Raw genomic sequence first — 72,089 nt, forward strand, 5'->3', positions numbered from 1 at the left:
TCCCTGCGCTGGATGCTCAGAGGACAAGATTTATCTTCAGGTACCTGAGGTAGGATTCAAACCACAGCCCAAGGGAACAATTCCATCACTGCTCCACAAACAGAGGTTTTCCTGACAGCAGATTTAAAGAACTGAATGTTCCATGCAGCCCTTCCCTGCCCTATGGCCTCGTGTTTCAGTGTTTCAGTGTTTCAGTACAGAGCCTGCACATGTTCTCGAGCCATGAGTGCTTTCCCTGCACAAACCTGAACTCACATCCTTCAAAGATTCCCATTTTTCCCTGCTGTTTCTTGTGCCACACGAAACGTGTCCTGATTGTTTTTATTGTAGTAAATTCAGCAGCAGCCTCAGCCTATTTAAAATCATTTTAGCCAAACATATATTACTGCTTCTACAAGCAGAGCCTGGGATTTTCAGAAGTGCTCCCCTCTCTTTTCAGTGCCAGGGGGAACGGAAGGTAAAATATAGTGCTTTAAAAGTAAGCCTCTTCCATCTGCTTAGCTACCCTTAGACCTACTTCAGTCTGCCAGGAATAGTCGAAAATTGTTTCTATTTTTCATCTGTAGTTAAAACACTAACAGGCATAATGAGAACAGGAGCTTTTATAAAATTGCTGACTGCCAGGATGATGAATTTATTCTCTTCTGTTAAAACGAGGCTGTGTTTTAGGTTTGATGTCGTCCTATGCTGTTTGGCCATTACTCTGTTTTTAAAGTAGCTAAATGAACTTTTTCTTGATACTCAAGAGCACTATTCCTGCTGTTATATTTCAGGTGCTCACAGAATTTTCATTATAATACTTTATATTCAAGAGCTTGTGACTTCACTGCAAAAAATCCTCCAGGCAAAAAAGATGGATCACAGAGTCTCAGCTAGGGAGTAAGTCAAGAATGGCTTATTTAAGTTGATTAAAAAACCATAGGATGAATTTTGATGAATTTTTTTCAAGGTATTATTTGTACACACTAAAAAAAAAGGTCTTTCAGAATTATTCTTTGTGACTAGATCAGCTCTCAGTCTTTAAGCAAGCATGAAGGATTTGATTTGTGCACACCAGTACAATCCAGACCTAATAAATTAGTTTATGTTAAAACAGGAGTTTTCTAAACTCATGATCTTTTAATGCTGAGGGGTTTTGGGATTTGGGGTACTCTTAGGGTGTTTTTTTTTGGTTTGTTTGTTTGTTTATTTATTTATTTATTTATTTGGGGTACATTTAAATGTGTCTTTATATACTTCACCATTTTGTTTCATAACCTGTTAAGTCTATTTATATTGTACCAAAACACATCACATCAAGTCCATGACCTCAGGCAATGTGATAGAAAGATTTGATGGACAAGTAAAATGCCTTTTAATCACCAATGGAGTAATTGACAAGGAAACTGTTAACCAATGAAAGTTGCGCACAAGATCTGTAAAAACTGTATAAAATGAGTCGTGAAAATAAAGGATTGGCTTTTCCATGAAGATAATAGAGTCTTGGCTGACTTATTTCAACAGGAGGGGGATGATATTTTACTCTAGAAGAAAAGAAGATCTCCGTGGTTGCAGGTTACCCCAGTGACAAAAAGGTAAAAATGCCTTTTCCTGCTCATGTTTGCTTCATGATCTCTCTTTGACAACATCATTTTTTTCCAAGGTTTTCTTCCCTATCTCTGCATTAGTTTCTACTGTGGGGAGCTCTCTGGCTAAATACTAAACAAACATTGTTTTTAACTGGAGCTCTGAGGATGCCGTGGGCTGCAGCCGTGGCAGCGCTGAGAAGATGCTGTGTGATCTTGCTGCTCTGCAGCAGCCCACTGGCAGAGGACAGAATATCATTTGCTTCAGTTTCCCATCCCCAGGGCCTTAAAGGGTCGGTGAAGATGAATGGAGCTGTCTTGCTAAGCTGCTTGCTCCTTTTTCTTTCACTTAAGTGGTGAAACCACCACTTTCAAGGGGTGAAACCATGTTCTCTAACAGAAAACAATTATTCTTTCCTTGAACTGTGGATATTCTTCACATTTACTCTCATGTAGCACATGTTTGTTCCTACTGAGGTGCATGTGGGCAGCGTGGAGCATTGCTGGGTTAAATGCATGAACACTGATGGCATATTCACATTAATTTGTAGGGCTTTTTGAAGTGCTGTGTTTGCTCACCTGGGTGCCCTCATTATAAAACCACACAGACAGTTGCACACGCAGAGTGTTCACTGTTTATCACAGCAAATCTATTTATAGGTATTGAAGCCTGAAGTGGAGATTTTCAGGATTAATTTAGGCAATGAAAATAAGTGCGTGCATTTACATTGCAGTTCCGAAAGCTGACGATAGATTAAATTAAGAGCATCTTTGTTACGGATCAAATTCTCCTTTTCTGTGCGGAGCTGCATTGAACAATCAGGTGATAAGGCAGCTCAAAACCATTTTATTTAATGTGCTTTTTGGAGTTCCAGAGTAGATGAAAATGTCCATGTAAACACTGTAGTTAAGTACTTCATAAAATTGTTCTGCTGATACAAATCAAAGGACATGAGGCTGTCCCCTATCACTCTAGCACCAGGCCTGCTGGAGGTATTTAATTCTGTCACTATGCTTCTGCACAATTTAGGGAAATCAGGTAATAAGCAGAATATGTTAAAATAGAATTCTTTCTACCAGTCCACAGAGTGATATTTTGTTTAAAAGCCATATCTGTAAGAATCAAACAGTTCAATGGTTGCAATTCATGTAATAATTTAATTCCCCTCATATTAATTGAAGCTCACCTTATATAGAATCTTAAATTCTTGCATAGAAAAACAATGTGACAAAAGAGGAGATCCTTACCTCCTTCTTACTTCAAATTTCAAAGTACTAAAGCCTCAACAGTACTGGATGAAAATCTGGCTCTTGGATATCCTCAGGTTTTAGTTAAGACTGAGGACTTGTCGCTATGGGCACATCAACTTCACAGTAATGATTTATTTATGTAATAATTTTATGTAAACACCTGAGTATCATTTTATGCCTGCAATTAAAGTTTTAGGAATATCCTTTTACTTCATACAGAATAAACATTAATTTTAGCAAGGACATTTTTGCTTCATTAAAGAAAAAAAAAATGCAGACCTTCTAATCCCTGGTTTGCATATTTAAGTGTTAAGAAAATTTAGATTGAGAATATGTAGAAGCCTAGATGAAACTGGATAATACAGTCAAGGAGAATGGAAATTGCCCAAGATTCAATTAAATTCAGGTAGTTTTCACTGGAAAATTTCTCTTCCTATTGGCAAGGGGCAGTCAGTTAACTGCTAAATCAGTAACATTGTACAATTCTTGTTAGGAGAGAGTGATGAGCAAAGTGATATAATAAATAAAGATATCTTTTGTTGGCCAAGACAAGTTTTGCAGGGACTGGTGTAGGACTTAGGGACTCAAATCATTATCAGAGTAAATTAAATAAGAAATAATGGGGATATGCTTCATGCAGTGGCAGCAGCAAATTCAATTAAATTTAAAGTCTGAAATCAAAGTTGCAGTTTTCAGTGGCTAGATCTGATGGAAATGTAAGCTTCCTGAGTGGCAGTCTTCCTTTCCTATTGTGATATAAGAATGCCAGTTTTAATTTAATCTTTTTTTCAGTATTGTTATTTTAAATCTTGCAAGATAACTAATTGGTACAGTGCTTGGGGTTATTTTCCCTATGCTGGTAAAAGAAATACATAATTTTTATCCGTGTTGACAATGCCTGAAGGAAATGAATTTCGGAAGGTGATGACATTGCTACAGACTAAAAGGCAGATGGGAGGAAGAGGAAGGAGAGCATTTGGATTGTAACTGAGAACATAAGTGTAGAGAACAGATCTAGAAGGTTCTAATCTAAAGGGATCATTTTCATTATTGTTTTCTTACGGGCTTTATTTTTTATGCTTTGCTGTCTAAAGGATTTGGGAGTCCTCAGCTTCAAAGTCCTTACATTTGCCTCATGTTTTAAAATTTTGAAAGTTACCCATGGACATTTTTGACACGTGTTTGCTTACGCATAAAATTAGATTGTGAAATTTCTGTGAAATGGGATAAATCAGTCTGAAAGAACTGAATCATTAACATTTTTTCAATTTCCTGGGTTTGAATATTTTTATTTGAACGCTGCATTCAAGTGTTCAGTTTTGAATATTGCATTCAAACATAACATAATGAAATGCATTGTCCTCAAATATCATTTTACAAAATTAATATAGAACTACAAAGGTTTTATATTTGACAGTAAGCTTACTGCGAACTTTCAGATTTAATTTCTGCATGTCTGCTAAAAGAGTCTTAAAGGAATATCTGACAGACAACTACAAGATCAGGTACCAGCAACTATTGATTAGGTTTGGGAGCAAAGTAATTCACCTGACTTTGTGTGGGAGAAGCTTCCAATTAAGTTCCTTAAAAGAGACCAATCCTTGTTAAATTTGAAAAGTGCAGGTGCAGCAGTTTATTTACATTGCTCTTTTTATTTTTTTTCCCCCCTATACCTGTGTAGAGGGGTTTTGTTGTTGTTGTTCCTACTGGATGTTGTTCTCTTAGAATGAGCCAGTATTTCAAATATTAAACCTGCCTCCTGAAAATAGGATATGCAGAAGAGATAAGCCTCCTCAGGCCTATTTTATTGCCAGTTAAAGATAATAATTTGTGTGTATCCTCACAGTCCTCAGTCTTCAGAGTGCTCCCTCCTGGTGAGTAAAATATAAATGACTTAGAAGATATTATTTGATGTGTTTTGACACTGCCTGTTTAAGGAATCTTATGATGATTGATAAGTTAGGTAATACAAGACAACGTTTCTAAAGTAAATTTCTAGCCTTGCATTTTAAAGTTGTCTCACATTGCTGATGTTTTCTAAACTCTCTTTAGCACAGTGCACAGGAGCTATTTCTTCTCTTAGGTTTAATGTGTGTTCAAGAGGAAATATGCTAAAAGGATAGAAAAAGTAACTTCTCATGGATACATGCCTTGTGGAATGTTAAATGCATGACAAAAAATTCCAAAAAGTTGATTTTACTAGAATTTATGTGTTTTTTGTGGTTTTTTTCTCACTTTAAAGTGTCTGCTCTGTGATGAATTAGCTGTGAAAAGGGCTGAGTCCTGTGCATGGCTTATCTGCATTAAAAAGTGACCTTAATTATGAAATTGAGCAATATTTAAACTTCTCCTTAGTGTCTTGCTTTTGATTCAGACTCTCCAGTTGTGATCCAAATCCACTTTAGGCAAAAAAAGGACAAAACACCTAAAAGCACAGATTTTGAGATAGGGCAAGCCCACCACGCTTTGACAATACTCAGCCCTCATGTGTTCATTACCCTAAAGGTGTTTCTTAAGTGATGGAATTTTATTTGTCAGGTGCTGAAATGTCATTTTTGTAAGTAAGTGACCAATTCTTGCTTTTGTTGCTTCCTCTGTCGCCAGGTTGTGATTATACCTCTTTTTTCCATTCTTTGCACGCACCTTGGTCTTTGCTTCCAGCAATGTAAACACTTCCAAAACCAAGTAAAAGAAAAAGAAATATACAAAAAAAAATTTGAGCATTATTGCCATCTTTTGTGGAACTACTTAGTCTTACAACTTACAAAGTCTGTCTTGTACGTTATTTTAATTAGGAGAAAATAGAAAAGGAAGTCTCTTAGGTTTTAATTTATTTATTTGCCATGCAACTGATAAACATTTTAAATTGAGACGGGGTCTGTAGGCTTATTTTGGGGAAACAAATGAGGATCTTCGAGGGGAAGGATTTTGTATCTCAGTGCAGAGTTGGCGAATGCAATGAAGCAGACTGAATTACTGAAGAATATAATGGACAAAAATATTCTGATGGGAAACAATTCCTCAAAATCTAAGACGCAGATAGCACACCAAAACAGTTATTTTTCCTAATATTTTTTTTCAATCATATTAATTGTAATTGCTGCCCGTATAAAGAATGATCTCCATTACAAGGTGCTCCTAATGCTTCTTGATTTTTAATCTCACAGAATCATTGCTAGGTAGTCCAAGAATACATTCTCTTCTCCTTGAGAGTCTGTGTTAGAGTTTTCAAACCATTAATATTATTTAGCTGCTGGAGGCCTCTCTGGCCTCCCATTGAGGCAGGTTCTCTGTCAGGGGAGTCTTTTCTGATTTAGTCTTTTATTGGTGCTGGTGACTTGAAAGTGCCTTTGTGTCTGAAATTGGTATATTATGTGTTTAGAGAATTTTCATGATATCAAAGAAAAAGCAAGTACCGAAGAAAATAGCTCCTATTATTCTCTGCAAAGTCCTTTTCTATTGATTGGATGTTGGCATATTTTTGCAGTCTGTGATCTGGTTTTGTGGTTGTCTATTCTTCCATGATAAGTCAGCTTTTCATCTATGAAGTCACTTACCATTCTTATAATTAATCAGAAAAATCAGTGGGTTTCTTTTTTTTTTTTTTTATTTCTTTTGGTAAGACACTAGAACAAGTACTGAAGAAAGTATTTTTCTCTTCTACAGAGAAGTGGAAGAATAATTACTCACTGACTTGTAACTGGATGTGAGCTAAGGCATCTGAGGTGGAACTGGTTAGGAAAAACATCATGAAATAATTTGTAAGGAATGTATTCCTTTAGCTGTGTGATAAAGGGAGATGAGAGAGTAGAAAAACCCTTAACTACAGTGGTTTATTAGATAATCAAACATTGGGAAGGCCACAAATGTACTGGGAAGGGAAAGAAGCACAAGAGAAAAGTCACTGCAAAACTTCAGTGTTCTTAACAACCTTAGTTGCTTTTGCTTTCACTAAGATACAATTTCATCTTTACGTTGATGAAATTTCAATATCCAAGTCAAATCTTATTCCTGTCAAATGCAGATTATATAATTGACTCAGAAAAGAGCCAGAAGGCAAGTATTATGTCAATGCAAAATCTTAATGGTAGGAAATTGATAATTTGGAATTGAATGCAAATGTTTTTTGTTTCCGCTCAGTTTATTGTCTTGCAAATGATGGCTACAAATGCCCCCGGGCTAAAATTGTAAATTAATTGTTCTCAGGAACATTTAATGTTCTAATTCCTCTAACTTTGTAAGTAAAAGTATGCTTATGACTCGTGGGGAACTAAAAGCTTCATTTCCATTTTAAAATGAAATTAACTGAATCTATTTGAATTGTAAACTACTTACTGAGCTTATTTTGAAATGGCCACATTTTAGCATATTAAAATATTAATAACTCATATGAACCAAAAATAATGAAATCAACGTTTGACAAACGTTGAAGGCTTGCCAAGGGCTCATCTTGTAAGAATGATTCTGACAGTATTTCAAAATACTGCTTATCCAAATCATGAAGCCATTGGTGGCAAACTCCTTTTCCCTCAATTTTTGATTTCACATGTTGAGATTTATTGTGAATATATTAAATTGTAAGATGTTTGCCCATATAAGGAGAACAGACCAGCTGCTCAGACAGTGTTCTTTGTAGCTGGCTGAAGGTGTGTGGAACCATGGGGATTTATGGCAGCTTTGGATGTGACAGTATTTTATCTAAATGCATTAGAACGAGGTCCCCTGACCTTCCATTACAATCAGCCTGAAGGAAAAATGGATTTGATTGGTTTATATCCTTGCAGAAAATTATCTACTCAAAACACAAATAGTAGGTAAGGATTTTTGTGGCAATAAGACCATCAATTAGGTTGCAGCATGAGCTTTAGGTCTAGTTGAATTTTCCTGCCTCTTAGAAGGACATTAAAATCTCTGGAGCTTAAGTTATTTTTCCTTTCTGCCTTTTTTTTTTTCTCCAGCTGAGCTCCCTCTTCCTGGGGTGTGTGGCAGTGGCACAGATGCACAGGTTTCTAAAGGGAAGGGGGATGTGATATCTTGTTGATGAATGCAGCTATCTCAAAGATGAGGTCTGTAGGGAAAGCTTGAATAAAGTTTTGGTGGTTTTTTTTTGTTTGTTTGTTTGTTTGTTTGTTTGTTTTTTTCCCTCCCCTTGTAACACATTTTATTGGGGAGCAGTAAATTCTTGTGGCAATTAATTCCTCTAGGATGCTACTTTATGGAATTTGCTCTAAAACCGTGTTAGCACAGTTTTTCCTTTTTCTTAGAAGGAATGAGTGCAGAGAATGTCTTTAGAAATTATGAATTACCTCAGTGTCTTGAAGAGTCTCAGACTAGTTTGATGGAAGAGCATTACCTGATTTCTGTCTTCTGGTCTCCAAAGCCTGAGAAGTTTCTCAGATCATGCTTTCTGAACGGAAGTCAATAGAAGTGAATGTGGTGCTTTGATTTCTTTCCTTTCAATGGAAATTTCTGAAGGAGTTCTGGAATGCATTTAGTGTTTTGATTCCTGAAGGAGACGTGGAATTTAATAATCTATGAATCTGCAAATAACTTTGTAATAATTATGAAGAAAAGCAATTCCAATCTCTTCACAGCACAGTCTTAACAGAGGAAATGCTGCCTCAAATGTCAGCTGCAAAAAACTGACTGGGGACTATTGTTCTAGAAATAATTTTAAACAAATTACTCTTTTCAAAAGCCAAGGCTTTTTATAGTGATTCTTATGCTCAGTCCCACATTGTGTTCACAGTAAAATTTCATGTGGGGAAGAACTTGTCAAGCTTTGCTCATTCAAAGCAGTGACTCCAGCTTCTGCAGGTGGTTGCAGTGCTCGTGACTCTTTTGGGAGAGCTAATGCAGCCTCCTTCGGCCAGGGTATGCTGAAATCTGAGTTGGGTATATTATATTTATGATAAATATTATTCTTTAGGAATGCTACCAGTGTGCAGTCTCAAACACTGTCTCTGTGTTGATAAAAAGTCATTTTGTGAAGCCTCTGTGTTGAAAAGAAGTACAGAAGTTTAAGTGGAAAATTGCTGGTTTCCTAGCAAATAGTTCTAGCTCTTATTAGTTATTTATGGGAGGGAGGGCTCCTCTGTGCCCCTTTCCTCCCTCAGAAACTGGAAAATAACTTTACTGGGGATTTTTCTGTGATGATTTGTAAAAAGACAATGTTAAGTGCTGTCACAGAGCCTGCCTTCAGGCAGACTGTAAATATTCTTACTTTCTGCAGATTTTTGTGAATCCTAATCACAGTGATCTGAGCCATAGAGCTACTACAGCTCCTCCAGTTTTCTTTAAATGGAATTCCCTCTAATTTTTGTAATACATATTGGATAAAATGTAATTAAATACAGACATTACATTTTGAGGATGTTCTAAACCTCTTTCTGCTGCTCCTCTCTCTGATGCCTTAAATTTCACATAGGACCTATAGACCTCAGTAGCCATCACTTGGCCTTTCCAAATGCAAATTGGGATTGTTCTGGTGCTTTTAATCATTTGCTCATTTCTTCTCATCTCCTACCAGAATTTGAATCTCTGTTACCAAAGTCAAAGGTCATATAGAAAATAACTAAGCATACAAAGCTGCAAGTACTTCTGAGAGCCACTTGTTCTGTTCTGTTCACTCAGATCATTCAATATCAGGCAGGATCAGAAGAGATGGAAAAATTTTTTTGGAGCTCATGAGCATAAAAACATCATTGGAGCTGAGTTTGACTTTCAACTTTAGTAGATATATTCTATATCTACTGATATTTTATGCCACATGGAATAGAAACAAAATAGTGGAAGGTAATGCATTTAATTTACCTTCATAAGTCCTTCCTTTCAGGCCTTTCACTGAATATATATATTTTTGAAAGGAATGAATTGTTCAGACTTGCACATTTCATGGATGCTTTTCTTAAGCACCTCGCTGTTAGTTCTGCCTTGCATTTCATGGAGCTCCAGGAAGAGAATTTGGTCTACAAGGAAATATGTAATTGTCCATATCAGCTCAGCAGCACAATTGCATTGAATGGCTTTAGGAGCCTTTCCTTAGATGAGGGATGAAGTGTCAGATGCTGGACAATAGCTCTCCCAGAGGTTTCAAATGGCATGCAATCAAATCTTTAATAACGCTTGAAAACGAGCACACAAAGACACACAAACCTGGAGGAGAGTTGCTAAAAAAAAATGGTGCCAGTCACAGAATTATCTTTGTTGTTCAGACATTCAAGACAGCTGCGGTGTGTACATTTTAACCATTTTTCTTCATTCAGCAAGCTGCAGACACTACAGGTGTATTCTAAGGCAGTGAGTTGTTCTGTATACTTGGAGGGGACGCAAATTTTTAAGGTCATAGGTAGAAGATGGATTCAAGCAGGGAGCAGAGGCAGTGGGCCAGGAACAGGTAGCATGGGGGAGATCCCTACTAGAATCTAATACACCAAATAAGTTCTGTGGTTTTCTGCTGCTTAACACAACGGTGGAAAAGTTGATGGGACTCGAAAGCAAACTAGTAATACATAAAATCTGCCTAGTCCTACTTTGGGGTAATAATCTGGGAAGATGATTTCAGTGCACAAGTTTGCATGAATAATGCTGTTCTCTTAAGGGTCAAATTGTCTTTATTCAGTGTGGGATTACATCAAAAAATGAAAGGATAGAACTTCTGCTGCAGTTGGTCCTCTGGCACCACATTTTGATGTATTGTTCATCACAATACCACTCCTGATAAATGGTTTCCTAGAAACCAAATAGGCTTTTTCTGTAGAGTGTCATGACTAATTTGTCTCTGACTAATTTGGCAGAACACATTATAAAATATTGATGTGGGTAGCCTAGCTCCTTCCTCATAAATAGAGCAAGGCTTTACGGTGAATTATTTTGAATTAAAAAATGTTATTTTACCTACGAATTCTGAAGGTCAAAATATGTGTCAGGGAAGGTTGTACTGATGGAAAGATTAGAAAGCAAGGAAGTGAAAAAGGAGACCTATCCATTAAAGAATGAGACAGAAGAAGAGGGCCAATAGAGCTACCTTTCTGAGGAACAGCTAAAGAGACCTCTCAGTGTTTTTGTCTTGGACTGAGACAATTATTTCCAGGAGAATGAAGAAGTTTCTGGGTCCTTTTACCTTATTAGAACAAGGGTTGAGTCTTAAACACCTGCTGGGGCGTGGTGTATCTCTAGTTACAAGGTCTTTATAAAAATTTATTAGCCAATAGGCTGCTGCCACAAAGTTAGTTAGCGTCTTTTACACCAATCATTAATTGTCTTATATGTTTTTGCCATGGTGAGGATCTTCTTAACCAATCATATAATGCCACACAAACCCTCATTACTACACCTTAAATCTTCTCACTAACTCTATAACAAGCACTATTGCTAAACTTTAAAACTTCTAAAACTTCCACTGTCTATCTTAACCTGTTTCTGCTTAAACCACAAATCCACATTCTTGCTTCAGGTCTCCAAATCTGTAAATCTCTTCCAATCTGTCTTAGATCAAACCCTGTATTCATTTCTAGGTCTGAGCCTGTAGGCACAAGGTTTTGGGAGTTTTCTGTGCCTTGATTTCCCAGTTTATCACTTGTTTTTCAGTGTAAACAAAGACAGGAAGGGAAGTAGAAGAGCTGTCTCTAGTTTGGTTTTTTTTTTTTTTTTTTTAGTCAGAAGCTCCACCAGCAGAGGTAATGAAGTGTCTCAGCATGGTCCCAGATTCCTCCTTACTCTGAGCTACATTTTTCCTTTATCCATAGCCTGGTGTCTTGCTTTTCCACCACTCTCACTCAGCTCTGTTGTGTGCTCTCCGCACCCACAAGGTGTACTTGTTCACCTTTGCTCAGATGTGGCCTCAGGTGAACACCAGGAATCTCTGCTCACACTGCAGCTACCAAAGCAGCCAGGTAACGCACACAGGTTTCCCGTTTTCCTGTGAGCACTCTTGAATAATTGGAGAATTATTTCCTCTCCTAGTCACCAGGTGCTCTTACAGACATTGGTGGATAACACGGAGAGTGCTTTCAGAAACAATTCACCAAAGCATTGCTGCTCCAGATATCCTTCAGGTTTGGGGTGATATCTCAAAATGCAAAACCTGTGGGTGGAAATCAGAACGATTATATTCTGTACTGCGCATCTCCAAATGCCGTACAATTCCTCTATTTTTCTTTTCTTTTTTTTTTTTTTTCTGTTCCTTTAGTCTCTCAAGGCTCCTATAAGTACAGGTTGCACTGTAATATTGGTATTTGCTCACTAAATATTGGTATTTGCCCACCAAATGTGATGTCTGTTCTGAGTGCCATGCACCTAAATCTTCCAGTCACCATTCCAGCCCTGTTAAAGTGAATAAAAATCAGGCAACAGAGTTTGTGTCTTGTTGTGCAGCTGCAAGTGACTGAACAGGAGTCAAAGTGCAACCAGTTTGGGACCAATCTCTGAACTCCAAGTAATTCCATTTTATGACAAATAATCCACGTGGTTAATTTTCAATTAGGTAGTTTATTTGCTTTTTATGTAATGCAATCAGAGCCATGCAGTGTATTTTTTCAAATCTGAATAAATTATTTCAAATGAGACACTAAAATCCATGATTAATTACATTATAATGCTCAAATCAGATTCTGCTTTGTGGCTGGTCAAAAATACAATTTCATTACAAGATTATAAACCTTTTAAAATTAAGTAGCAACAGGCATCCATAGATGCACAGGCTAACACTAATGCAGTTAAAGATGTATGATTACTAAACAATATCTTCAGAGGATTATACCTTGACCACAAAACTCTATCTTGTTTTATGTTCCATAGAACTGAATCTTAGCCATGAGATGAACTTAGTTGGTCTTGTTCTTTTTTTTTTTTTTTTTTTTTTTTTTTTTTTTTTTTTTTTTTTTTGGTTTGTTTTTTCTGTAAAATAGGAAATACGTTTTTCCGGAATTTTTCCATTCGTTTGAAGAGTTGAATCTGCAGATATTTGGCTCATGTTTTCTTGTTGGACTATCTTAACTTTTTCTTTCTCCTGTCAGTTGTAGCGATTTGAATGAGGAGATCTGAAATGAGCAGCTAGGACATAATGAAATCCTGTGCTGGCTTCTTAACTTTGCATCTGTCCATTATTGTTTCAGATGAAGATTTTAGTATGGTTTTCTTTTAGGAATATTGAAAAAAGCTTCCTGTTGTCAATAGGAAAATCAATGACATTCATGTAGAGACATCTCCTAATTTTCCTTCTGTCTTTCCATTCATATTTTAATATTAAAGTGATCAAATAATACTAGCCCAGATCTTCGTAATTCCTTTTTTTTTTTTTTCCTTCCCCCTCCATTAAATCATATGATACCTGAACTGAATAAAAAGCTTGTATTCTTCTACATTGTAAATGTTGAAATAACATTTACAATGAATCTCTCAAGATGACCCAATAGAATCTGGATTTGTTGTTTACAGTTGGTACAATTTTAGCTCATTTTTAAATCATTGAATATGTGAGTGTGGTGGCTATTACCATACTCCTTTATAAATTTTTAAGTTGCTTATATCAAGAAATGTGATCATGCAGGAGGCGACCAAAGAACAATTGAAAATAGGCACAATGTCAGAAATAAAGGGTAGGAGTATTAAAAAAATAAAAATTAAAAATAAATCTTTCCTAGATGGAGTGGAGTTGAGGGACTGGGCTGGAAACCCAGAAGTGGGATTCGTTGAATGAAGCCATAACTTGCCCAAAAGACTCCTAGATTGAATTAAAAAGCTTTTCTTTTGTCTCAATAATTTTTTTAAGTATTCAAGTGGTCTGCCATGGTCTGCAACATTCCGTAATCTCTGGCTTTGCTCACCCAGTGTGTCACAGGTGGTGAAAAAGGTGCTGCTGGGTTATGGGGTGGTGATGCTGGGGTGCCCCAGCGAGATCCAGGGTCAGCAGGGCAGGGGTTTGTCACTTTGTCACCATCCTGTGCTCTTATCCTGAACACCCCGAGTCACCCAGGGAAGCCAAATGATCTTGCTGCTTTTCCTGCCAGTCTGGAGCTATCTGGACATTGTTTAGAGAATTTCCTGTTACTGATGTTACTATTCCTACTGCCTGGGACTGACAGAGGAAAAGCTGCAAGACTCTCTCATTCAGGTAAAATCATGCCTGGTCTTGAATGATATAGGAAAGCACTTCAAGGGTCATTGGTTATTTTTTTTCTCCCTTTCCCCTGATAAAAGTGTCTGAGCAGGGATCTCTGCACCGGCATTCTTCCTTTTGTGTGACTTGGACTGCAGAAAGAATTTTATCAAACACTAACACTTCATTTTGTCTATGAGTGACCAGATCCTGACAAAAAAAATTGCTGGCTTGGCAGAGGGGATTAAACCAAAACAAAATGAACGTTTAGGCAGTGTCTCAGGGCTGTAGTAACCTTCAGCTCCCTCAAATGAAGCAAAAGGTCATCTGGTGCATCTGTGTTCCTCCTTGCTGCCAGTGCAATAGGTTACTTACATTACCCTGACTGCTTTGGAACCTGTTTGTTTCACCTCAGCCACCAGGAATTCTTAGCTCTTTTATGGATCCTAAATTTTCCCTAGCAATAAGTACCGGGAGGTTACTCTGTTTTTAAAATTTAGTTTAGCTTAAAATTTTTCACCAGTTTGCTAAATTTTATTTACTTCTTGTGAAGTTTTATTTACTTACTGTGGGATGAAGCCAGCAAAATAAAGAATTTTTGGAGCTACCTAAAGAACTACTTTCTTAGAAGTGTAGTTCTGACCAAAGTAGGATGTTTCTTCTTGGTGTAATCATTGAATATTTCTCTCTACCCAGCTGGAAAAAAAGATCTTGAAAATGGAAAGATGTGACATATTGTAGGAGCAAGAGGGAAAAACAAATACACAGCCTTAATTGATGTCATTCTAAAGAGCCCAGCTAGAAAAGTCTGTCTATGTCCTGGATGGCTTTAAATTCAATATAACATGATTTACAGGAATTGTCTTGCCTCCAGTTTACCGAACATGTCACCCTTCCTAATGCATCCTTGATTCTTTTCAGATCCCTCCTCCTGATAGAGAAATCGTATCCTGAACCTGTTTGGTCTTGTTTTTTTCTGAATTTCTCAACATTGACAGAGCTGGTGTAACCATGTTATCTGGGGTTATGCTATTGTGGGGTTTTAAAATCATGTAATGGATAAATAAGGAGCCCACAGAAGTAAAGTTCCTGTTTCTCTGACTATAGTTAATATTTTTATGCACAGACTAAAATCCAGACTTATAAACCTTAAAAAAGCAAGATGGTTGCTGTTCAAAAACCAAACCAACAGTCAAGTTAAAAAAAAGAAATAGGCTGGTGGTTGGGGCAAAGTGTCTGAATTCAGAGGCATCTCCTGATGCCTGAATCTATTTCTTCTTGATGGTATTTCAGATTTTTTAAAACAATGAGATCATTTAAAGGCAGTTTTCACTACGCATGAGGAGGAGAATGCGACCATATGACCCAATGGCAGAGAGTCTTCTCTCAAGGTTTATGGGGTTTAGATCTTTGAGGTTTTTTCTATGGTAAAGATTTGGGGTGATTTTTTTTTTAAATCAATTTTTGAATTTAAGGACTCTGGGCTGCTTTTATAAGATACACAGCTATTAAGTGAGCATAACAAACCTTTGAAACATAAAGAAAGAAAGGAATAGTAGCAGAAAAATAAAAGACCTCGCAGAAAAACAGTGATGGTGAGCACATGTAATTTATTGGTCTGGGCAGAGCATCTCATCATTATCGTTTTGAACCTAATTTTCTGTTGGAAGCTGGCTGGGGTAGTTTTCAGTGGCCTGGTATCCCATCAGAGAGCAAGTTTCAGCCATCATTTGCACACTGGGACAGGGATCACCGAGTCTCATTCGGCACATCATCCTTTTTCCTTTCTGTTGCATACCTGCTGAGTGCGCTGAACAAACCTAAAAGCAATTTAATAGCTACTTGTGATGTCGAGCAGGCTGCAGGGAAAAGAGGTTTCTATTTTCCAGGCTAACCGCCCTGCCATGGTGCCACTTTGCAGCGCACGTACAATGCGTCCCGTCACATTCCCGAGCTCCTGGTGGCAGATCTGGCTGCGCTCCTCCCACAGTCGAGTCAGCCCTCCTTGTCTGGATCCACACTGAATTAGCTATGATAGGTCAGTCGAGCCATTTCACAAAAAGTCATTTTCCTCCAGCTGCGATAACAAATTCGTAGGCCTGTGATAACCATCTACAGCACTTGAGATAACAATGCCCCCCACCCGAACAAATTATCCAGCCTTCAAACCTTCACCTGGAACAAAAGACTCAGGCTGTGGCTTTTTTAGTCCTGCTGTGCGGAGGTGTAAGGGGATTCTGCACAGCCCAACTCCTCTGGAAGCATCACTCTGAGAGCTGGCTTACAGTAAAGAGCATTCCATTAAAAAAGGGAAGTGTACACACCTTTGTCTCTTTGTGAAGAATAACGCGCTACAAAATGCACGATCTGGAACAACTGATGTTCTGGTGCCCCGCTGAAAAGCCAGAAGGCTGAACTGGGTGCTTCTTGCTGCTCAGTCCCCTGTGCCAGTACCTATTCATTCCATGACTGCATTCAGCCCAGAAATTGAAACTGGTTTTGTAACAGACCAGTGATGGACTTGAAAATCGGAGTTCCGTTGTATTTTTCTAGGTCATACAAGGAGTGTGGCTACTGAACCTGTGACTCACCTGCATTCATTGGAAGGTCACAGCAAAGCTGAGTCTCCTGAACTGACAAGGTGGTAACCCGCTTTGTGAGACAAATTATTTTCCATTCCTTGAGTATGCATTCAACTACCATTAATCATGATAAAATCTTTATGTATTAATGGAGCTGTGCTGCATAATTTGGGAAGATTTTCAATATATCCTAATGCCATTCAACATCCACCATGAAGTATCTAAGCTAATGTTAGTGACTCCTGTATACAGAAGATGCAGTAATATTTCTGGTCTGATTACAAAACAAGCTCTCTTTTTTACAAAGATAAAACAAAAATGCTGCTTATTATTTTAGAATAAAACGGTAGGCAGTAGCATGGATAATATACCACTGAAAGATTGGAGTAACTCAGTATACCCAAATGAACTTCACATGGATAGTAATTTTCTATTTCCTTCTATCTAGGAATTTTTTTCTTTGTCACTACCCTGGACTGTTTTTTTATTATTATTTTTTGACAACTTTGAAACATTTTATAGATAACTGCAAAGGCTGCAGATTAAATGTTCTAAATTAAAAGACAATTTAACCAGCCTTCAGAGAGAGGCAAAATCTATCATCTTAGGTTTGTTGCTATTAAAAGGCCAGAATTTATCCACATATCTTGCAGCAGATTATCAGGAGTATTTCTGTTCTTTTGGATGTTAATTTCTTTTGGCTGCACAGTCAAATACTGTGTTATCGTAGGATGCCACAGTGTGGTAGCTGCTGGTAAATGCTGCGGGTTTAATAATCACCTTTTCAAATGTGTTTTAATCTGTTTGTTTGTTATCTTAAATTTTTAAAATATAACTATTCTTTTCCCAAAATAGACTTTTTTTTTTTTTTTTTTTAAATGAGAATGAGTTCTAGGCCTTTTCATTTTGTTTGTTTGTTTTCTCCCGATATTTCTGGGCTGCCCTTCCATGATCCTCATAATGTGTTATTTCCAGACACACAAGCTGAGTATAAAATTGCTATTAAGTGTGAGTGCAGAGTTCAGCTATATCCTAAAGCAGACTCTCTTCCACACCAGGAATCACCCTGCAACACATTTTGGATTGCAATTCCTTGATATATTTTTATTTTTCCCCAATCTGAATGATGTTTAGGCGATCACTAAGGAGCCTGTCAGGGTCACAGGGGATCTGACAGGGCTGAAGGGGCAGTGCCAGGTGCATCAGACACTGTGCACCTGCTTTATGGGGAACAGCATGCAGATATAAATGCCATGTCCCCATCTTCATTATTGCACCTGTGGGAATCTAGAATTCCAGCAATCACGGTGCTGGTAACTAGCAAGAACCTTGAAAGAGTCTGGGGTCTCCTTGTCTTTGTTTCCCCCACAAAGATTTGCTGCTGTGCTGTGGTTATGTTGATGCTGATACTTTTTTTTTTTTTTCTGTTTCAGAGAGATTTAAAATTTTAGGGCAAAAAAAAAATGAAGTAAGAAGGGTTTATAAATCCTTCTGGTTGATGGAGGTTTAGGATATAGAGTTATTTTATTTATTAGCCTGTCAATCTGTTTTCTGTGTTTAGAATTCCTTACTTTCTGGTTATGGTCCGTTACCCTGACTGATCGCTTTCATCCCAGGACAGGGGTAGTAGAGAGAAATGAAGCAGTGCTTTGTCAAGAGAATCATTCCTGCTGCTTCAGGAGATGGAAAGCATGTGATAGGCTGTGACTCAGGTGCTGCAGATGAGAATGGCACTATCCCCACCAAAACTGATGATGATAAGTCAGATTTATCCTTCCTTTTACTGCTCCTCTGAAGCTAGTCGTAATGCACTTGGAAAGAACCTCTTTCACTCCCTGAGGCTCTGGTGGGATAATAGAAACCAAATTCTGTTCTACTTGGTCTGAGTTTGGGGCAAAGATGAGTCCTGACTACTGCAGAGCCTCTGTACCTGGGACAGCACCTCAAAGTGTGAACCTAGAGCTTTTATTTGGCTGCTCTCTGCAAGCAGAACTATTTCCCTTCCAATGCAACAACTGGAGAGAGAGACTCCGAATTAAATCTTGACATGAAACTCTACTTAACTGCTTTGCTTGTTTGACTAAGATCTCCCAGGGTGTCTCACCTGTCCCATTGCCCCCAAGAGTTGAAGTCCAGGCCAAAATGTTTTCTACCTTGTGGGGTTTTTGGGAGTTTGGCTTTTTTGAGGTGGGTTTTTGTTGTAGGCTTTTTCCCTCTCCCTTTCTCACTGCTGCTTCCCACACAGCTTGTCAGTGTTTTGCAGGGAGCGAGACAAAAGAGAGGAAGAATAAACTGAATGTCTTCTCAGCACAATAAAAGTAAGAGAGTGACAGCCACAGACTGAGAATTAGGACTAAAAATACTCCTCTCTGTTCTGAAGGTGCATCTTGGAGATAAGTGTAATTTTGCTAATAAAACCCCCCTGATGTCTCATTTCAATAGACTCAATGCAGCACGTTCTGGCAGGAGTTCCCACTCCCATGTAGCTTTTGGTTTTGCTTAGGAAAACATCAACCATAGTTGAACATTTGTGAGCAAAATAGTTCTGCCAGTTCAGGTTTTTTTGGGTTTTTTTTTGGTTTGGTTTTTTTTGGGTTCATTTTTGTATATTGTTTTATTTATGATGAATGGGCAAACGATAAAGATAGCAGTTGGGAAGAGGATGAATTTCCAAAAGGGCTGAAATATATTTATTTTTAAAGATATCTTTAAAAAATAATTTCTTTTATTATTTAGGAACATAAATGTGAGAGAACTCCTAGGAACATTATTTCTGTAAGACACTTTCCATCAAGAAAAAGAACAAAATACTGTGACAATCTTCCAAACTAATTATATTTTGATTTTTCCCTTGGACCCTTAAAGACCCATGCCTCTTTATTTTGTTGTCTAAAATTTCAGCAGTAACTTTTACCAGTGTGATTGTGATAAAATATAACAGGATTCGCTTACTGACTTCATGCAGATACCTGGGTTTTTTAGCCTTAATAAGCTCTCAGGAGACTGCTTTTTCAAGGTAAAGCATTCTCATGTATGACTTTTCAATTAATTTTTTTTTTTTTTTTATTACACCAAGTTTACAGGACTTTGTCTCACATAGTCTTCTAAATGGTTTCAGGTTTATTGTAGCAACAGAATTCTCCCAGCGATAAATGAGGCAAGCGTTTTCCTGCCATTTATTCTAATTGTCTTATGCTCAAAAGGCACAAGGGAAGGCATTTTATAACTTGCCTTTGATTACAGGTTTTGGATATTTTCACCTGGGTAACTTAGCTGTTGAAAAATGTCATACAATTATTAAATGACTCGTAGAATTTTTTAGAAGGTCTTGATGCTAGATGGATTTGGAGTGACTGATATTGGGTAATTTGCTTTAAAAATATTCCTAAAAAAATAGGCTGTGCACTTGATAAGTCTTCTGCTGTTTTGTTTGAGTGGAACAACACTGTCCAGTATTTTTTTGGAGAATGGAATGTTTAAAACCCAAGCAAATCCCAAACTTGTTGAGGGATTTTTTTTTTTTTTAATGGGAGAGTGGCAAGCCCATAATTATGGAAAGCTTAAAGGGATCAGAGTAAAATAAAGTGCCTCTTTATTTCTCTAAAGTTTAAAATAGCAATAGAGACTTAAATATGTTTTTCTAAGGCCTTTGGGAAATAAAAACATTAGGAAGCACAGAAGTCTCTAAGAAACTTTTCTTGAAATAAAACTATGAGGAAGGAAGCATTTACTCCAAGTTCATAAGGAGTTCATTCTAATAAATACTTTTCTTCCTTGGCTGGAATTTCAGGAACATCAGCAATTTTAAAGAAATTTCACTTTCTAAGTGCTGTACAAGAGAGGCTCACCCACTCTTTACAGAGCATGAAGATATTAGGGGTAATACCAGGTGTGACAGAGAAGTTCCATTGCAACCAGTTAGACTGTTCCCTTTTTTTCAAATATCCAAAGATTTGCCAGATTACAGCCCAAATTTAGCCAATAAACACTCTGGCCAAAGACACTTTTATCTCACTCTAGGATGCTACAGCTCATGGCACGATATGATCTTGGTTTGGGCTCTGTCTGTGTCTGTCACATCAATAATGAAGTTCTCTCCTGGATCTATTCAGATTGCTCCTAAACCTTCAGCATAGGCATTTTTTATTATTTTAGTTTTTTAGCCTAAATGAAATAGGGTCTCCAACTGACATTTTTTGCCCATTATTCTACTTTAAAAAAGAGGATAGGGAGTTAGAAAGGACATAAATTTTGTTGTTAATGCTTCAGGTTCTCTCTAATGGTGTCTAATAAAACCTCATCAATGTAAGTATTGTTCAGTCTTCCCAAACTAAAATTTACAGTGAAAGGCAGAGGGAGGAACATGCATGTTTCTGTCTCTTTCTTCTTAAATAAAACCTTCTTAACTCTAAGGAGAAGATGCAAAATGAAGTGACTGTGTTATTTCATTAACCTCTGGTTGTAGCTGATCTTGTCTTAATGGCAATACGTAAATTTTCCCTCAATTTGGACGTCATTCCACTGGCATATGGAATACTGTTCATGGGATCCTTACTGGGTCAGTAGATGTTTCTTCTGTCAGTGGTATTTGCAAAAGCAGAATCTTACTGCCAATAAAAAGTGTGCTGTAGCATCTTTAATATGCAAACATATGTTCATCCTGAAACTGCCCTTGTTGCTAATAGCTGCAAGCTGACATCTGCTTCTGTTAGTGAGCCTTGCCTAGGTCTCCAGTAGCTATTTGAAGAGAAAAGCCTGAGCAGAGCTGCAGAGTTCAAACTATGAGGGGATTTCAGCTATACGTTCCAGAAATCTTTAAGAAAATATTTATCCGAAATATGAAATCTTTCTGGAAGTAACTGGAGTTGCTTGAACCCGTCTGGCAAGGTGCTAGACTGGGGAGCACTTTCCAAACTCATTGTGGAAGTGGTTCAGTTGAGCATGAGTAGTGAGCTTAATGGCTGGATTGCCCAATAATTTGCTTTCCTAGCATGTCAGCGTGGTGTACAGCTGTATCTCATTTGCTCCACTCAAATAAATATTAGTTAACTCCTAAGGGCAGCCAGAGCGAAGCCATCAATTCTCAGATATCCTCGCTGGCAGCACAACTCCAGGGCCATTGGCTCCAAAGCCTTTCCCACACTGCTCCCAGTCACACAGCGCCTCAAAAGCCTGAATTAAAGTACAGTACAGCATAATAGACCAGACAAAAGCTTTCTGTTCTCCCTTCAAGGAACACCATTTTACTCTTCAACCTGCACAGTCGAGGAAGAGGCAGGGTACAGAAAGGAGAAGTGACAAAGCAAGGATGGCATAAAGGGTGTCTGTCTGGGAGCAGACAGCAGCACTTCTCGTTTCCTTTAACATCTGCCGCCGCAGAGGTTCAGCCTAGAAATGCTGCCCTGGGGATCTCTTTCGGGCTGGCGCTGAAAATCACTTTAATAATAAAGGGATGTGTATTTCTGTTATATCTGAGCTGTGTTCGCCCAGAGCCAAGGCCTTTTCTGCTCCTCACCCCACGCTGGGGAGGAGGCTGGAGGTGCACAAGGAGGTGGGGAGGCGACACAGCCAGGACAGCTGACCCCAGGGGATGTCCCAGATCTAATGGCGTCATTTTTAACAAGAAAAAAGCCTGGGCAGTAAGGACTGAAGGGGGATATTTGGAGTGATGGTGCTTGGCATTTCCCAAGTGACCGTTGGCAGGATGGAGCCCAGCTGTCCCGGGGATGGCTGAGCACCTGTCCCCTCAGAGGAAACGGGGAAGGGATTCCTGGTTTTGCTTTGCTTGCGTGCAAGGTTCTTGCTTTAGCTGTTAAACTGACTTCATCTCAACCAGTGACTTTTGTTGCTTTCCCTTCTGGTTCTGTTCCCCATCCCAGGGAATGGGGGAGCAGCTGCATGGGGCTGAGCTGCCAACAGGGGTTAACCCATGGAATTTCCCTGGGACAGGGAAGATTTCCCCTACTCATATTTCAGAGGCTTCTTTTCAGTATCAGCATTTCAACTACTGTCTGATAATGCTGCTGTGACATCAGAGAAAAAAAGGTTCTGTCAACAGTTCAATCTAAAATCTTATTTTTTTTTTTACATTTCTAAAGGAGTGCTGATAGTAATTCACCTCTTTTCTATATTAGACTATTTAAACGGTGTCTCTTGTGGGTTCCATCTGCAAGCTGATGAATCTGAAATTTGCAGCTGCAGTGCTGGGGAGAGGCTGGCTGTTCTTTACACTGAGCTGCATCTTTTCTGTCTGCAGACCCAAAATTCCTGCAGTTTCTTGAATATTTGCTCTTAAATGGCATCTACTGACATTGAGACTATCTACAGGCATTCAAGCTGCACCTCCTGAAGAGGAGCACAGCTGAGGGGCAGGGTTTGCCATCCTGTGCTAGGACACAGCCTTTTGGAAGAAATGGATTGTTTGGGGAAGAAGAGACAAGATGATAAATGGACCAAGCATTAATTAGCAGTTAATGACTCCAGAGGGAGGACAGACAGCTTGGAAGCAATTTGTAGGCTTAGCCTGGGAAACGCTTTCCCCTCAGAAGTGCTCCAAAGGAGAGCTGTGGCCTTGGAGAGGAGGAGGTGGGCAAGCTGCTGAGCTGGGCATGGCACCCTCTGAAGCTGAACTGCAGCCCAGGAAATGTTTTCCCCACATTTGACTCTATCTATTATTTATTAAATCTATTCAACATTTTCCTGACCTCTACTGAATTCCCGGACTTTACAGGAATCTGTCAGTTACTAATTGTGCTTACTGCCCCAGTCCAAAGTGCACATTAGTGCAAGTCAAGCTGGTGGTCCATAGAAGGGTTTTACTGTAGGCTGAGGGAAGAGGGCTGCATATATTCACTCTATTTTATTTGGAGGAATAATCCTCTTTCAGCATGTTCCTGTTGCTTTGGATTTTTGCCACCCTGGTGTGTGATTAGAGGCAGAGGATGGTGTGCATGTTTCATAACAGGGAGTGATAAGAGAGTCCAAGTATTAAATAGAGTGCTTTATTTTATAGCAAATCTCTGCTGCAGAGATTATTATATAGTTGTCTTTGTCTCGCTCCTGCAGGTACTTTAAAAAATATCCATAAACTGAAAAAGCCACAGTTTTTCAGTGGCTAAATAAATTTAGAATGACAGTTCTAAATTGTCTATCAATAGTTTCTTCACAAGGCATTAGCTATGGTGCCCTGCTTCAACACAGCAAAACCACAACCTCTAGTGGCATCATTAGTTCAATACCGTGAAATATTATTTATGTTCAATATTCCAATTTATTTCTCATTTAAATCCTTTGTTCTTCTATCCTAGTTCCGCTTTAAAACACCACAGGAATGTTTTTATTTGTTCCTCCCATCCTTGCACGGATCACTCTGCTTAGATCTTTAGGCTGCTATAGCTGGTTCAGAAGTCAGATATTTTTGTAATTTTACTGGATATTGTGGCCCTTATTGGCAGCACCAAATTGTCCTGGTGCTTTAAGAAGGGATTTTGTAGTGAGACCAGGAGTACCTTAAAATGAAATTACTTGTGAAACAAGGTGAGACTTTCCCAGCTACCTTGTGCCACTGATGCTCAGAATCTCCCTTGAGAAGTACCCCATTGTAGAATTCAGGACTTGTGTAGGTTATGGAATATTTCTTTCCTGCTTTGCAGCCCTGGATTGTTTGATTAGACTCACTCTCCCATTAGGAGTCTGGGCTTGCAGGGCAAATCTTCAGTGTGAATCCCTGACTGGGAGGGGGAACACACCAGTTTGTGGCAGACCAAATAACACTGGAACCACGGTAACGCCCAGTTCCAAAGCGTCCCTAGACTTTTGTAATGCCTCCTCTATGGAAAGAAACTTCTCAAAAACTCGGTATTTTATCAGGAGCTTGGATGGGGGAAGAAAAATCCCTTCAGTTTTGTGAATATGTCCATAAATCAGGGGAAAATAAAGAAGAAAACTTCTACTTCAAGAAGGGACTGAACTGCAGGAGGTCTACCTGACTGCTTTCATTAACAGCTTCTGAAATGTCCTGTCACAGGGGGAAATTGCTGTTGTTTGTATTCTTTTGTCACTGAACATAACTAAGCAGGGGCTCAAAAAAATTAATTCTCAAAGAGGTAATTAAAATTAATGTCTATGATGGATAAAGGAGAGGGGGAAAGTGTAACAGCTTGTGGTGAAGTAAATCATAATCTTGGGGAAAAAAACCATGAGATTGTGCATGACCTGTAATTGGAGAATAGTGAGGGAGAGGGCTGTGTTCTTCTGAAGAGACAGAAGCTCACCTGTTGGCTTTAATTCTCTCTCAGGGATCTAAATTAGGTAGAAATATTCTGTTCTCAATATCCTGCTCTCAAGGTCTCCTGCCTTGGTTATTCCCTTGGGCACTGTATATGCTATAAATGCTATATATTCATCTACTCGAGTGACCCAGTGTGCTTCCCAGCTTCTCCTGGATATCTTGTGAAGGACAAATATCTCTTTTAGCCCTTCCTTGTTATTTAGGGGAGTTTCTTGCTCGTCCTAAATGAATAAGACTCCCAGTGAGTTTCTGTATTAACTGGAATAAAGTAAGACTTCAAGGGCTGTGAGCAGAAGGATGGAATTTAATTGTTTTACTGTGTCTTAACTTTATGTATATATTTAGTAGCATTTATTTTACATCTTCTGAAGGACCCAGATCTCCTTCTCATGCTTTTTCCTTGGCTCCCTTCAAGCCTGGTTTCTGGGATATTGCCAGTCACTGACTGATCCCTTCGTTTCTTCCAGTGCAGCCGACAAAACTCTTTTCATTTACTAGAATTAGCAAGGTGAGCTTATTTATAAAACCTGAATCAGACAACTTAGGGGGCAAGACTTTGAAATAAAGAAGCCTGGTTGTTTTGGGTTTTCATAATTTATCTGACCTTCATAATTAGCATGTGGACCTATAGTAATCTGAATTTAATCTCTTCAAATTCAACATTAATCTCTTTCTCAAAAAAATGCTGCTTGAAGCCTTATTTTTACTTTGCTTTAATTTAAACCTTCTTATGAAGCTGATTTTTGAAAGTCCAGAATAATTCCCTTTTAAATTAAAAATAATTCTTTATTCCCTTCAATAAAAGTGTTTGTGGTCTCTTTCCAATTGTCTGGGAAATGGAAGAGTGCTAAATTCTTGCCTTTTTATGTTAGTTTCTGATTTGGCACTGTTTTTTTTCTAAGAAAATGCCTGCAAAGCAACCTGTTGTTCCATAGAGGACATAGACATGCTGGGTTTCATATAAATGTCAAAACAAAACAATTAGGGAAAGATTAATTACATTTTTCAGGTAGCTAATCTTTGTTAAAAAAGAAAAAAATAAAGAAAAACAAAAACCCTGCAAGACTTTTTCCTCTCTCAGTATTTTTTCTTGCTTAGTTTATGTTTTCTTGCAAAGCCTTGGGTTTTAGGGTGGGGTTTTTTTCATATTAACTTCTGCCATCTCGCTTGCAGGAAGTAGAAGATAGATTGTACTTGAAGTAGGGGTAGTAGAAGGAAGAAAAGGGAGTCCTATGATTAAGACAGCAAAATTATAGAGAGATTTTTCTTTTTCCTTCCTCAGTAGGTTTCCTTTTTATGCTGGGAGGGCCTTGTTCAGAGCAGTCCTGTGCGTGGGCTCTCTGTAACTCTCATTTTCAGAGCACGTTAACACTGTGCTGTGCCTGCTGAAGCATCTCCCCTGAGGAAGGGACCTCAGCGCCTTTTGCTCACCAGATCACCCTGGCTCTCTCTGCATTTGCCTAAAAGGCAGCATAAAAAGCCCACCTTTCTCTCTCTTTTTTTTTTTTTTTTTTTTTTTTTTTTTCTGGCAAAGAAATCCTATGCAGCTCAAGCTATTGATTATTTCAAAGCCAATAAACACTTAACACTCCTTGCCTCAGCCTTGCATCCTTAAAATGCGCAAGTAACATCACCCTTTATCTTTCCAACGTGTCAAAGTAAGAAGGGGAAGGGAGATTTTCACCCTTGAGAAACTCACTCTCCTCAGCATTGAAATAAGTTCTGTGGCTACACCACGGGCAAAGAAAAGAGCTAAAAAACAAATCAAAAATTACTGTTAATTATTTCCACTGCCTGGACCTTGTCCTGCTCCTGTGGTGACCCAAGCAAATGGACTGAGGTTGCGTCAGGAGAGGTTCAGATTGCGTATTAGGAAAAGGTTCTTCACCCAGACTCTGGAACAGGCTCCCCAGGGAAGCAGGTTTAGTGGTTTAGATTTAGGTAGGGGACCAGAGACTTATGATCCTTACAGATCCCTTCCAACTCTTCAATTCATGTCAGATTTCAGTGTCTACAGGGTATGGAAATTCTCTTGTGATCCTTGGACCCATCACCCTGAGCAGCTTCACTCTGGGGAGGAGCAGCCCCTTCCCTGGGCTTCCCAAGGTGATGATGTTCAAAGGATGTGTTACAGGGCAGAAAAAGGATAAAGGGTTGGCTGTGCTTTGTTTTGTTTTCCTTCTAAGAAAGGACAATTTAATTTAAAAATGTAAGAAAATAGTATGCAAAAGGTGGAAATAAGCTTCTTGATGCAGAGCAGGGAATTAGGGTGCATCTTCATTTTTCCTACTCATTAAAAATTCCCCAACTCTCCTTTATGGCAGAAATTCAAAGACAGCCTATTTGCTTGACTCAAACTGGGTACAAAATTTTGCAAATTATAGAGATTCAAACACGTCCTGTTGATCAGTTCCGATGGAGGCAGACCCTCCACGCTAGTCTGGTATCCTGTGGCAGTCAATTGAAACTCTATTTCAAAGTAACAGGATTCTCCAGAGACACGGTCCTCCAATATCCTGCATCTAATTGCACGATCCAGGGCTTGAGGATTTCTGTCCATCTAATGAATTTCCCTGTGATCTCATTTTCCAAAGCAGCGACAGTTTATTTCTCTTCATTTCTTGCCAATAAGAGCCGGGCTAAAGGAAAGTTACTCATAGGACTTTGAAGTATTGAGTCACTCATTTATTCACAGAAATAATTAACGGCTGTAGTTTTACATTAACTGTTTTTCTGTTGCACTAGATGGCAATTTAATCTAGGTTTTAAATCATCTGCAATCATTAACAAAAAAAATAAAAAAAGAGCCAACCAACCAAAAATAAAATAGTCTTTCTTCTTTGCATTGAAAGCTAATTTCTCTTTTGTGTTAGATGACTAAGTACCTACCACCAGAAATAAAACGGTGTACGAAAGAGCTAAGCGTAATGATACAGAATAGATGGTTAAATATGGAAAGGACCAAAAAAATAAAGCAAACAAAAACTCCAACAACAGACAAACAAACCCCCTCACCGCTGGGGTTACAACTAGCTCAGGTGTTAGGAGGCTTCTGCAGAGCCAGAGGGATTTCAAAGAACCCATAAACCTTTGTAAGGTTCCTTTTAGCTTTGCCTTGATGGAGGGAAAGGCAACAGGCAGGAAATTCAATCTTTGTGTGCGCAGCAGAAGGGGATTTTCCATTTCTGTGTCTTGCAGTGGGTCAGCCCTGCTGGATGATCCTTTGCCTCTCCTCCCGTGGGGTCTGAGTGAAGGTGCTGAGACTGCTCCAGGGCAGCAGGAGGGTGCAGGATAAAACAATCACCCCAGAGCCCTCAGGCTCCCAAGGAACATTTTGAAACTCAACTTTTAATTTCATTGGTTCACCTCTTAAGCTTGATGGTGCTCGAGTTTTAAAAAGCTTGGATAGGTGTTATGTAAATTTTGTAATGATTAAAAGGTTGTTTCATTTTTTCAGTATTGTAAAATAAGCACACTAACGGGGGATTTTATCCTTAATTTGTGACATTATCTGGGTACGGCAGGCAGCTTGAGCTTTTTATTAAACAACCCTCTCATTGATGATTTTCTTTTGTTTTTGGGGGTTTGTTTTTGTTTTGTTTTGTTTTTCTGGGGTGGGTGGAAGGGTTGGAGATGTTTGGGGGGGGGGTTGGGGTGTTGGTTATTGGCTGGTTGGTGGTGCTAGAGGAATTTTGTTGGTGTTGGTCGGTTGGTTTGGGCTTGTTTTAAAGGTAATGGGGTTTGATTGATTTCAGAATGCAATTAAAAAAAAATGTTTTCCATAGCACATGCACAGGCTTGCTCATGCAGAGTTTAATGCCCAGGTCTCACTAAATTTCAGCTAGACTGCACATGAATTAGCTTTTATACTGACACTAGAAAAAGTCCCACACTGGTTTATAAAAATATTTCCTCCCCAGTAATGAGTGCAAGAGAAAACTTATTGCTTCAGAGTTTTAGATCAGCCCAGTCTCTAATAGTCATTACTGCCAGCGATGCTTTGAAACTCAGCTCCAAGTTTATCATACAACATTTGGTATCAGCTGTAGAATTCTCCAGTGTTTGATTGAATGGCAAATGTTATTATCCTCCCAAAAAGTTTTAATTAAGATGTTTGGAGGCCAAACAGCTGTGCATGGAAATGCTTACTTCGGCTGAAAAAAAAATCAAACTTTGGAACCCATAGTTTCAAATACTTAATTTATATGCCTTATCTCCTGCTTATTATAGAAATCTAAATTAATGGAGCTAGTGGAAATTGCAGACACACTTCTGCTGGTGCAAACTGGGGGGCTGGGAATGAAAATGAGCACAGGACTCATCCCTTTGTGTTTGCAGAACATCTGATTGCTCCACCTTGGCACAATCCTACCAGAGAAGATTGAGCCTGGGGGGGATAAGGCTGAAAAATCAGCAAGACTTGAAGCAGTGCATGACTCTGAGTGTTTCTTTAAATTAAAGAGAGAAAATTCCTAGAAAATCAGTCTTAAATCCTTAATATGCAAGTGTAGGGCATCTAGTGATTTCTTATGCTAAAATTTTGGAATGTGGATAATATTTTTGTAAGGGCTGTGTCTGTCCCTCACTCAGTTTTTATTTATGACTGAAGTTGATGGGGTTATGGGTACCAAGGTTCAGGAACTCATTTGTTTGTGGAGGGGCGGGGAGGGAAGTTGTTTCTATGGTTTGTTTTGGTGTTTGTTTGGCTTTTTCAAAATCTCAGCAAATTCTACTGCCTTCCTCAAAAATGCACTGTACAATGTGCATGTTGTGGGGCTCTGTTTTGTTTAGAATTCAAGCTTTTGGGGGGTTTTATGGTGAAAATTCCCTAGTATGTAATCCTTGCAGCATAAAAATATAAATGAGAGTATAAAAATTTACAAGGCAAAACAATCTTCTGCCTGCACTATGAACCAAAGGGCATTGGGGGCACCTAGAAAGCCCAGCAACTGTTGGACAAAATTACCTTAATTTTTTCTACTTTTCTGAATGAATGGGTTTGAAAATTGGGAGTAACCTTGAAGGCTGAACAGAGAAATTCAGTATTCTGAGCCCACCAAAGGAGATAGAGGTGTCCAAGGGGCAGGGACTCAGCTGCCTTTTTTTATGGGCAGATCCTTGCTGTAGATCCTGCTAGGGTGTGACAGTGAAAATAGACACTGAAATAGTCATGAGCACCCCTCTCATCCTCTCTGTGCCTGTCTCACCTCTTTCCAGAAACAAATTACCAGAATATACCTGAAGAAAACTTTATGCTACCTCTGTAAATTTAAAAAAAAAAAAAAATTAAATAAAAAAAAATAATAATAGCTGGAGCATTTTAACAGCCTCTTTCCTGGCAGGCACATCTCATCTGTCACAGGAATCTAATTCAGAGGCACAGTAGGTTTCCAGCCATTAGCAGATGTTGTAGGTTACATTCCACTCACTACCCTTGGAAAAAAATACCCAGCACGTATTCTAACAAAGGAGAACTGTGTCTCTTGGGAGGAGGCTTGCCACGTTATAGAACTCCTGCTTTAAAATGTTTTCCAGAAAGGAAGAGATGTGAGAAATCTTCATGTACTGGGAGGGCAAGGAAGCAAATGTTCACACCATGTTCACTTTCCAATATGCAGGAGCAGCTTCCCAAAGTAAAAGGAAAATGAAATCAGGACAGAACAGTGTCAATAAAATAAAATGCAATCTTTTTTTTTTGTGCCAGTCCCTTTCAACTGAATTTCAGGGTATGCTTGCTATCTTCCCTGCTGCGCTCCCCTGCATCTCATACAGCGCTGGCTCTTATCTTGGAGATAGAACAGAAATCAGATTCATGGGGGTATTCTCTGCTCATCCTTCTCTCTCCTGTCTCCCGTAGCGCTGCTGTGATCCCTGGAAGATGGAGGAGAGGATTTCCCCTTCAGTTCCCTTGAATCCAGGCAGTAACGATGGCATTTAGCCCTTTGTTCAAAATCCAGCTGAACGGTGACACCCAGGAGCCTGAAGGCACGCTGTCAGTCAGGAGAAGGGTCAGGGCAGAAGTGACCAGGTGTCCTGGCCACAGGTGCCACCAGGGAGGGGACAGCTCTGTTTGTCAGCCCTCCCCAGGTGTGAGCGAGCCCCAGGTAAAGCTGCCCTCACCTGCAGCACGGCGCTGAGGGTGCAGCTGTTGTTTAGTACCAAGAAAAGAAGGCTCAGGGGAGAGCTTGTTCCTCTCTACAGCTACCTGAAAGGTTGTGGCACGGTGGGGGTCGGTCTCTCCTCTCAGGGATCCAGTGACATGACAGGAGGAAATGCCCTCAAGTTGTACCAAGGGAGGTTCAGCTTAGATATTGGGAAAAAGTTCTCCACTGAGAGAGTGAAGAATTGGAATTGTGGACTCCACCACCGAGGGGAGAGGAGTCCACATCCCTGAAAGTGTTTAAAGAAACCTACACAAGTGGCACTTGACAATGTGGTTTAGCGGGCATGGTGGCATTTGGTTGAAGGTTGGTGACCTTGGAGCTCTTTTCCCACCCCAGTGATTCTGTTTTTCTGTAAACTACTTTCAGTTGGAGCTGCCAGGCTCCCCTGCACCATTGCACTGATTTCAGGCACTCAGGGGTGAGGTGAGAATAAAACCCTGCACTCTGGAGGATCTGCAGCTCTGGGAAGATGTGGGAATTGCTGGAGGGCACGCAGTGCTGCTGGGAGTCCCAGAGGAGCATCACTGAGGTATCAGAACCCATCACGTGCCAGCTCTACTCCCAAACACTTGCAGCAGAAATCTCAGCGTGGCAATAACTGGGAGTTATGACCCTCGGGGTGGAAAACAAAATGTTCTGTGGTTATGGGAGGAGGTGATGGATGCTGCAGATCCTCTGCCTGGATCCCTGCAGTGGTGAGGAGCAGGATCCCCGCTGCTGGACGGTGCTGCTCCCACTGCAAGGGGCAAAGGGAGCTCAGGCACCTGGCCGAGAGCTGGGGGCATCCCCACGTTTATTCTCTGTCTCTCTCTGCCCTGTCACTGCTCCTGTTGTAGTTCTGCTGATCTAGGTCTGGATTTTATCTTAAGACTTCGCAGGGATGTGGGGAATGGTCAGAAAATGATGTTTCTGTAAGGTTGTACGATCTGCTTTGGCAGTGTTAGAGCTGCCACGCAATATTCAGCTAAGGGTTATGCAATAAGGCACTTGACAGGAGAGATGGAATGGTCAGATATCCACGTTTCTAAAGGCTTATTGATCAGCCAAGATAATGCAGCTAAAGTACTTAAAATTAAAAATCAGCCTCATATTTTCCCATATTAGCAAGAGTTAAAGTAAAAATCAAAAATACGCTTATAAAAAAAGTAGGATTTTCAAACCCAGAGAAAGCCGCTTCATTAAGAATTATTCTCACTTTGATTGTCTGGCAGGCTGAATAGGAACTGCAAACTATTCTTTTCTGAAAGAGATGGGACAAAAATATTGGAATGAACTTTTCATTGTCCCCAAGATTGTATGTGTAACTGCACTGAATTACTCTTCCAACAGAAGATACAGGCTGTTCATTTACCCAAGGTGGTAATTTGAATTTAAAAAAAAAAAAAAAAAAAGAGAATTGGAAAATCAGCCAAAATACTATCATTTACAATGAATGTGACTGTGTAGTGTCCAGTGAGCAGATCATGGCAGAGCAATTTGAGCCATAGATAACAGGTTAAATATTATGTGTGGTATTCAGCTTTCTTTCCAATTCTCAAATTTGAAACTGATGCATATAGATGAAAATCATATGGGACCTAAATGTCTTTTTTCTCCTTTTTTTTCAATGAAAATCAATTTTCAATATCCAAAATCAGCTGCACATATTAGATATGGATGATTTCAGTTTTCCTACAGAATTAATGTGGGGTTTTTTAATGAATATTTATTTTCTGAGATTGTTCAGAAGACAAGGCCTATTTTTGAGTGAGTAAAAACTTCTGCTAAACACAAGAAATATATTCCCTGTTCTCCATTTTATCTACAGGAGAGCTTACTGTGGCAGTGGCCCAATTTAAGTAATAAGACATTTTGGGGTGGTCTTTATTTGGGATCATATGAAGTTTAAAATTAGAGCTTCCACAGTATCCAAGTGGGGTTTTTTTAAGATACATTTTTAAGAGGAAATCTCAAATATAGAATACCTCAAGAGCTAACTTTATACAGTGGTCTTCATTATCTAGTTAGGCTCCCGTCCCCAATAAGAGGACATGGGCAAATCTCCTCTATATTGCAGGAAAGTTTCTCTTCTAGTTATGCACTGCTTCCTATAAGGCTCCTGCATTGATAACCCTGCCCTTTGTAGCTCTGTCTGCAGTGCCCTTAGAAAGAAATAAAAGTTCCTCACAATGTGAGAGAAACTTGAACTGGTGACAGGCAGGGAAAGCTCCTGCAAAAAGAGGTCTAAAGGACACTGGCATGGTAGCAGCAGGGTCTGAGATTGGGCTTAGCCTGCCCAACCCATAATAATCATGATTGTGTGTCTGTAAAACAATGTTATGCACAATTCCACTTGAAATCAATAATGCCTGTTCCTGATAATGTCCACTTTTATTAGAAACTGTGAAGACTGAGGTGCAGCACGCTTGATTTGTTGAACAACATTTTACTAATTTATTACAATTTAAGATATAGCATATTCAGAGAACACTGCTATATTTTTAATTGCCATAAAAGGTATATTCTTGATGCAGTTAGTGTAAGGTTGGCCGTATCTTACTGTTGTGAACACTTGCCCTCAGAATGTAACTGCTGCTCCTCCTCCTTGATGTGACATTTCTCTTGATGGATTTTAAAATAGCTTGTACTTACACATTATTAGGTTTAGTAATGAAAACACGCTTTGAAAGCTGAAGCACTGGGACAAGTGCTGCCAGGTGCAAGTGCTTCCATGCCCATGTGTTCCTAAGGCTAAACAAACCCACGTCCTGTGCTCCAGACCCCTGTTCATCTGTGCTGCGCTCATTCCATTGTGTCACCGTGCGACGAGCTCAGCTCTGCGCAAAATATTCCAGCTGAAACCTCACAGGTGCCAAACAGGAGGAAATAACCCTCAATAGATCAGCTACTACTCCCATTTCTGCACCATCTGCAAACTAGGGTGTTCCCTTGCTCACCATGCAGGTTGTTAATTTTATATATATATATATGTATGTAAACTGAGAAATATTTGGCCTGGTAGTTTCAGTCCCTGAGAGTCACCAGCATCTGGCCACCAGCTGGACTTTGGCTGTTCACCATCACTTTTCTTGTTTCTCTTCTTGTGATTAGAAATGGCTTTGAGGAAGACTTGCTGCAAAATTTTCCTACAGAAGGATGTTTCCTGTAACTTCTTCCTTTTTTCTTAAAAATGGGTTATATGCCTTTCTCCAGTCACAGGGAAGTCCCTGGGCACCACATTTATGAAAGTCTTGCTCCCTTGGGACCTTCAGCTGCGCCCCATCTGCTTGCATGGATCTGTGTATGGTTCAGTCCTGCCAATGGCCTTCCTCATTGCAGAAACACAGGATTTACAGCGTGATGGGAACGCAGTGATCCAAAACACTGTTAAAGCTTCTGATGCTGCAAATAGGATTTCTTTTTTTTTTTTTCCCTCACTTGTGTTGCATCAGCTTGTGCTTCGACAGATGGCTAAGCATCCCATAAGACTAAAATAGAATATTGGGAATATGCCTTTATCGATACCAAAGTCTAGTAAACAACCTTCTGTTCCCCACATCCTCTGGAAAATGTCAGCCTCAGTGTACTTGTATCTTGTAGCACTGCTGCTGATAGAAATGTGTGAATGACTGCTCCTGCTAATGGGCAAGATAAATAAGAATTACTGTGTGGCTAACTGACAGACATGAGAAAACTAGCTCTGCTGCACCCTTGATCAATGCTTTTTCATAGGAAATATTTTCTGCTTGTTTTGAAGGGAAGTTTGGCTGGCCCAGGGAGCTTGTAATATTATTCCACACTTTTTCCTTAAATCACTACTTACAGGCCAGACTGGCAAAGCAGTAACAGCGAGGTTTTGCTCTCTAAAGACTGATTGATGGCCTGTGTGAAATAAGTTTGTTCTCTGAGTACAGTTACTAGTGGAAGAGATTCATGTCATAACAACCAGCACCACAGTGCATTGTCTCTGTGGAAATTTGATGGGAAAGTGAGGACTGCTAGAGCTTGGAAATGGATTACCTTCCTGCTCTTGAGGGTCTTCTCTCAAAAAGTGAAATGGCAAAAAGGCACCAGTGACACCTCAGTGATCACCTTTGTACTTAAAACAGGATAGCCACCAGAATGCTTTTTACTATTTCTTCTGTTCTTTAAAACTATGCTAGCAATGATAAATTCATCCCCATTTCAATATCAAAGGGAGAAGATTGTACCAGATGAAAAGGAAGTTAATGAACAAACGCCTCTATTCATTGCGTGTGTTATTTTTAGAGATGACTGGAATGGGTGGTTGAGGGGGTATTTGTTTGTTTCAGGGGATTTTTTTTTTTCCCTTTATTCCTATTGTCATCTGTAGACAGAAAATTAGATAAAGACAAGAGATGCATTATCCCTGTAACACTGCCCAACGTCCATCCTCTATTCCAGGCAGCTGCAGCAGTGCAAAAACACAAACTCCCAGGCTTCCATGGCTCCTGCAGCTGGTTTCAGAGGGAAATGTCTGTATCCAAGTCCATTGTCGTGCACTGATGGCAGGTCCCTGTTGCATTGCTGTTGGAAGAGAATGAGATTCATTGCTGTGCCTTCAGATATTACAAATGTGCTGCTGTATAAAGGCGAGATATTCCTGAATTCTCCCTCTCTGCTGCAAGCCCTGGTGCACCATATGCTGAGGGATACTGCATTACAAGTTAATAATGAGATACAACAGAATAAGGTCAAAGCAGTGATGATCAAACTGAACATATGCTGTGGCATATTCCTACTAAATGAAGACCTCCAACTATTGATGTTGTTGTTACCAAGGCAGAAATATTTTTTTTCCAGGATATATTCCTGATATACCGTAAGAAAATCTGACATTTCAGGCCCAAGAAAGTGGGTATCCAATGATCTGTAAATGCCTTCAGTTTTAGTTAATGTTTTCATCAATAAACTGGAAAAGAGGTAGAACAGGAGCCTAATGGAGTTCAATGACCTGTTGAGAGAGTGTTATAAATATATCTGGGAAACAATGCAACTTAATGGGGGAATGGGTAACATTAAAAAAAAAAAATAAATTTAAAGAAAAAAACAAAAAAATCCAGGAGAGAAAAAAAAGAGAGAAGTATGGCAAGAACTTACTGGTGGAGAGACCAGATTTCCCCTCTCTTTTATACAGGACAGAATACCACATTGCTTCTTTGGCCGTTAGCATCCTATGTGTTCAGGGGGTAGATGCAAGAAGAAAAGTGGAAATTTCACCCAACAGCATAATGCCAGCTGTATTTAGTTGTTTGAGGGCCCACCAAATTAGAATATTTTGATTCAGCAGAGCCCTGCTATTAAAAATCTGCCATGAATATTGCAAAGCAGTTTGGCTCCATCGGTGTTGTTTGATGGGATACAGCACGGACAGAACCCCTCTTCACAGAGCAGTTTCCTCAGGCAAGACTTCGCTTGCTGCATGTGTTCAGTCAGGTGTCCTTTCACCAGATGTTTCTCATTTTATTCATGCTAGTGCATGAAACACAAAGCTTTCCCTGTAACCTCCTCAGGGAGAGCACAGGCTAGCACAGAGGAATGCATAAAAGCAAGCAAAGATAAAAACCTCATACAAATTCAGTGTTGACTTACAGCTAAATTAATTACGTTTCTTATTTAAGTAAAACTTGCTCCTCCGCTTGGATTCTCTAATTAAAGTGTTAAAGGACAGGGCAGTTACAGAGATTCAACTTAAAAATAAATAGGAATTGCTTCTAAATTACTACACTTTTTAGGGACCTGGCTGTTTCTAAAATTGTTGTGGGAAACTACACAACTGAGACAAGCAGTGAAAAAATATTTCTACGGGTCTGCTAGATGCATGGAACATTCACTTAAAACGTATTTTGTTTTTGCTAGAAGTGTTATTTATACATGTCAGGTGGCACTATTTTTTTTTTTTTTTTTAGATACTGATTTCCTTTGAGTCAAAGTCAACATTCTCAGTCAGGTTCCTTTTCGTTATCCAAAGTGTCTGGCTGTAAATACATTGCTTTAAATCCGAGGTAGTTGTATGGTGGTAGGGAGATGCGAAGGATAAAATTCGCTGCAGATTTTGGAAGTCCAGCACACGTCCTGGAACCAGCTCTTCTTGCACGTGCTCAGATCTGCATTCCCCCAAAATGCCAAGGGGCATTTCACTGTCTGTAACCTCAGACACCTTTGGATAAGAAGTGCCTGCTGGGGAGAGCTGATTTCTCTGGCTGTTCTTTGCTCAAACAGAGTTTTGTGGATTATGCTTGGTTATGGCCCTTTGCAGGGCTGGGAATGATGGGCAGGGGTTTTCCTTGATTTCCTCGCTGTGTTCCTGTCCTGTATCTCACAGTCTGGGATTTAAGAGGTGCTTCCCATTCCGTCTGCATATACTGCTTTAGACATTGCCTGATTCAAGCAATTTTAGAGCAGTGCATAAAGCAGTGCAAGTAAAAGCATGGATGTGTGCATGGACAAGTGATTGTATAGGAAAATTAATATTCATTAATTGTGCCACAGCTGTTTCACTGTTTTCATCTCTTGCCAATTCCAAAATAAAACATCAAGAGGGTAAATATACATTTTTGACAGTTTCAAAGGCCCAGATGCTTAAAAAATGCACCAAGACATGAGTACTTGATGGCTTTTAGTTGTCTCTGTGTCACACTCAACATATATCCACGATCTTTCTCACATTCATCCAGGGCAGAGGAATTCATGCACATGCTGTTAAAAACAATGAAGTTTTCTAATGTTTGCTACACTTGATTTTTCCCATCAGGAAGGAGGGAAAAGCAACCTCTGCCTTATCTCTGTCTAATCTTGTTGCATCACGGATATCTGACATCTTGGACAATATATCCTAACACCGTTAGCTGGCGGTTTCATTTCTAAATTCCGCTGCACGTGTTTGAATGCAGCAGGTGGTTAAAACTGTGGCACACGCTGTGCAACAAGAACATAATTCCATGTTAAGGGTGCCCTTATCAGAGATATTCCACTGTGCCCAAGAATCCCGGGAACGTGAGGCAAGGGGCTGCTTCAGTGTGACATATTTTGCCATAACTGGGACGAATTATGACCTCTTGTGTAAATTTGGAGATTTTTATTACTCATTATCTCTGTCTGAACACAAAATTAAAGCCATTCCTTTTTTTTTTTTCATACAAGTCAGTCACATTTGAGACTTGCCTAGTGGTTTCAGGTGTTGAGCAGTTCTTGTTTGTTTCCTTCTCTCCCTCCTTCCCCCTTTCATTAGTGAAGAATGACTTCTGTTGCTGAACACCTTGTACATTACATTTCAAAATAACAGCTTTGAATGATTTTTTTTTTTTTTTTTTTTTTTTTTTTTTTTTTTTTTTTTTTTTATGGTGGAGAAATAAGACTTTGAAAGCAAAGATCAACAGTGTAGGAGTGAGTCCCTGCAATATAGCAACAGCAGCAATTTGAGACATAAGTGACCTTCAATTTAACTTCTATTGACATCAAATTCTTCTTCTAGAGAACAAGGCCAGTACATGGCCTTGTAAATATTAGTCTCAAATAAATTCACCTTTGCTGCAAGTTTTTATATAGTAACACTCAGAGTAAACAAGTGCTATTGCTTTGAGATTTACAAGATTTTAGGAAGGGGTATTTGATAAAGTGTGCAGTGAAAAAATAATAAACTTCTTGGATTTCTTTTTCTTTTTTGCTTTCTTGTTTACTTGGTTACAAATTATGAAAGAAGGATTTCATGTAAATAAGTTCATTTCGTCTTGATATATTCACTTTATTCCAGAAAAAATTACCAAACTGGTGCTTTTCTTTGTTGTATGAACAGGTTTAAAATCATTCCATGTGAATTGTTACCTGCTTATATGTTTAAATAGAATTATGTTTTCTCTTTGCATCCTCAGTGGAAGCAATAAAATTCTAGCTTTGCTTTTTAATATAAGGGTGCAAAGTTGTTGCCTTCAAATACAGGAGAGGTTTTTGAAGTGGGATGCTGTGCTATTACTGAACACTGGTGTTGATAATTTGATGAGATGAGGTTCTGACAGACTCTTGAACTTCTTAAGCCACGTGTTTCTGAAGTTGCAGAGATAGTCAGGGATGGGAGGGATGCAATCCTTCACCCGCTGTAGAAAAGCACACACAGCTGGGGCAAAACCCTCTGAACCACAGCTTGTTCCTGTGCCAGGTTTATTACTTTGCATAGGACTAAAGCACAGACGCCAAATAGAGCCCATCTTGATTTTTAAAGCGCCCAAGGAAGAATTTACAGCTTCTACTAGAAGACAGTTTCAAATTTGAAGACACAACCCATTTGAACTTTTATACTAATCCAACTCAAATTTACTGAGATTCAACTTCCAAATCTCCCTTCTGGATTTGCTGTTTTCCAAGTTCAGTCTGCATTTCGTGAATTGCTTTCCCTTTTTCCAACTGCATACCATTCCATCTAGCCAAATCAGGATGGTCACAGCCTAACCACTGATCCGAGCCAATTTTTGCAACAGTTTTTAATTGTTCACTGCTCTGCTACCTTCAAAGATGTTAAATAGCACAAAAGAGATGTGGGTCCCTCCCAGAACCCCACTATGCCCATCCTCAATCACTGCTGATTCCTGGTTAGGTAATTTTTCTGCACTCAGTTCATTCAGTGTTAAGTGAATTTTAAGTTTGATAGACACTATACACCAACATCAAAACAAAACAATCATGTAAGCATTCAATCTATGGGAACAGCAAGAACCTGGGATAAAATTTGCTATTCTAGTTTTTCTCAGAGGCAGAGGATTTAGCACTTTTCTTGCTGAGCATCAATTTCTTGAGATTCAAGAGGTTAAAACACCTTGAAGTGTTCAAGAGGTTAAAACACCTTCCAGATTTTGGTTTTTTTGGAAGCTCTTAAGTAGACACCTTCACCTGAGCCGCAGGGATATCTCCATACAGGATTTTGACTCTTCTGTGCACAGTACTGTCAGTTCTTTGTGTAGCTGTTCAATGGTCACTCTGCTCCACTGCGGTTTTCAGAGAACAAATGGAACTGGAGAGGCTCCTGGCCCAGCTCAGGTGTTTCCATCCTTTGGAGACTCTGTCAAACTACTTCAACTTTGGTCAAGGAGTCAAGTGCATCCATCACAGGGAGGAAACGGCCTCAGGTTGTGGCAGGGGAGGTTTAGGTTGCATATAGGGAGAATATTTTCATTGAAAGAACTCTCAAACACTGAATATGCTGTCGAGAGAAAGAGTTGAGTCACCATCTCTGGAGATATTTAAATAAAGTGTGGATGTGGCATCTGGGGACGTGGTTTAGTCGTGACTTGACAGTGCTGGGCTAAAGGTTGAACTCAATGTTCTTGAAGGGACTTTTCCAACAGAAATGATTCTATTTCTAAATTTATTCTGCTTTCTAAAGGTAACTGCTTGGTCTGGAAAAGTATTTGATTTGAATATGCAGAAGGAGACATTCCTTTCTGGGGTATCAGCAGAGACTTCTGTGATTCTTAATTAATTTCAGCATTTAAGTGGTAGGTTTTAATTTAGCTGAAGTGTTTTAATGCTTCCAAAACTTATTCTTATTACTAACTCTGCTTTTGAATGTAATTCATATAAAATTGGTAAAATCTTCACGAGGGACTGAAGCTATTTCAGGGTTCACAGACAGGACAACATTTAGCAGAATTTTCTTGCCTCAGCATTTGCTATATGAATACCAATGAGAAAAGGACAACATTTTGCTTTCTCCTTGAACTCTGACTGCTGTCTAGATGTGGATTATTTTGATACCAGGATCTTCCTTTTTTTAATACATACATATGTATGGGGAGTGTAGGAAAAATAATAATAAAAAAATTACTGTGTTGTCCTAATCTATGCTCATGTCTCCTGGCATTTCATGATTCAGTAGTTGTGGAATAAATTATTTGCAGTGAACTGACTTACTCGCTGAAGAATGTGACTTACTTGCTGAAGAATGTGTAGGAGGGGGGAGAAATTAGCATATATTGTTACTTTATACAGTGCTAAGCCTGAATTTCAAATAGATAATAGTGTATTAATTTTTTTTTTTCCTAAATTGGTATTCATGCTAGACAGCAATGCCATTGTTTGTAAATGATGTCACCTAACAAATCATGGGGGTGCTTCATTCAGTAAAAGAGCAGTCTAGGAGACATAGACATATTATTAGGATGGGCTTAAATGCTTAGCATATAGTTACTGCCAGGAGAACATACACATCTGAGCACGGCGCTGATGAGATGATTAGTGTTGTGCAGACCAGATATTTTTATAGCTAAATCAGTGCCTGTTCAAAGGAGTTGATTTTTTTTTTTTTCTTTTTAATATGAGATGCAGCAGCAGTAAAAGATGGTGTTTAGAACCAACGTTGTCTTTCCTGCATTAATTCATTTATCTGTCCTTCTTTATTTCTTTCCTCAGCCACTGCTTTGCAGTTTAATTTGTCTTGTTCTCTTATTTGCACCTCAATGAGGCAGAGATGCAATGAAATCATGATTTATTGCTGAAGATAAACATGAGTTAAGAAAAGCTTTTAGGCCATCATGAAAGGGAAAACTTAGAGATAAAAAGGTTGAAGTGCCACTGCCATTACTCATGTTAGGCCAGCAGCTCAGCTTAGATGGGCCTTTTGCAATTTTGGGGTTTTTTTAAAGCAAAGTAAGAGATAATGCCTTTTCTGAAGAACTTGTTCTTTAATTGAAATAAGAATGGGTGAGAAAATGGGACAGAACCATTTTACAGATAAGGAACTGAGAACAAAGGGAAATCAGTGCTTGATTCAGTGTCTATATGAGCACGTGTTTGCTTTCAGACTAGCTCCATTTCAAAGTCACCACAGTATTCAGAGTGATTTTTACCAGCTGAGGATCCAGCCCAAGTTCTCTTTGTATTAGTTTGTCTAGTCCATGAAGAATAGCACCCTCCTTCAGCTGCTTTTTTGCTATGCTAATGAAATACTGTAGATTTTAAACATAGAACTGGGGTTTTTATCAGTCTGCCATATGTTTTCCATAGATAACTACATGGTCTAATTGGTTTGATTCAAACTCCTGACATCAATATGCAAATCTGGTTGAATGGAATGTGTTTATACTGCAGCTTCCTTCTGAGCCATTGATTGAAATATGAGCGCTTAAAATAGATCTGTGGGGAATATTTAAGTAGTTTGCACTTGTACACATTCTGTCTTGCCCGTGCTGAGTCCTGTGAAACAAATTAGGAAAAAGTCCTGCCCAGTTGCCCTTCCCTAGCCCAATAAGTTTTAGAGCATCTTCATGCTTGCAAGATTCCTGAAATGGAGTTAGGGCAGAAGTGGCATATTTAGAAAGGTGTGTATATATGCTTATGTGAGGCTAAGGCTGCATTGTGCTGGCTCTGCAGAGATATTACTGGAGCACAGACCTTCCTGACACTTTTGAAGTATTAGTTACCTTTCCTTTCATCGTTGCATGGTTATGGTGTTGTGATGGATGTCTCTGTCTTGTTTCCTCACTGTTCTCTCTCTGCCTCTGTCCTTTCTTTCAGTCCCAGTCTGTTAAGGCCAGATATCAGGTGGGCCATGCCATCATGACAATTATCCCCGTTGCAAGGGCTGCCAGCACAATCTTTTACTGTTCATTTTTTCGTCACCACAAAACATCACATTTTCTGTGCAGGAGTCAAAAAAATGTCTGTGCTTGCATCTCTGAATGGCTACAGAAATATGCAGGCTCAGTATGCTATCATAAGTGAATCCAAAATTTCCAGTCTTACTGGAAAGTGCCTGAATTTAAACAAAATCATTTTGTAGGGAAGCAAAAATATGCACGAGCTAAGCAAAATTTGAAATACATTAACTCAATTTTTAGGTGTTTCCCTGGCAGGTTTGTGTGATTTGGTAACAGAACAGCTGCACGCTGACTTCTGGCTGTTCTTTATTCAAGCAACAGACATTATGAACAAGTAAAAGGATTTTTTTGTATAAAATATAGATTTTATTTATCGCCTTTAGTATTTCACATCATACAGCCCTGTTTTCTGATAGCAATTCAGTATCATTACATTAAATAGATTGTTACTAGTAGTATGAATCATGTATTGATTTCTTGACTTGGTTCTTTTTATTGAGTGAGGAAGCCCATGCCTGCAAGAACCACATTATGGCCGTAATAAGTATTTTTCATAACCTCACCCAATAACAAATTGACAATACACAAAGTATTGAGTACACTTTTAGCTATTTCAAGACCCTTAAAAGCTTCCAGTATTTTTAAGTACCAATTTTAAAAGCATAAGCTTTTGGAGGAGAATCTCAGCTGCTCTTTCAAGAAAAGGAAAGGGACTTGAACAGTGAAGAAGACTTGCAAAACAAAATTCCTAAAGGCCAAGTCATCAAATCATAGATGAAACCAGGCAAGTAAGAGGCCAGCAAATTGGAATGTAGAACCCTGCCTAAATAGTCTTTACAGGGGTGTCTTCTGCTTGGAGCCTGTTCAAGCACTCCTTTTCACAGCTGCCAGAGACAGGGGGATAGATCATCCTCTTAAATGGTAAAAAAATCATTTGATACTGAGTTATGTCTTTTATTGCAGGTTTACAATGTTGGTTTTGTTAAGCTAGTCATGAAAATAGAAGGAGAAAAAGGCCATAGCCTCATTGCAGTCACTGAGAATGCAAGCCGGCATTTCCAAGGGGACAGGATTTTATTCCTACTCCTTTCCTTTTTTCTTCATACTCCTGCTATTGAGATGGGGTGCCTGATGGAGAGTAGGTTCCATGAGAAGGGGCACTGAAGCCCTGGGACTCTGTCTGAATAAACTCCCCAGTGGGGTGTTCTGGAGGGCAGACATTTCTCTGATGCAAACAGCAAACTCATTCCTCCACCTGATTTTCACTGCCAGCTTCAGGGGGAGCTCCAGGAGCTGAGTTGCTTTCCCAGCGGGAATATGGTTTGGTAAGACAGGAATGGAGAATGTAAACCACCCCCCTCCAGATCATTATAATTTTGAAATTAAGGGGCTCTCAGGCAAAGATACAGGAATAGGAAGAACAGTTCTTTACAAGGAAAATTAAAAAAAAAAAAAAAATAGTAGTACAAAAAAGCAACCAAACAAAAAGAAAACACTGATAGAGACACAAGCTGGCACCCTGTTGGTCAGGGTGCTGGGAGCAGCCCAGTCAAGCCCTCCTGCAGTGACAGATGTGGTTCTGTTGGAGCAGTGATCCTGTTCATGCTTCCACACAAAGACCAGCGCTCCGAGCTGGCTCACAAGGATGATCAAGCAGTAAAAGCAGCTAACTTTGCAGAACTGTTCTCGCAAATCTCGACTCGCAGGCTGAGCTGCCGCCTTTCGGTTGGTCACAACGCATCCTAATACGAGTTTGTGTAAAATTCTGACAGTGCATGTTTTCCGGGTAAAAATAGTTGTCTGTGTTCTATAACTGATCCAAGAGGGTTAGCAGTGAGACAGAAAGTTGGAAAAAAAAGTTTATTCGAAGGACTGAAAATGAAATTGGAATAATGTTGGCTTTGGTGGGGAGACCCTGCTGGGAGGACTGTGCAGATTTCTGGAGTAGATTTTAAGGGCCTGCTTTGGGAAAACACTTGCAGTCAGTTTTGTTTCTGTGTCTCTCATATATTCTCATATACTACACTCTGAATTACATGATTGGGAACAAGCATCTGGGTGGAATCTGGTTATTCATCTACCCCAGCATTTCTGAGCACAACATTTATTTAAAAAGGCAAAACAAAATATATAAATTAGGGTCTTGAGAAGCAGTGTAAATAGAGATACAAAGAGACTTTTGAACATACTCAAATTCCTGGCATGACTCCGATCAGAAGCAAGTCATTAGGGACCACAATTGTAATTTAACGAGTTTTTGTAGCGTGGCCAAGGAAAACGCTGCATAACCATCCTTACAAATTCTTCAACAAAGTCCAGTTCAATGAGTTAATGGTGTTCTAATAATTAAAAGAAATTAAATTAATAAATGGGTTTTGCCTGTTTAGTATAGATGGACACATAGCAAGAGTATAATGATATTAACTGGGCCCAAATGGGAGATTTTGTTAAAAGTTCTTGATATGCATTGACCAGACTGACCACGGGAAGAAGCACTGAGACAGTAAGCCAACTCTCACACGCTAAACCAAATAAATGGAGACTTAGTTGTGTTGTCAGGATATGTATTCATCTGGGGAACAAATTTTATTTATTTTATTTCCACATAAAATAAATATTTATTTACTTATAAATAGATTTTTTTCCATGTTATATATTTAAAAAAAAAAAAAATTGTGGCATTTCACATAAAAGTTCTGTGCTGTGTTGTTCTCCCTGACAACAAATTATAATTTTCATTTGGGAAGGGAATTTTTCATTTTCTTAACACTAACTTCCTGGACACAGAGTTGTGGTTTTCTAGAAACTGGAAATGACTTAATAAAATCTTTTTACGTTTTCCTGGCCATTCTTCCAAAACTGAAGCACTGAATTTCCTGCCTGGTCTGACTTCAAAATTAGTGTTCTTAAGCAGAATTTCCTAAGGGTCTATAAAAGTGAAATTAAATTGGAAAGAAACTGAAAACTCTTTTGCTTCACTGACAGAAGCAGAACGGGTTTTTTGTTACTTTGTTCATTCTCATCATTGCTGCATAAACATGAATCTTGAGTCAAAAAGTTTTAGGGCCGTGTATTTGTGCGTGTGTGGGGGTGTTAGAAAATGAAAGTTTCATTAAATTGTCTCCAAGAGCATTCCGCGGTTCTGTTTGGGAGGAGCAGGATGGGATGGATGAGAAATGCATCTCAGCTGCATGCACGGGAAGGAGCCTTTGACCACCAATGCACAAAACCAAAAACCCCAAACTGCTTTTATGCTAATAGCAAATTTCCAGTGAGCGGCAAAACCTTTCATGTGAATGCGCGGCATTATGCAAATCAGCTTCCTCTTCTTTGAGCGACCAACGTAGTCTGCTCTGCTGGGAGAGGCTGAAAAGGCTCCCAAGGCTATGGTAAACATTACTGGAATCATATTACCGATGATCTAGGGCTTAAAATCGTGTCTTCTGTGCTCCTGTGAAGTGTTATCTCCGACTGTGCTTCCAGCCAGAGCTGCATTAAAGATGCAACGGGGAGATGCAGCCGACTTCAATGAATTCTGGAAGGAAAGTGAACGGGGAACAGAGTTGTCACATACTGTAATTTAATTGGTTGCCTCTCAAGTTTGCAGACAGGAGATGCTTCTTTGCATAACTCTCAACTTTCATATGGAAAGCATTGCCGTGGGAAGCCTGGGAAGCCAAAATTATCATTTCAAAGCAAGAGATGAGACAGAGGAGTGGAGAAACTACAAACTAAGTCAGGCCAGGTACTACCTCCAGTTGCAGATGTCCCTAAAATTTGTCAGCTGAGACATCATCTGAAATTAAGGACCACTTTCCTCATGCATCTTTTGAGTTTCTTTGAGCCAACATTATTAGACACAACACTGAAGTAAAATTTTGGTCTTCTAGCACAGCTGTGCTCTGAAGTGTGTATATTTCCTTGCTGATTCTATACTGTTCATAGACTCAGGGACTTGAAAAGGTTCAAGTTGAAAAAGACCTTTGAGTTCATCAAGTCCAGCCTCTAACCCAGCACTGCCAGCTCCACCACTAGGCCACGTCACCAGCACCATTTTTAATGCTGAAAAAGCCAAATTATTGGGGTGCTACAGTAAATTGCATTCAAAAATATATAAAGTAAGGAAAGTAATTGAACATTTGTGTTGGATAGCAAAGGGAGGCAGTGCCTTAGAAGTATAATTACACCACAAATCAAAATATAAATCAGTTTTTAGTCCAGTGCCTATGAGTTTTTCCAAATATTGATGTATGTACTTGGAATGCAAGTTTTCAAGCCTGGCATGTCCTGTTGTGTATGCTGGTGGAGTCATGCGGTTCACTTTACTGTTTCAGAGCAAATTCTGTACTGGCTACAGTTGTTATTAGGAATATAATCACCTTTCTCGGTTATTTCTTTGCTTTGTCTCAGATACTAAGCGATGCAGGGGTTTTCTATCTCCCCAGATATTTTGAGGAATAATTAGTGTTTGCAAAGCTATTTAAAGACAAGGACTGCTGTTTCCATGGTAGTAGATATGGTCAATTAATGTTTGTATTGCATTTATTTTGCAATTTTTGAATTAGAGGTAATGCATCAAGACATATCATTGGTCAGTATTGCAATGAGCTGTGGCTTTCAGTTTTGAGAACCTATCCTGAATTCTTGCACTTTACTATTTCCGCATAAAAGCTTTTTATTGTCTTCATTATTTTAATGTCAATTAGCTTTATATAAATTTTGATTTTGACCAATAACAAAATTGCAATTAACTTGGAAAGGAAATATTAACTGAGTCAGAGATGAAATTAGTATTTTTCTTTGTCTAGTGATAAAAGTCAGAACATTGACTGTAATCACACATTGTGGTCATCACAGGAGATACAGATTCTGCCTGCTAATGGCAATAGAGATTGTGATTTTCTCTTATAAAGCACAAATCCTGAGTGTGAAACCATGGGGTGGAAAGGTGGAGGAGGAAAAGGAGGATTAAGAAAAGGAAGTATTTTTCCTAATTCTGCACATGTCCAAAAAATGAAGTCATAGTCTAGTTGCAATAAAGAGAAATTGGCATGGTTTAATTTCAACACTTGGCTACACTGCTGCAGCTGTAAATTGCATCAGAAGTATGAAAAGGGGATTAATTGGCATGCACTTTTCCAAAATAATTTAAAGTACAGAGAATCTGATCTGTCACCTGCCAGTCTCAGTGTGAATCTAGTTTGTGATGATAGACCATATCCATCCCCACTCACTATGTCATTTTTTTTTAATTGCTGTCTTTGTTCAGACTCAGCATTTGGCTGTCACATCTTTAAGAAAAATGGTCCAACTGTTTTGCCACTTGCTTTAAGAAATAAGTTGCTCCCAGCATATGGAGGCTTTCACAAACAATATGCTTTCAGTTTTCTGTGCTTTGGATTTCTCCACAGAAAATTGGTAAAGCTAGAGTGAGATTAACTAAAAATGCTGCTGTCCATATCAGCAGAGCCTGCAAAAACTTCTGCACAGGAGCTGGCTAAGGAGGTGGATTTAATGTGCATCCTGCTTGCACTGAACTTCCTATAGTGAAACAGCACAGAAATAACAACTACACTGAAAGGCAGTGCCTCTAATGAGGAGATGCCACCACAATAACTGTACTTGTCTTGGCTTCAATGTAAAATGTGTTCTATTCCCATCAGTTGAAACTGGTTGGGGAGGTGTTTTCTTTGTCTCTTCTGTGACTCATTCCTCATAACTCCAGGGAGGTCTTCTGTTAGTGGGCCAGCTGTTTAACCAGCTGGGGCAGAGTTCTTTATCCCTTCCAGGACCCATCCTCCCTGCAGGGATCTCTGCTGTTCCTGGGCCATCCAGGCTCACTGCAGGGCTGAGACAATTCTATCATCCATGGGGAGATGCTGCACCCAGGGGAGGAGCCCGGCATTCCCAGCTGGATCACAGCTGGCATTGGGAACAGCAGCACAGGCTGTGTGCACGGGATTGCCAGAGGAACACCGGAGCCATCTCAGCACCACTGGAGCTTCTACAGGATCATCTCTGCCCCAACAGCATGCCTCACTGCGCATGGCACCAATATAGGTGTCAAACTGTGCCAGTCCCAATTTCATGGTCACTGCTGCCAAGGCTGTACCCAAAATATCCTGAGGAGTTTCAGAATATTTCACATTCCGTAAATGAATATCTTCGTGTTACTCAAAGCTCCACACTGACTCCACCAATGCACTTTAGCGCTTGTGTTAGGAGTGCCAGTAAATTTTTTGTGTCTGTACCTGAACATTCTTCAAGTCTGTTCCTCCTCAGGGGAAAAAAAGTATTGAAAAGGGGAAAACAAGGACAGTTCATTTTTTAGATGTTTAGGTTCACGTTGCAATCTAATCACTCACCTATTTCCATCAAAGTAATACAAAATATCATTTAGTAGGAATTGCTTTGACTTTAACTGTTTCTGGTCTTTCTTAACATGTGACATTCTTCAGTGTAGTGTGCTGCTTTGCTCGGAAAACATTGATAATACTATTGGTTCTCCAGGATGATAAGTTCTCTTCATAACTATCAGCTCTGCTGTTTTCATGTTATGTAATTTATCAATCTTTTAATTTCCTTTGGTTTGGTAATTTTTTTTTGTAACTTTTTGCTGTATAGTTCTATCTATAATTTATTTTTGTTCAAATACTGTTGTCTGGCAAAAATGATAATATAAAATGTCTGTGGAAGCTTCACACAGTCCAGTTTTTTAATAACTTAAATTTGCCATTTTGCAATTCTAAGCAAACATTAATTTTTATATAGCAGGGTTTAGAAGTTTATTTTACACAGTCCCAAGAAATTTCATTTTCATTTCTAACAAACCAGAAAAGGAATAGCCTGGAAAACAGATATAGTTCTTAGAGCATTCCTCTTAGAGAAAGTTTTATCTTAAGCAATAATTCTGGCGTTTCCAAGCATAGTGTGACATTTTTCATATAAGTATAGGAGTAAAGGGCCATGATTTGCTACCCTTCTGCTGTTTTTTCATTCAACCTTATTCATTTCAAAGGGGACATTTCTTGACTATGTTTCAACCTAAAAAGTGGCTAATAAGGAAGGCTGAAAATGATGATTAAATGGAGATACAGGCAAATATATTATTTTAAGAAGGTACATTTCTTGTCAATTCAATGTTCAATGAATCTCTTCATGTTCCTGTAAAAATTCATAGACAGAAGCTGAATCGGAGAGGAAGTGGATCTCCTCTGAGAGGAGCTCATCAGTGTTTAGAGTAAATAAGATAAAAATAATAACCAGAGTTCAAACTAAAGCCTCTCGTTTCTGTGTTTAAATCAGTCCATGTGCGGCAGAGAACAGAACTTTCTGAGAATGGATGAGTTTCCCATATTTTCCCGTGCTGTGGTCCTGGTACCTTTTTTTGACATATTTATTTCCAATATATATGACAGAAAATATCTGATCAGACATTTTATGTCAAGGTGAAAACATGAGAGTGTTCTTTGACTAAAGAGTCCTTAGACATTAAATTCATCAGCTGTGGAACTGAATTTAACAAGAACGACCTGAGGAAAAATTATTGTGGCAAGAAGTTAAGAGGAAACCAGTTAGTGGTAGAAGTGAAAGGAGTTTTTCTAACTGCAGGGTGTGGCAGGGGGACTGGCAGTGTTATGAAGTGCCTTTCCGCCTTCAGGGTATCGCTGGCTGGACAGCTCTTTCCATCAACAGCTGTAAAGAACATCATCAGGAGGAAGTATTTTCGTGTTTGAACTGAACCTCTGTGTAAAATGGCTGTGGGGAACAAAGAATGTAATGACGTGTCTGGGTTATAGGAGAGCATCTAGCAAAGCAAGAGTACAACAGCCCTCACCCAAAAGCTTTTAAAGCACAAAACCAATCAAGCTAAAAGAATAATGTTTCAGCCTTAGTACCCTGGGCCTGCTCTCACACTTGTTCCAGAAAAGATTTACAACTGATTTCAGCCTCCTTGCTTAGTCATTCTCATGAAATATATCGTAAAGCTTCGTCTCCCCCACTATAAGTCAGAGAAAACTCTTTTAGTCAGCAGGGCTGAGGTAAGAGAAAAGTTGATTACACCAGGATTTTCTAATTGAAACTTGGTGTTGTTCTTCTTCTTCCTCCATCTTTGACTGAGCAATAGCATTTGCTCCCTGGTTCTGAGAAAGATTTAAAAGGAGGGCAGAGGAAACATTGGTCTTGTTTTTGCTTCAGACTTGTGAGAATTGAGAACAAAAGTGGGCAGGCATCACTCCTGTTCAGGGAGGAAGAGCTCTGCAGAGTCATACACAATGCTCAACAGACATCCTTAGCATGCTTCAGAAGAGGCAAAATCCAGTTGGAATGGAAGGCAAAAGGGTAGCTGAGTATGAAAAACAAAAAATCCAAACCTCTTAGGATGCATGCTCAATGTCTGTTTTAACAGGAAATTCGAGAGTCAATTGTTATTTCAACAACCAGTTCAAGGGAATGAACTCCCTCATAGCTCTGATCAAGGGCAGAGTGGAATTCCTGCTGTGCTGTGTAAAACATACTTTATTTTACTTTTAGATGCACTATATTCTTAATTCCATTGAATTTCCCACTGGAATTGTTCTCTGGTGGGAAACAGGCTCAATCCCCGTGCTCTTTACATTGCGTTTTCAGCCCATAGAGGATTTTTCAAGCATAGGGGATGGATGAGGATGATGTGCGGGGTGGTTTTGGGAGGTTAATTATGGAAGGAACTCCCAGCAGACAGAGAACTAGACAATAGAGAAGACTTTTTCTTCAGTACTAAGCTCTGTTTTGGCCATGCATGACCCAAAAGCACATTATTTGAGTTTGTTATGCCACTTATCTATTTTTACATTGGAAAAGGCCAAATTTGAAGCCCTTATTTCAGCTCTTGCCAGGAACTCAAGATGGTCTGACTGAATTTAACCTCACATATAATTTGATCTAAATTTGTCTGAATTCAAACTTTATCATGTTTCATTTCTTTACCTTTGCTGATCAAAGCAGGGTGTTTGATCTGTGAATTTAATGTTGCTGATTGCTGTGCTGTAAAGTGCTTTCATGTTCCTATGTTTTAGGGGAAATTACTTTTTTTTATGGAAGCTGTTGGAAAAGCTACAGGAAATCAAGAAGTCATTTTACTAGAAATAGGCAGAATGATGTATTTTCCTCTTGAGAGAGAACTCTCATAGAAGGCACCAAGGTCATATACCTTACCAGTGGTGTTTACAGCTAAATATAAAACATTCATTTATTTCAATCTGGAGACTACTAAAACGACAATGGAAGGATGCTCTGCTGCCAGAGCTGCTCAGTATTTCTGTGGCAGGGTTTCAAAGTTGCTTGGCATCCTCTGTAAATCTGTCAGCATTAATAGTGATGTGTGTTTGGTTTTCTAAATCTGCATGTATGTATTATAACCCTCAGAACTGCAGAGCAAAACCAGATAATTTTACACTCTGATCTGGTCTTCAAAGTCTGTGAGTAGCTCACTGCACAGGTGTGGTGTTTCATCTAGCTTTAAAGTATCTTTCAAGAGGGAAAAGTTTTATGGAGCTTTGGCAAATGCCTTAGTTCAAACATAGAACTGTGGTATCTCTTAAAATATAATGCAATTATATACCATTTATATGTTTTGTAACACATATTACTAATGTTCCTCCTGGACTCACAAAATTATCCCTACCTTCTAAGTCTGTCAATAAACGAACTGTAAATGGCGAATCATATTTGGTAATATAATTAGTAAGTTTTTAAAGGTTTGACATTTTCCATCTTCTGCTATTTAAATTGATTTTTATATAAGGCAATTAAGGACATCCTTTTTCCATTAGGCAAATTATATTTAACTTCTGTTGTGATAATGTATGTTATATATAGAAGAGAGAAGGTACTTGAGTTTCACTTTTTTCCCTGCAAGGTCATTTTCATTGCTGCTGGTGGTGGTGGTGAAATTTTTCAAAATAAATATATTAATAGGTGCTGCTCTTAGCACAAAATCAATCAAGACTTCAAATATAAATATTTCTTTTGACATAATTACTGTCATGAATGAGAAATTATTTTAATTCACTAAACAACTTCAGGCTTTTGACAGATTAATAAGCAGCATGGAAAGTGTCACCTGAAAGCTCTAACATGAGCACTTTACCTTCTTGTCTGAGATTATTGCTCATTGCTGGAGTTTTCCATGACACTTCATTAGGATGGTGGCAGACATAAATAAATATACACAGATATGATGAAGAGCTTTTGAATGTATGTGCATTAGACGTTGAGGTGTTTGGAACAGAGCAGTGTGAGAGTAGCAGAGACACTCTGGGCAAAAAGATGAAAATAGCCCTGCTTGAGGTGGTTTTGTTTCCTGAAAAAAAAATGCTTGAGGAGCAAGAATTTCTTATTTCATCGTTGCTAATGTCAGTATTTCTTTTCGCAAGCCAGTGTTTAGTTTGTCTGTGCATGTCACTCTAAGGCAGAACACTGACGTTGATTCCATAATGATTGCAATTAATTGCGTGAGTTATTGTCAGCGTAACCTCCAACTAGGTTTTGTATAAAAGTCCAAGGGAGATATTTTTGTCCTACAGCTTAGTCAGAAATGTGAGAACATAATTTCTTAAGATTTCTCCTCTGTGATTTGCTTCAGGAGAACAATGGTGAGGAACAGATTAAAGTTATACTTTTATGAGTTTACTAAATTTCAGGTAGTTCCACAGGCACTAATACTGTTTAGTTGACTCTGTCTGACATGTATACAGAAATGTCTCATTCTGGATTAAAATATTCCAGAGAATTCCTTAACACACGTGGCAGAAACATCTGAATTAGGCATGAAGCAGGAGGGGTTGGCAAGGTGATCTCCAGAGATACATTTAAGCTTGAATTATTCCAGAATTCTGTGACACATGGTTAGTTTTAAGAGAAAAATATCTGTATTTCTAACAGAGACTGCACAATTCTTTCCCAACCTGTTCTTAAGGAGTAGTAAGCAAAGATACAGTGAACATAAATATTGTAGAGCTGAGGTCTGTGCGAACATTTTATCCCTTCCCTTGACCTGAAGGAAATATCTGTGCACTGCCCTAGTGAGTACCCAAGAGCATCGAAACTCTGTCAAAGGAGTGGGAGTGTGTTTTGACCTTTTTTTTTTTTTTTTCCCCCTGTCTTATAGGTTTTTTTCATTTTCTTTCCTCTTTAATATTCTATTTTGTTCTTGTTATCTCAGAATTCACAGAATAACAGTTTCCATCACCCTGGGGTAGCTTCAGAGACTTGCTCTCAATGAAATTGTGTCTTTTTTACAGTCAAAATGGTTTGCAAGGGAGTTTCTTCTTGATTTTATTATTATACCTTCCATTCTGATACAGGGGGAGGTTTTGAATCCTTTGAAGTAGCTTACAAAACTTGTGACATGCTGTCTCTCTAGTTGTTATGATGCACATTTAATTAGAATTTCCGTGTTCATCAGATGAAGCTGCATGCAGGGTTATAGTTCTTTCTAAAGACCAGGTTATGCTGGTGCTATATAACAAAACGTTTCAGTGGTGTTCAGTTCATCAAGACTTCTGTACTATGACAGTCTTCACTCCATTAAGGGGCAGTGCATAACTTCTCCTGAGGGGAAAAATATTATGAGCATAACTTAAAGTGCTCTGCGACCGCCATAGAATCCCAACTGGCTTATTCAGCGTTCTTCTTTAAATGGCTTTGTGGTTTCATAGTGCACTTAGTTATTTTAAAATATCTGCGGACAAGAGCATCCTCCTTGAAGACAGTCAGGAGGTAATATTCGATTATCTTCTTGATAATAGCGCCACTGCCTCGATAATGCTGGTAGATGTTTTTCGTTATTCCTCTTAATTGGCCCATTTTTTTGTCTTTCTGCTCAACCACAGGGACAGATGGAAGGCTGTTTTCTTTTTATGTGATTATTCCACACTTGAGTCTCAATTTTTTGGAGTGGGCTGCAATACCATTAGCAATCTTTAGTTTTAACAATGTTAGTAAGAGCGTGTCGACATCTGTGCTTGCATTTTATTTGAAGTAAAAAGAATATTTTGTTTAGGTCCCAGACCTCATCTCATGTTCTAATAGAGTTGTGGCCCCAACTAGAAGGTAGGCATTAACTTGTTGCCATTGTGATTTTTTTAATTTTTTTTTTATTTTTTTTAATAACAGGATCAATTTAATATATGGAATTCCTTTTTTTCCTTTAAAAAGAAAAAAAAAAAAGTTTAGGTGCTTCTTATTTTCAGTTGACTTCTTTGTTAGACTTTAAACTTCAAAGCATTTTAGAGAAACATGTTTGGTGAATTCAGTGAAGTGGAACTGGGCATTCCAGTGCATCATGTCTGTGAATGCCTGTATGGATAAATAATTATGAACATATCTTTGTGAAATACATGAGTCATTCTGATTCAGTATTGTGAATGCTGTTTTTTAAAGGCCTGTGCTTCTATTTTCACACTTGCCCACCCTAGGTAGTCAAGAGGACAAGAAAGAATTATATGTCAAACTGGGGGAAAAGGAGATAAAACTGGAAAAAGGAAACCAGGCTTCTCTTTAACCACACTGTGTGCAGTTAGTGTTGAACTCTGGAATTTGAAGCTTTTAAGGGGGGAAAAAAAAAAAAAAAAAAAAAAAAAAGAGGCAAAAATGTAAATGAGAAATATGTGTAAACCAAGCACTAAGAAAGATGTAGAAATATTGTTAAATGTAGAGCCATCTATCTTTAGGGATTTTTGAAAATGGATAAATGGAGGATGGTGATTGTTTCAGGTCTGGTTGTTTCCTTTCTTTTCTCTCATGTCGGGTGCTGATGGAGAGGATGAAGAAAGAAGGCCTTGCCTCAGTCAAGCGTGACAGTATTTCTGTTCCCACACAAAATCTTAGGCAAATAAATAGGTGGCCCAGTTTCAGAGGAATGAAATAACTATAGTAAAGATTGAGGATAAGCACAGACAAGGATGTGATGTCCTTAGGTCAGAACCGAGCTTGCATCTGCCCTGAAACATCTAAATAAACTCTTTGGCTCTTTATATCCTTCCAGGCTGGCAAACGACCAGGTGCTTTGCAGAACTGGTCTGAAAATACCTCAGCAGAATTGTTGTTGGACATGTGAAATTAGGTAGATAATTTAGTCAGGTAGGTCTGTTTATTTTTTTACTGCTGCAGCTATATCAGAGTTAAAACCTGTCTTCCTTCTCTTCTCCATACTAAATCAGTAGATTACGTCCCTGCCTTGTGCATCCTCTGCACAGTGTTTGGAAACTGCATTAATGAACAAACATAATGTAGGAGCAAAAACATATTGGGAAGAAGTGAAAACAAGATCTTGCATCTTGAAAAACACAAAATATTTCAACTTAACGTCTCATCATTCTCCATGAAGTTGGTTTTCTATTTTGAATTAACAGAGCTCCTGTTCTGACTCTACAGATGAAGAATGATAGTTACAGATGGGTTTAATTTCATTGAGAGAGGAGGTGCTGACTTCCTGCATTTTATTAGCATGTGGAACACTGGGGAAAAGCTGTTTGTTAATTCACTTCAGCAGGGGAACCTGGAAAAATGTCATGTGCTTTGGGTTTTCTCTCTCCTATTATGGTCATTTTTTTCTCAAGAAGCTACTACAGATTTTTCCCCATTTGTCTGTAGCAAAATAAATTCAAAGTTCTTCTGAAAACCAGAACTTCTCTAAAATCCAAAGGAATTTCAAAATATGTGAACCAAACGCCTTTGCAGTTGTGTCATTTAGATTCAGTGTTTTCAGTTTTCAGTTCTCCAGAAAACTGTCCCTATTTTCCCCCATTCTTTAAAATGAAAGTCTTCTGAGAATTAAAATTAGTTTCATCATTAGTTTTTGTCTCCAAAATAACTAGATGAACTCTTGTTTCTCATCAGTAGATGGAGATGAATATCATTGTTTTTCCATTTAATCTCCCTTTAAAAGTTTAATAATTCATTGATCTTTTAAATAAGTTTGGTTTAATGCCTTCAACTTCCAATATAATAAGGTAAAATAAACAATTTGCAACTATTGGACTATCCGAACAAACAATTTTAAAGTCTATGCAAGATATAGAACAAAGCTTTTCAGCTTATTGCAAAATCAAAGTAGTAATTAGGGCTGCCTAACTGGAAGGAGGGGGGTTTTAGCTCTGAAAAGTTGCAGAGGTTTTTATTCATCTTAGTTCAGTGCCATGAAAACAGGAAAGCAATTAAAATTCTGTTTCTTGAACAAGACAAGTGAAGGAATGTATCCGCTGTGTGGTGATCAGCTGAGATACTTCCCTTTCAATAGGAAAGAGAGTGAAACAGATTTACTGAAGGATTAAAATGCTCCTCTGTTTTCCTTGTGGTTTAGTTTATGAAATTCCTCTCTTCACCGGAACTGGACTTCTCTGTGACCTCTGTGACCTTCAGTGACCATGAAGAGCCTTGAGTACGTTAGGTAAAGAACAAAACCCAACAAAAAAAGGCCACACATCCCAAGGTCAGATTTAACTTTTGATTCTGAAGGCAGAGATAGGTATAGCCCTTTTGTTTTCTGAGCTCTCATTCTAAATATGACATAAATCAACCCTTTAGTGACCCAGATGGCCTGAAAATAGCCACCTTTTTCATTAGCCAGTATTAGTTAATTAACAGGTTCATTAGCCATTGCTGGTGTCAGCTGCTACAAGGACAGAAAGGTTTTGGGGATTTTTTTTCCTTTTTAAACTGTAGGATGAAATTAGCTTTTCTGTAGCCCATGAAGTTGTCCTATAACACTTTTTAAAATGTCATACCTGACTAAATGAGCTCAAGGTCTAAAGTACTGTTGGGAATTGCGCAGCCTGTAGTGTCAGTGGGTATGGGAAATTACTGACTGAAATTGAAGTCTGCATAGATGTCAGTGCTTGCTGTAAATTTCTCTGTTGGGTGCAGTGCTATGAGCCATTGGGTTTTTCCTCCTAGATTTTAGCAGTATAGAACTAATTAAACCAGCATTTTTCCTCCCTTCTATTTCTGACAAACATGCAGAAGTAATCCCAGTTAAGACACCGCAATCCTGCTTTTGACATGATCTAAGCTAAAACTCTACACTCGAAAAACACTTCATCACTTTTTTGACATTTCCTTCCTTTACTCTATTCACCTCTCACAGTTTCAAAAGAAATTATTTAGTGGACACTGATAAGGCACACTCGTATTTCACTGATAAGAGAAGAAAGAAGATAACAGTTTCCAAGATGTATTATCAGAAATCCAGGAAGCCATTAACATATTGAACAAAGATAAGCAGATAAATAACTTGTGGCAACCTCACAGACTGCTGGAATGATCTTCAAGTATTGATTTTGATGAAAGAGTCATAAATCCTTGCAAAATGCATCTTAAATTATCTCATCTTTTAAGGAAGCAAAATCCTGGCCTTGTGATCAATACCATTCCTCCTGTTGACTTCTCTGGCCCAGATGTCCCACCAAATTCTCACGAAATGCACAGTCTGAGAAATCAAAATATCCAGGCTTGCAGGAGAGATTGATAGTAAAGAAGGGCTTTGCAAGTAACACCCATGCCTAGTTTATTATGGTAGTCAAAATTAAACTGCGACGTGTTTTCATAATGTATTAAATAGTGTCTTAGTTCAAGTAGGATTTTAATTATTTAATAATGTAATTAACCTTCACGTAATCCTACCAAAGTTTATTTATGTTATGCAGGATATTTGACGCCGTGATTTAATATTTCTCCCACAATAAAGAAAACACTTCAGTAATTAATACCTTGTCTCATTAGTCAAGTCCTAACTCATTTGCATAAGAAATCTCTCATGTAATTTGAGAAATGCAATCCGAGAAATTCAAATGTACTTCCTCTTTTTAAAGGAGCAAAGCTGTGGAAATTGGAGAGACGTGGATCTGAGAGATGGACGGGCTCGGTGGGTAAGGAGCTGGCCGGATGATCACACCCAGAGCTGCTGCTCATGGCTTGATGTCCTGTGATGAACCAGTGCAGTTCCTCGGGGTTGTTACTGGGGCCCCTGTGCTGTGTGACACCTTTATGTGTGGCATGGTGTCTTAGGCTGCAATGCAAGATGTAACCAGCAGTGTGTACTCTATTTCCAGCTGTTAAAACAGCTGTGGCACTGTTCTTTATCCCTTCCAGGACCCATCCTCCCTGCAGGGATCTCTGCTGTTCCTGGGCCATCCAGGCTCACTGCAGGGCTGAGACAATTCCATCATCCATGGGGAGATGCTGCACCCAGGGGAGGAGCCCGGCATTCCCAGCTGGATCACACCTGGGATTGGGAACAGCAGCACAGGCTGTGTGCACAGGATTGCCAGAGGAACACCGGAGCCATCTCAGCACCACTGGAGCTTCTACAGGATCATCTCTGCTCCAACAGAACCACACCTGGCACTGCAGGAGGACTGGATTGGGCTGCTCCCAACGCCCTGACCAACAATGTGTCAGGCTGTATTCTCAAAGTTGTCTGCTGGGGTTTCAGGAATCAAGCAGTTACCAGCCTTGGGAGTTCTTTGAGTGAATTTCTGGCTGATTTGTGCTCTGTTTCACAGCTCAGCAGCTCACCCCTGTGAGGAACAGGTGATGTTTGATTTGATTTAACACAAAGGAACTTGTCCATTTCGGTTATAATGGAGCAGCGCCTTCAGTGGATCATGTTTTCATGCTCATGAGAAAAAGCTTCTCTTATTTGGGACTCAGCAGGTTGTGGGTCCTCACCAAGGGTATCCTGGATCAAGTAAGATGACTCCCTCTGAGGAGAACAGTCCCCAGGAAAGTGAATTCCATGGATCACCTCTGCCAAGCCTCAGACAGCGTGTCACGATCCGCGTTCCTCCCTCCCCTCCGCGTGTGTGCACGCTCACCCGTTTGTCGAAAGGCTTGGGGCAGCAGCCAGGGCTATAATTACCATTCTGTTCAGCGCTGTGCTGCTTGTTTTCCCAGTGTACAGCAGTGGATGTGGGCCTGGTGATGTAATAAATGGGTACAAAAGGTTAAATCTTGTTCAGCATATGGGGAGAAATTTCAGATAAAAGGAGAGCGCAGCCCATTTGCCAAAAATCTGATTCATGCAAGAAAACCAGGGAGGAGGGATAGAGTAGAGAAAGGCTGCTGTTATTTTTTAACAAAAGACACTAGAAGCACAATCAGTAGACTCTGTCTTGACTGAAATTACACCATTTTTGAGCATATAATTGTTGGGAAAAAATTGTCTGGAAGCCAAACCTTGCTTTTGCTTTCCCAGAGCTAGTTGTATTTCATGCTAACAAGCTTAACCATTTAAAAATCAGATAAATTCTCCCTATGATTATAAAATAGAATGATTTAAAAAAAAGGAGTCAGAATAGATGAGAATTTGCTTTTTCCCAGCAATTAACTTTTGGTGTAATTTTTTTTTTTAATTTTTTTTTTAATTTTTTTTTTTTTTTTAATCAGACTGAGGCTTTGACAGGTTGTATTATGTGGCTTCCCCTGGGGTTTTAGCAAGTTCAGTGATACTTGAGTTAACTCATAATTAAACTCCAGAACTTTTATAATATTTACTGCCTGATTTAGATCCCTCAAAGCCAGGGATGGAGAGCTACGAGATCCTTGACACACATCATTGCTCAGACTGACAGAATGAAAGACAGAGGGTAAGACATGTTTCAGGAAAATTTCTGTTAGGGTTCTGAAATGGGACTTTGGAAAATGGTTCTTTGTCTTACTGGATTCTTCTTTTCCCAGGAAGATACAATCTGGTAAGCAGAAAATCAGCATATTTACCCCAGATTACAGTGTGGATTTGGATATTAAACCAGAAAGAGGAGCCAGGCTGCCCTCCCAGTAAAGAAACAAGAGCAGAACTGCACTGAGAGGCAGAAAAGAAAGTTACTGCTCCTCAGCATTGCTCAACCAGCACCATCTTACAAAAAAAAAAACCCCAAAAAAACCACGAGGAGTGAAATTGGACAATAAAATAATAAATCTGGCAAATAGCATGAAGGTTAGAGATAAATACAACCATGAGGGAAAAGAGAAAGGAAAGTGGGGAAGAAACAAGAGAGAACTTCAGCAGAAGTGCAGCTGCAGATTGAAGAGAGTAAGGAGCATGAAGGAGGAGGTGGGGTAATTGGATCTCTCCGTGGCAGGTGCCTTGGCAATTGCACGGGTGGATGCAGCCAGCTCCACAGGACACAGAATTTGGTTGTCATTCAGGGGGAGCCACTATTAAACTCAAAGGGAGAACAGCAGAAAGAGGCAGTCCAGGAAAGTTAAAGATTAAAACAGGAATTTCTGTTCAAGTCACTGCTGTGTTAGCTACCTAACAGGGCTCTTCCCCTTCTCAGACGGTTTTTAGGTTTGACAGGAAGAAAATGATTTTCACTAAAGATATAAAGGGCATTATTTTCAGAAGTGCCTATGTGCTTTTTCAGAAATTGCTTAGACTTAGTTTCACAGAATCACAGAATGGTTTGGCTTGGTAAGGATGTTAAGGATTATCTAGATTAATTCCCTGACGTGGGCAGGGACAGATTCCACTAGACCAGGCTGCTCAGAGCCCCGTCCAGCCTCACTTTGAACACTTCCAGAGATGGGGCATCCACAAGCTCTCTGGGCAACCTGTGCCAGGGCCTCACCAACCTCAAGAGGGTTTTGGCGGAAATGTTGGGCATTATAGAAAACAGATCTTTAGAAAATGTACAAATCAGAAGCTGGAGGAAAATGTGGTGATTGCCACAGAATAATGGGAGATGAATTGTTTCAGAAGAGGATAAAATGCCTTGAAACCCAAAATAACATTTTAAAGGAAGGTGTTACCATGATCTTTGGCACTAATTGCTGTCAAAATATCAAAGATTTATGTGTCAGTTGTCATGGAATGTGCCTATTACATTAAACAGACAAACCAGGTAGTGATAAGGAATTGCCATGCAAAACCGAGAACCCCAGAGCTCTTGCTGTTTGCACAGTGAGAATTTCTTTTTCCTGCCATTGCTTATCTTGATTTTTTATAGGGTGAGAGACTAGGATAAGACATGGGAGTTAAAAATTTCATACTGTTTACATGTGATGTGATAATTTGGACTAAAATTTGGGAACTTGTTAGAAACTATCTGTTATTTTCTTCTGTGGTGTCATACTCTGTGTTGCTGTCTGGGAGCAATCAGGGCTGTGGTGCTTTGTGGAATTTTTCTGCTGAAGTTCTCCGCTCACTGAGGAGAATAGGATGCCAAAAAGAGCACACTATAACTTCTGTGAGGAAATCCTTTTTGCTTTTCCCACTTCTGGGACACATTCATATTTTCAGATTATCATTTCCCCAAAGCAATATATTGGGATTTTTTTTTTTTTTTTTTTTCAGCAACAAGTTTTATTTTCAAAACCATTTAGTTAAAAATGAACTGCCTTTTTTCCTAAATCACAAAAGGTGTTCCTTCAAGCATGCTGTGTTTCAGGTACACTTGGGCTCCTCTGCTCTTTACAGCTGAAGATCACACATTAAAGAACTTTTGTTTGTGCAATGAAAGCAAAAAATTGCCATACCAGAAATTAATGAGGTTATGAAGAGGCATTAAATTTTTATTTATATCACTCATTAAATACCATAAAAATCCACTCAAAGTTGTTCTCTCAGTTCTGAGTTTATTCTGAAGAATTTAGAAATAATTTTCAGTGTTTCTTGGCGCACTGAAGTGCCCCCTGGACTTTCAGGCATAAGGGAATAAACCTAGCAATAATCTTTTTCACAACAGACCATCTTTTCGGTGTTCATTAATTCTATCTTCCCTCTCTTTCTCCTTGCTAGCCCAGCCAATATTCACATTAGCTGAGATATATTTGCTTTGTAATTGAATTTCATTTTAATGTATTACTGGAAATTACTTTTGAAAAAAAAATCATAAGGGGAGAGGCCTCTACCACTTTCCCAAACAGAAAAATAACTTCCCCTGCATATACACCATCCAGATTTATTACATCTGTCCTCCTAACAGAGAGCACAGGCTGCTGGCTAAAAAGGAATAACTGATAGTTGACCTCTTGGGCTGGAGAAAAGATTCAGCTTTTGCTGTCTTTGGAGTTTGTTTTCTTTTCTGCTTGTGGCAAAATATCTGAAAATGAGAGAACGTGAGGAATTTGCTTTCTTCACATGTAGATTCACAGCAGTTGATGCTGGCAGGGATGGAGGGTGGCTGGGGCATAACCCTGATCAGAGATCCCCATTCCCTCTGTCCTGGGCACAGGATGCAGAGTCCTCTTGTTCCTAGGTGCTATTCATGCCTTGAGTTTTATCATTCATGTATTTCATGTTCTGTGCTGCCCAGGGTGCAGCTCTGAGCTCACACTCAGGGTCACTCAGCTCTCTGCACACAGCAGCCACACAAAACAAATCCTGTTCCTGCTGCACACCAAGGACAACTTTCAGCTCAAAAGCACAAACAAGGGTGGCTGGAGGGAGGAACAAGAAGGATGGGACCTCACAGCCTGGAGCTGGAATGGGACAATTCAACCCCAATGTGCAAATGGACCAAAACTGATCAAAGTGTGAGACCTCGTGACCCTTTGTCCATTTTGTGACCATTTTGGTTCCACCTTGGGTGCAGCCCTGGCCAGGCTCTTGTCCTGCCCAAGGTGTATCCTAAAGGCCTTTCAATAAATATCTCCTTTATTCTCTGGCTCTGTCCAGTCTCTGTTCCAGCTCAGCCTTTGCAAGACATCACTATCACTCCTAGCTGGCTCTGAAATAGACTCTGATTTTCATCCTGGAGCCACTGCCGCATCATTTGTGAAAGCATGTTAAAAATCTGCAGGCACAGTATTGATACAATTCCTGTTAAGCACTGTCTTGGTTTTGTTTCTCATTTGATGGTACATCTATGTATTTAATGTTGGTCTGAAAAGGTGATTCTGTGCGGGCAAATTTGCCTTTTTTGCTTTTCTTTTTAATTGAAGCAAATCATATTCCTCTGATATCTTGTTTCCATGCCAAGTTTTCTCCAATTAAGAAAAAGAAAAAACAAGAATCCCCAGGCAACCCTGTTACTCTTATTCATAATTAAACCATCACACCTGAAACATCCAGCAGGCTGCTTTTAAGATTTCTAAAGTGCAGGGAGAAGCCACATTAATAATTTTGGGCCATGTGCCAGCACACAGGGACGTCTAAGCTGGGAAGTGAACCAATACTTTATAGGAAAGAGAAAGGTATTTCCTGATAAAGCAATAATTGAACATGCACCTCAGGGAAAAAGTGAATAATTGGACATAAAGTTGCTTTTGTCCCTCTGTAAAATGATTCTGTCATATAGACATGAGTTCTATTTTGTGAAAAATATCCCTTTTTAAAATTATTTTTTTAATATGCAGCTTCTGCATGATACATGACTGTGTAGTACTTCGATGGGAAGGTCTGGGGGGAGCTTTCACAGCCCTGTTATTTACACGAGGGACAGTTCTAAGAACCACCTGACCCAATTCAGAGCAGGGGCAAAGAAACTCCAACCTGTGGCACTTTGTAACCTCACGAGGGTATTTCTGCAAAAAGCTGCTTCTCTTTTCCAGAGCTGTGACAGAGAGCTGTAGAATCTGGGAGAGTCAATCAACTGCCCTGGGGAGCCACCGAAGCTGCCTCAACTACAGCAGCCAGGAACTGACTGAAGTGAGAGTTTTTGGGTTTTGTTTTTGTTTTTTCCCCTCATAGTATTCCTTTAAATAAAAATCTATTTCCAAGTAGAATATCTCACTGGAGAAGAATATGATTTAAAATCCTTTTTCTTCTTCCATGTGTTGCTAAGAACCAAGAGGTTTATAATTACCTTGCAGCTGAAAAATCGATGGGTCAGTGGATGTAGCTGGCCTCTGCTGGTTGGAAAATATATGTGATTTTCTCAGTACCACTGTTCTCTCAGCAAAGAAGAGAACACTTTTGTTCTGTTTGTTTTTGGTTTTGAAAATGTCCTTAGAAAAAGTTTTGAGAGGGAAACAGTCAACTAATTAAAAAAAGAGAAAATAGAGAGGTGAAGGAAAAATCTTTAACCCTCCTACCAATGCTTGAAACGGGGAAGACATTTGAAAGATATTTTTAATTGTTTTGCTGAAGACATAATTTTATTTCCTCTTTTTCTGTCTCCAGAAGAGGATTTTTTAATAGTGAAGTCATCCTCCTCCTAGCAACAAATGACTCTTAGAGGAGCTTGTATCATCAGCAACACTTTTTGCATTTTCCCTCTCCCTAAAGATAATTATAAAAGATGGAAATCTTTCTGTGTGACCCTGCCTTATTAATATGAAGTAGATTATCCCTGTAGCCTGAAGTAATTGGCTTTTGCAGGAAAACACTCTGAACTTGGCAGGATATTGTCTCTTCCAGCCCATACTCGGGGTCATTAAATTGTGTTTACAGTGAAAATTTTACATAAAATTAAGGAATGGAGTAAAATCATGCTTGTTTATCAATGCATCATAGATCAGTGTAAATATTAGCACTTCCAACAATCCACCTGCAGCATGGGTAAGACTGGGGTGTGAAAGCCCCTTCACACTGGAGTTTTCAGTGCCTGGAGTGTTACACACAGATCTGGGGGTGCTTGGAAGACATTGTCAGTGCAAGAGCTTCCATTTGTGCTGTTATAAACAAAGCCTTGAGTTTTGGAGATTAAAAGTTGGATGGTTCCCAATGACACTGTGGTACCAACCATAATTTTTGGATTTTTCACCTGAATTCTTCCTTCAAAAGAATCTTTGACTGCTGTTTCCAGCTGCAGCACCTGAAGTGCTCAGCTCAGGCTGTGTGTGGAGAGGAGGCAGCTGCAGAGGGTGGTTTGTGCCAGGCAGGATCAGGAATGCACTCTGGAGCATCACTGCCACCCAAAACGCTGCAGAGGGAGCAGAGAATGATGACATCTCTGATTCAGGCAGGTCAGAGAGATGCCCAAAGCTGGAGGAAGTGCAAGTAGACTGAAGTTCTTCCTTGGATTTTTAGCATTAATTACCTTTGTCGGAACAATTCAGAAAAATGCTTGATCTCTTCGTTATGATTAATGCTCTTTCTGATTAATGATGCCTCCCCCAGCCCAGCACTGTGCCAGTGGCTGTGGCTGCCTGCAAAGCAGGGATGTGTGCAGGCTTTCAATTCTCCCAAGCACTGCAACTGAGCAAATGGTGCTGTCCTATTTTATACGTGAGGAAATTGCAGCGCAGAAAAAAATTAAGCAGCTTGCCTGCAAGGTGCCCTATGGCCCAACAGATGAAACATTAATGCAGGATTTCATTGAGCATAATTCGGCTCTGGGATTTCTGTTTGTTCATTTGCTTTGTTTGGCAGGGGTTTGAAGTTTTGATGCTCTTTTCCCTCAGTTTTGCCAAGGGCAGTTTTTGTGTTACCTTTGATTCGGAATGCTTGAGGGTGGCTTTAAAATTCTGGCTGGATTGGAATAGGGAAAATCTTCTGTATATTGGATCAGTTCATTTCAAAGCCAGAAAAAGCTGCTTTAGTCAGTGAAGGAGTGCTTACAGCACCTCTTCCATCATCCCCACCAGCCTGTCTGATTTAACTCCTTCAGTGCCCTGAGTTGTTGGAAAAGCCTGGAGAAAGAAGCATCTCACTTGTTGTGTCACTGCTTCACTGCCACAAGCAGTGGAACACTTTATTCTTAATCCAACCTGTAATTATTAAGGCAACTACCATAATTTAGTGGCACAGTTGACACATTTTTCATTCAGTTATTTTGCTATACCTACATTAGGACAAGGTAATCAAGGCCAAATGATGTGCTAATTTTACCAGTTCCTGAAACTCGTGCACATTTTTCACAAGAAATCTCATTTATGGCACAGTAGGATTTAACCACTGAATTTCTGAGCCAAAATTTATTAATTGCTCATGATAACATGCTCCAAGTCAGTTTATAAGAGAAATTTTTTAATTAAAGGATTTATTCAGTCAGATAGGCATGCCTATTCTTATTTTGGGTACACTCACTTGAGTAGTTGCATATTTTTTCCCCTTCAGGTAATTTTCTTCTTCATTTTTGTGGAATGAACATTTACAGCCCATTGTTATTTAATGGGTTTTTAATTTTTTAATATTTCATAACTCTGAAAAGTTGCAATGAAATTTTCTGGATCTCCTCTGTTACTCTGCATAATTTATTCTGAAATGAAAGAGCACAACATTAAATTGTTCTGGTTCTCTCCAGTAATGAATAGCTCTTGGGACAGGTTTTTTTCCTAAAACTCTCATTATTGACTTATGTCTGCTTCTATCAATATCAAGGAAGATTTTACAGATGTTTAAAATAAAACAAACCCCAGTAAAACTTTTGTAGTATTTGAATTAACAAGGATGGGAAACAATCCAATAAAAAATAGCCAAAATAATGAAAAATAATGAACCTGAAATTAGAAACTATAGCAATTTTGATACAAATATAGACAGGGACACTATTTATTCCTTCTCATTTATATTACTTGCCTACCTACAAAAAAAAAAAAAAAAAAAGAAAAAAAAGATGATTCTTTACTGCCCTCTGGGCAAAACCAATGAACAATACAGGGCGTTTTCTCCCCCTCTTTTCAGACTATTTTAATTAGGTAGTTCGATAAAAACCTCTGTTTGGATAGAGAAACTGAAGGTATGAGTGAATAGGCACAAGGGAAAATATCCTAAGGATATTGCAGCTCTTTTCTGGGATAAAGAATATATAGATTGTTTTCCTCACAAAATAGTGGTTTTGATTTTTATTTTTCCTTAGCATTATCTCATTGCCTGTTGTAATTTTACTTCTTTCTTTCGCCTGCTTTCCTAAGAGCCTGCTTGACTGAGGTCTTCCTCTTCACCTCAAGAAAAAAGAGGGATGAAGCAATGGATGAAATACGCTCAGAGGGGACAAATCCAAACTGGAGAACTGGAGTGGAAGAGAAACCCACGTGCAAAGAGAAAATGCAATCAAAATGCTCCCAGCAGACACTTTAAAGTGAAGTTCTGAGAACATTCACACGTTGATTCATCCTTGTAGGCAGAGCCATGGTCCTCTCACAGGAATTTCTCAGTCCACGGTCAGAGACCAGGACTGGGACCCATCACATCATGATGGAAGAGGATCACGGGCAGGTAGGAATCACCTGAAGTCTCTGGTATTTGCTGCTTTATTCTAAATTAATTTAATTTGTATTTTCATGCCCAGCAGATAATAAATCTGGCAAGGGCAATACTTTGTAGCAAAGGGCGTTTCTGTAGGAGGGAATTTTACGGTTCCGTAAATGGCGCTAGAAAGTTCGGAGTGGGAAATTTGCTTTGCATTTTTGGGACTTTAGGAACTCAGTGTCGCTGTTCATGTCAACAATTCATGAAAATTGTTAGTTGTTATTAATCTCAAGGTTCTAAAATGCGCTTTCAGCCCTCTGCACGTCTTCCTGCTGGCTGCTGCAAATGTGAAAACCCAGAGGAAGTCCTGTCTTATCAGAAATACCCAACCAAAAGGGAGATTTAGTAAAGAGAACTTGATTGAAAAAGTAATAGAAAAGGCAGTGGTTAAAGGCCAGTAATTTTTTAGTTCTTTTTAGAATTACAGAAACAATTGGAAATAAAATATCATTCCTCTATTTTATCCAATAAAAAATTATGCCCTGAAGGATGCTTAAAACTAGTTTTTCTACTCAGTTATAGAATGTGCTGTTTTCATGGGTGCACGTGCCCTTGTGAGGTGTGAGGGGCTGAGACAGAGCCAAAATCACCGAGAGGGAGGAGGAAGGAGAAGAAAAGTGGAGGTGAGGACAAGTGGAGCAGCGGGAGTTGTAGAAAATATATCTGACCATGGAAGCCAAAGCAGAGGTCTGGAATTAAGAAATGGGGACACAGATCTGGGGGAAGCGCAGGGGGGCTGGAGAAGGCAGCAAATCAAGAAGGAATGCTTGGTTTAGGTGCCAGGAAATGAAACCAAGCATTAGAAAGTTTGGGAAACTTTCTAAACTCAGTGACAGCATGTATGTATGTATGATATAGATACACCTCAAAAGGGTAGGCTGGTCAAAGTCTACTATTTTTTAATATTTGAAAACTGAAATGTGCATATAATAATTTCTGTCGAATGCCTCAATTTCTTTTTTTATTGTCTGAAAAACCTGGCGAAATTATTTCCTCACCTGCTTTTCTGACTTTGCCCTATGCTGAGATGAACGAGTATTTTAATGAACTCATTTCTCTTTTAAACCATTAAATATATTCATGCTTGATAATATGCATCAGTTCTTTCTGTGGGGGAGATTATTACTAGAAATAATGTGGTGCATTAGAATTGCATTAGGATGTAGATTTAGGCCATATTTAACTTCCTCCTGAGCTCCGTGTTGTGCAAGCAGTGTACAAAACAGATGTGGTCCGAGGTAAAACCTGACGGGATGAGCCCAGGACTCAAGTTCTGCCCCTCTCAGGCTGTTCTGGTTTCCTCTGCTCTGTGGAGTGCAGGAGGCTGGGGTGGAAGCAGCACACACGCTCTGAATTAATCAGTCAGCTCAGAGTTAATAATTCAGTGCAAACGACAACGAGCTGACCTGCAAATGTTCTTCCCAAAGTCAAGGAGTGAAGGGGTTCCCCTCCTTCACTTCCAAGCTGCAAAAATCTCAATCTCACTGGGAAAAAAAGATTGGAAATCGCAGAAAAGTGCAGTGTTATGCTGGGAAACACACTCCAAGTGTGACCCTGTGTGTGTGAAGGGGTCAGCAGCTGGCGGGGAGAGGATGTGCAGCAGGGTCCTCCTCCACAAAGGGGTGTTCAGCAGTTTGGGGCTATCTGAGCTTCCTGTGGGATGCACGAGGATATAGAGACACACCTCCAGCTCTGGGAGTTAAGTAACATTAGTCATGATGGAAGAATAATATTTTTCCTCTCTCAGAGGTAAAAATCTAAAAATCTTTGGTTACGTTTCAAACCCGTTCTCACCATTAAATGGGTTTGCCTTTAACTCCAACCTTTCTGCTGAGGAAAAGTCTGTGCCAGTAAAATTCTCTGTCACAGAAACCATTTGCTTCTGACCAACCCAAGTTCTTGTGTGCTTGAGCCAACAATAAGGAAGGGGAAGGGAAACCTGGCCCAGGAGGGACATGGTTTTGTTGTTCCAAGATGTGGTTTTGCTGTTCCCACCGGGCAGCAATGGGACTGAGACTGGCACACTCAGCTAATGGCCAGCTGAAATTAAACATTTCATTTCAGGTCAGCAAAATAAAATATTTCAGAATTTTGACATGCAATTTTCATGACTTTTTTTGTTTGTTTGTTTTTAATGCACAGATTAGATGCTGCAAGACCAGTTACTTTATGTGTTATTAAAAACACGTCAAATTCCTGGCTGAGGTAAAAGAATTTTTTTTTTTTTTGGTCACCTCTGTATCAAATGTGAAACAATAACTCAGAAGGTAAATTACTTCTCATACTCTCAAATACAGGTAGTAATGGTATTTTGTAGAAAAATGTGCACATTCTGGACATTTTTTTTAAAAAAAGAGAGAGTATCTCTGCTGAGAAATCAGGAAATCACACTGGGGCCCATTATTCTCATCTTTCCTGAAGTGCAGTTCTCAGTATGAGGCACAGCTGATGCTCTGGTCTGTGAGGGGGAGAGGCTATTGTCCTGTACCAATAGAGAATATGCCCACTTAGGAATCCTCCTTTAACCTTTTCCTTTTTTTTTTCTCAATACCTTGGTGTTGGAGAGCTGTTCCAGTTCCTAGCTGCCTTTTAGCAGCACTGTTGCCTAGAGAATTGTTCCCTATCCAGTATTTTTGCAATTTATTCTTCCTGCCCAAGTGTTAACTTTACACCTGTCCATATTGAAAGGCAACTTATTTTTTGTCTGGAATATTTTCCTCAGTCTGTCAAAGTCATTTTGAATTGTAGACTTGTCCTCCATCATTCCTGAGGCCCTTCTCTGCTTGGAGCCACTTGTGATTTTAAGAGCCGTATTTTCTATGCCACCATGCACTTTGGTAATGCTTTGCATAATTAAGGCGCATGTCAAAGTAATTTATTGTAGTCATTAAAAAAGAAAAAAAAAAAAAAAATCCAAAATGATAGACAGGGGAAATTTATTCTTTTATAAGAATAATTTTATCATTCTTCTTTTGGCAATAACACGTCCAGATAGTCAGCAACACCAATTCTAAACTGAGAAATAATCTTTCATTCAGGACCCTCAAATCCCCCTAAGATTTTCAGCTGCAGTGTTGCCTGGAGCAGTGGAGGACAGAGAGCTCCCAGGGTAATTTGCTGGGTTCTGCAGCATGTGCTGCATAGGCAAGGGCCCAGTCTTGTTTGTCCCACAGGAATATTTGATAATATACTCAATTTGTGGCACTAATGGCAAAGAAACTGTCCAAAAGGAAATGGAATTTGATTGCCTCCAATTCCAGGAATACAGAGAGCTTTGTTTACCCAAGTCACACACTTTCTGGTCCCTAAGAATGAATTCAATAATTTAAAACCTTTGGACCCGGGCTGTGCTCTACTGAATTTTACCAAAGGCTCTGTGCCTGGTGTGACGTATATTCACATCTTAGCCAAGGGGAATTAGAGTGGCTTAATGTATCCAAACCCAATATACCATCAGTGCCAGAGGGCATTTTGTGCTCTCAGAGGAGAGACTCCCTGGCTAAAGGGGGAGACAGGAGAGCTGCTAAAAAAGAGTGTGTGGTCACAGGAGGCTGGGAAAAAACCTCACCCCACGAGGTCTCTTTGCACAGTCGCCTGTCATACTGTGTTTCTATATCCATGGATACTTAGATGATTTTCAAGCCTCAGTTCTTTTGGTAATAATGGAGAAGTGGATTGAGAGCACAGCAAATAAATTAAATTACTTATGTAGGAGGCAGTGAAATATGACTAAATGCGTTGGGATCTTGTTGTTCCTGACGATGCATCTGAATCATTCACCTCTTCTGAGCCATTCAGTTTCCTGGTGGAGGCACTCCTAGGAGAGAGGTTTAGCTGAAAACTTCCTACAAGGAAGTATATGCTTGAGTAAATCTAATTTAGAAAGCATTAGCAGTTATTATGGAAGCTTTGTTTATATTTAGGTTGTTATCATTCCCTGAACTTATAATATTACCTCTGGACAGGGGCTGGATTTGTTTTTTGGGGATTCTGGTACTGTAAATAATGTAATCAGAGTTTATAACCTTTGTTCTTGTACCACATTGCAACAGCAATGAAAAGAAAATCTTTAGTGGGAAAACAGTAATAGAAAGTTTCCCATCCTCAAAGTAGATCTCTGATAATAAAAAATAAACCAAACCCAGACAAATAAACAAACAAACAAAAAGCGAAGGGCGAAAAGGATATATAGGGACCTTAATAATTGATCATTAAATATCACACATTAAAATCTTGATGTCTCACAAAATTTAAAACAAACAAACAAACAAACAAACAAAAAAACCCACTCTATTCAGTAGCTGCCCCTAATTTCTCCACTCTCTGTGATGCCTGCAGGCTTTGTCACACTGAGTTTGGTGTGCAGCAGCAGCAGTGAAATCTCAGGGTTAACGGGGAGCTCTTCTCCTTCCTGCATCACTGGGGAGGACA

At 39.2% G+C, this 72,089-nt stretch overlaps 1 long non-coding RNA gene across 1 annotated transcript; it reads left to right on the forward strand.

The window, feature by feature from the left end:
- The first annotated feature begins 4,471 nt into the window (after nt 1–4,471).
- Nucleotides 4,472–59,496, forward strand: LOC120762116 (uncharacterized). Its single transcript, XR_005703821.2, has 4 exons — nt 4,472–4,690; nt 56,886–56,972; nt 58,393–58,445; nt 58,673–59,496. It is a non-coding gene; the product is annotated as an uncharacterized LOC120762116 (long non-coding RNA).
- Nucleotides 59,497–72,089: the final 12,593 nt, after the last annotated feature.

The sequence above is a fragment of the Hirundo rustica genome, chromosome 21 (genome assembly GCF_015227805.2).
Source record: "Hirundo rustica isolate bHirRus1 chromosome 21, bHirRus1.pri.v3, whole genome shotgun sequence".
NCBI lineage: Eukaryota > Metazoa > Chordata > Aves > Passeriformes > Hirundinidae > Hirundo > Hirundo rustica.